The following is a 72,089-nucleotide window of genomic DNA, read 5'->3' on the forward strand; positions in this document are numbered from 1 at the left end:
ATGGCCAAATCTCAGGGGATGTTTATGGAGCTGCCTTAACTGAACATACTGGAACAGTGAAGAAGACTGCAGGCTTTCCTCCTGGACATGGCCTGGACACCTCTCTCCCTCTTCTTTGCCCATCATCTGAGGAGCTTGTTCAGGGCAGACAGGGAGAGGTGGAAATGCATGAGGGGTGTGCCTGCTGCACACTGGGCACCCTCAGGCTGAGCTGCCACTGGGAGAAAAACTTTGAATTTGACATGAGATTTGAGTTTTCAAATAAAGCAAAGGGTATGTTAGAAACTGAATGAGACTAGCTGAAAAAAGGATGATAATAACCAAAAAATAAGGCATGTAGCCAAGAAGTTAACAGGTGTTTCCCAGTGGGAAAAAGGGAACACAGGTAGTCACAATGCAAACGCAACTGTGTGCATATGTAAGAAATAAGCAGGCCAGGGAAAGATCTGGAAAGGCCTGAGAGGAAAATAAGCAGGCTCTCATCGAAGAAAATATGGATTCCCTGTCCAAATACAACTAGAGAACTGAAGCAACATCAGGAAGCTAAACCTACTGCATGCTCACCAGCCCCAAGCTTACCCACGGGCAGCCGCTGGCAGTTATGACATCATTTCTATTGCCACTCTAGACACTCCTTCCCCACCCCAGGGCTTCACTTAGGTTATTCACGGGAAAGTTTCCAATGGGGAAAGTTTCCAACATGGCAAAGTCAGCCCAGGCACAACAAAGCCGTGGTGGGAAAAAGGATGAGTGACCACCCCAAATACATATACACAAGGAAAGAGGTCAGGGAGCATATATGACTCCCCATGTGGAAAACTCAGAGGTTTTCTATTCCCAGAAGTGGTCTACATTAGACCCTTCCTCTTAAACTGTAGCACTACCTCCTTAAAGACATTCCTATGTTTCCCTGTATGTACACATGTACTCCTCTTCTCTTCCCTTCCCTTCTCTTCTCTTCTCTTCTCTTCTCTTCTCTTCTCTTCTCTTCTCTTCTCTTCTCTTCTCTTCCCTTCCCTTCCCTTCCCTTCCCTTCCCTTCCCTCCCCCACCCCTCTCTCTCTCTGGGCTTGGGTTGGAACCCAGGAGCATTTGAACTCCAAGCTACAACCCTCTGCCCTATATTTTTGAAACAGGGTCTCACTGAGTTGCAGAGGGTCTCACTAAGTAGCTGAGGCTGTCAGCGAACTGCGATCCTCTGGTCTCAGCCTCCCAAATGCTGGGATTACAGGCATGCCCCACCATGCTCAGGTCCTGTATGTACTTTCTGTTTGAAATCTTTCTTTCAGCAACCAAGGACTGGGGAGAGTTCACCAGCCTGTAACATTTACTTCACCTACATATATATATATATATATATATATATATATATATATATATATATATATATATGTATGTGTGTGTGTTTATGTTCATATAAATAATAATGTGCAGTACTACACACATGCATATATATACTATATATATACACACATATATATACTATATAGTATATGTGTATATATAGTATATATATATACTATATATATATATAGTATATATATGAATGATTATGAACCCTATAAGCCTTGAGAAATGGGTTAGGAGTTGGGCAATAATACCCAGTTGAGAAACAAGAATTTTGAAGGAAAAAGCTTGAGCCAAAGGAGCAAAAACAGTACAGAAAAGACTCAGGGAAGTACAGAACTAGCCCGAAGGGTTACTTTGAAGTTCAGATTGCCTAGAACACTGGGTGTGTAAAAGGTAGTATGACAAGGTTGGACGGTGGCAGTGACTGAGTTTCAGGCGCCATGTTCCGTGTCCTCCCCACTGTAAACCTAACTCACAGTGGTGGTCGAGAATCACTTGATGAATGAACACAGAATAAAAGAACTGAGCGCCCAGGAGCTGGGCATGGTGGCACACACTTGTAATCTCAGCATTTGGGAGGCTGAGACTGGAGGATTGCGGTTCTTGGACAGCCTCAGCTACTTAGTGAGGCCCTCTGCAACTTAGTGAGACCATGTTTCAAAATAAAGAATAAAAAATTGGGCAGGGAATGTAGCTCGGAGGTAGTAATGCCCCTGGGTTCCATTCCCCAGAATCGCAAAATAAATAAATAAATAAATAAATTTAAAAAACAGAGCGCCTGGATAGTAAGGATTCGGTTTGGAAAAGGTGTGATTCAGAACATTACTGAAGAGCCTCATTCACTTTGGGAAAAGTTAGTCTGGGTTGGGAGGTTGAACAAAGAGCCGCATCTGGACTTCTCTAAAGAGCACACTCAAGCCTTTGGGGATATTTTCCTTTGGGGGTCCTGGTTGATCCCCAGATTACAACACTTCCTGTGGATTCCTTCTTATCTTTTGGTCCTTTTTGGCATTTTTAATTCCCAAACCATTTAGATCATTTGTACTTCTTGGAAACCATTTCTGGAAGCGCCCTGAGAGGCGACTGATTAAGTCGCCTGCTTCCTGGAACCGCCCATTCCATCCCTGACTCCAGCGCCAAGCTGGGGTCGGGCCAGGCCGGTGGCGTCCGCTCTTCGCCCTCCAAACCACCCGGGGGCGCCGGCGGCCCCGCCACGCCTAGTTCGCAGGCGCACAACCTCCCTCCCGGCGCAGAGCCAGGCTTCAACCTCGGACCCTAAAGACGCGTCAGAGTTCCCCGCCAGCCAATCAGAACTGCCCATGTAATATAGGGGCGGGGCTGCCGAGGGAAGAGGAAGATGGCGGCGGGGGCGAGCTGAAGTGTTGGCAGTGGCAAGGGGCTCGGGCGCGGGGGGTGGGGGGACGCGGAGCCATGGCCCGCGACGGCAGCAGGAGCGGATAAAAAGCCGTCGCGCCGCGGGTGTGGGTGGGAGGAGGAGGAGAGCGCCCGGGAGCCACAGAGTATGACGGGGCTGTACGAGCTGGTGTGGCGGGTGCTGCACACCCAGTCCATCCTGCGCCGCAAGCTCACTTCCTGGCTCCGCGTTCGGTTCGGCACCTGGAACTGGATCTGGAGGCGCTGGAGGCGCTGCTGTCGCGCCGCCTTCGCCGCGGTCCTAGCGCCGCTCGGCTTCACGTCCCGCAAGCCCTCGGCGGGCGGCAGGAACCGCTGTCCCCAGCGGCACCCGCGCGGGGGCCCGGGGCCGGCCGCCGCCCACCGGCGCCTGCGCTGGCGCGCCGAGGGCCGCTCCCTGCAGAAGCTGCCGGTGCACATGGGCCTGGTGGTCACCGAGGTGGAGCAGGAGCCCAGCTTCTCGGACATCGCGAGCCTCGTGGTGTGGTGCATGGCCGTGGGCATCTCCTACATTAGCGTCTACGACCACCAAGGTGAGGCGGGCGGCGGCGGCTCTGCGACCCCCGGGCTCCTCGGGGCACCCGGGAGCCCCGCGGCGCAAATCACCGAGCCCGCGCCTTCCGAAGTTTAGCTTAATTGAATACCTACTTCGTCCCTGGATTTGAGTCAGTAGACGGTTAACATTTTTAAAGTACATATTTATTTTTTTTATAACACTACAGCCGAGTAGATGGCATTCTTATACATACCTCTGTTTCACAAAAGAGGGAGCTGAGGGTCAAAAACTGATTGTCCAAGGTCACAAAGGTAGTAAAAGGGGAACTTGGAATTTTAGCTAGTTTTGTCCTTTGGTTATACACCACAGGGTTTCCCAGAGAGTTTGTTCAAGACACTAAGTGCGGTCAGGCTGTGGAGCATTTATGCAGGAGTCCTGTGGTTGTTGATAGTGCCAGTGGCACAGGTTGGGGACAGATAGCTTTTGGGTCGGGTGTCTAAGTATGTGAGAGATTGGATAGGCAGAAAGGACGATGGTTCCATCCTGTCTTTGGAAGCCTGAGATTCTGTGTGATCCTTGATCCTCAGAGGCCAGTACAGTTCTTGATACAATTGTCCTGTAAGTTTTGAATGAGGCAATGGATTTCACCACAAGGAAGTTTTTTTAAGTCCAAAAGTTCAACACTTAGAGCCGGGCGTGGTGGCGCACGCTTGTAATCCCCGCGCTTGGGAGGCAGAGACAGGAGGATCGAAGCCAGCCCCGAGCGCTGGCTTAGGAGACCCTGTTTTCAAATAAAAATGTAAAAATAGGTCTGAGAGTGTAGCCCGGAGGTAGAAGGGCTTCCAAGAACCCCAGTACCACCAAAAAAAAGTTCAACACTTACGGAATGACAAGCCAGAAGCACTGTGCCAGACTTATTCTCTGGAATCTTGCCTTTCATTCCACAGACTGAGGCATGTGGGGAGGAAGGCACGTATTCTGCTAGGTGACAGAGGTTTTGGGAGTACAGTAACTGCAGTGAGAATCTCAAGATAAAGTTGAGGAAGGCTCTGAATGTTTCTGTAAACAATCAATTTCAGTCAAATCCAGAATGCATGGGGATTTCCATAACCCATTTTGTCCCATTGTCCCAGATGCGAACACATGTATCAGTCTTAAATTGAGCAACAAATACCACTTATGGTCGCTCTGAACTACTTATGTTTTTATCTAATTAAAGTATTTAGTACATTAACTTTTTTTATTTATGGTACCAGGGATTCATCTTAGGGGCATTCTACCTCTAAGCTACACTCCCAGCTCTTTTTATTTCAAAACAGGGTGTTGCTAAGTTTGTGAGTCTGGCCTTTAACCTGGGATCCTCCAGTCTAAATAAGCCCCCCAAGTAGTGGGATTACAGGCATGGGCTACTAAACCAAAATTGAATTGAGGTTTTTAGAGGTTGATTCTTTTGAGAAAAGTAATTAATGAATGATCAGAGCATTTGAAAAAATCTACATATGAAAATTATGTAAAGAATATGCTCTAATTATGATTTCTAACCTATTTTAATGTACCTGTATAAATTTTATTGAAATATTTGTGGAAGTGAAATCTTGGGACGTAATGACTTAATGATAAAGATGTGAAAAGTATGATTTTGGACTTTTGGTGTGAAGTAAAGAAAAGGAACGTTTTATTTCTTGTTTAATGACTTAAATTACCCATATACTTTAGAGAAGCTACAACTTGATTTTTACCTTTAAAACTTTGTCATAAGCCGGGCATGGTGGCACATGCTTGTAATCCCAGCATTTGGGAGGCTGAGTCCTGAGGATCCTGGTTCGCGGACAGCCTCAGCTACTTAGTGAGGCCCTCAGCCACTCAGACCCTGTTTCAAAATAAAGAATAAAAAATTGGTCAGGGAGTGTAGCTAGGAGGTCAGATGCCTCTGGGTTCCATCCCCAGACCCACAAAAAAACAAAAATAAAAAACAAAACTTCATCATATTGGTAGATTTAAGTACAGGGTTTTGTCAGAGTAAGTACTAATTTACCCTATCATCTTCCTTGGAGCCAGCAAGGAATGACTCAAAAGCCTGTTATCATCAAATGATGATTTTCCCTGTAGTGTAAAGTTTAATTTTATTGAGAGACTCACATATGGAACTTACTAAAAGAATTCAGCAGACCAATAGAAATCATGAGATTGTTAGGCAGTGTGATACAATCCTTGCCTAAACCATTGCAAATAGTATTGTCTGGGGAGTAAGTGAATCAGAAATTGAAATTAAAGACAAAAATTAGTGGATTTACTTATGTCCAGGTGATTCCTTTAAATCAAGTACTTTTATTTTCCAGTAGGGAAGGAAAATAGTTAAGTCATTTGACTTGGTGACTGTGCCTCTGAACTCATAGTATAATATTACCACACTTCCTTGTTCCAGCAATTTCTGTCATTGAATTCCTGATATGATTCAGACATATCTTGTGTCATATTGCCTCAGAGAAAAATGGTTGGTAATGAAAAAGAAGTTAACTCAGAGTTTGAGAACTAAAGGAGGCTAAAGGATTATTTTCAGTGAATGGACTTAGAGCATTTGTGCCCTACCATAAAAGTAATTTGTTTTTAAAAGAAATAAGGGATGGCTTTGTTCCTTTAGTAAGACCTTCATAGTATCAATTTTGACTGATCGATAAATTCATTCAATAGATGACATTTGGGTGTCAGGTACCAGATACTCCTTTACCTACAGTGGGACCCCCCCCCCCCACTGCCCCACTGGGGTTGGAACCCAGGGGCATTCTACCTCCAAGCTACACCCCCAGCCCTATTTTTTATTCTTTATTTTGAAACAGGGTCTCACTGAGTTGCAAAGGGCCTCACTAAAGTAGCTGAGGCTGTCTGCAAACTGTGATCCTCCTATCTCAGCCTCCCAAATGCTGAGATTACAAGCATATGCCACCATGCCTGGCACCTGTGGGTTTTCATGAGTGAAAAAATAAAAATTTCCTGTGCTTAGGAACATTTTATTTTAGCGGAAGTTTGCAAAATTAATATGAATGGGTAAAATGTTTAGTATTATAAGTCATGAGGAGGCTGAGTTGTGATGCTTGTAATCCCAGTACTTGAGAGGCCGAGACAGGAAGATGACAAGTTCAAAGCCAGTCTCAGCAGCTAAGTGAGGCTCTCAGCAACTTAGTGAGGCATTGTTTCCAAATAAAAAATAAAACAGGGCTATAGATATAGCTTGTAGGTAGAATGCCCCTGGTTCCAATCCCCAGTACTTCCCCTCCCCCAAAATAATAATAGTAAGTAGTAAGTACATGAAGAAAAATAAAGCAGAGGAAGGAGGATAGGAGTGTTAAAATTCAATGGCATAGGAAGTGGCACCATTTTAAATAGAATGGCCAAGGAAAGCCTCAAGCTATATGCATATAAGGAAAATTGGCAATTGGGGAAGGGAAGCATAGAAACTTAAGCTTTATTCAATTTTTCCCAAAGAACTTCCGGTAAGCATATTTCTATATAGATATTTAACTTTTAAAAGTCATATTGATTTTATTAATGCTTGCAACTCTGATTGGGGTTACATGGATCACAGTGTAGTTTTAATTTGTATCTCTCTGATGGCTAATGATGTTGAATGCTTTTTCATGTATCTAGTGACCATTTGTATCTCTTCTTTTGTGAAGTGTCTATTCAGTTCAGTTGCCCATTTCTTGATTGGGTTATTTGTTTTGCATTGCTGTTGAGGATGTGGGGAAATCGGAACTCTTTTACACTGTTGATGGGAGTGCAAACTAGTTCAGTCACTATGGAGATCAGTGTGGAGATTCCTTAGAAAATTGGGAATGGATCCACCATATCCAGCTATACCACTCCTGGGTATCTTTCCAAAGAGGTTGAAATCAGAGAACTACAGTAACATATGCATACCCAGGTTCATAGCAGCACAATTCATAATAGCCAAAATATGAAACCCACCCAGGTCCCCATCAACAGATGAATGGACTGCAAAATTATGGGAAATACACACAATGGAATTCTACTCAGCAATAATGAAGAACAAAATCATGTCATTTGCAAGAAAATGGAAAGATCTGGAGAACATTATGTTAAGTGAGGTCAGCCAAGCACAGAAAGAAAAGGGGCATATGTTTTCTCTAATATGCCAGAGGGACTCCAGATAATGGAGGGGAAATCTAAGCTAAGCTAGAAAGAAAGGGTAGGAGAGGAAGAAGGCTGAGGTTGCTTAAAGGAGGAGCTATATTCAAATATGTGGATAAGTGTGAATGTAGCATGGTCAACCTGGACACTCATCATTGGGGGGATGAGAAGAGAAATGGGGGAGGGAGTGTACCAAGTATTGTGTGAATGTATGCCATTGTCAATATGATCCACATTATGATGTGAAATTATAGAGTACCAATAAAGAAAGTCATACTGACATACTCATAACAATGCATTGAATACCTATTGTAGTATACAGCAAGGTAATACAAGGAAGCACAAGAAATGGTTCCTTTTAAAGAGTTTACAACCTTGAGAGATACCTACTAAAAATTAATATAGGAGCCAGGCATACTAGTGCCTGCTTATAATACTAGTACTTGGGAGACTGAGAGAAAGATCACAGATTTGCAACTTCCTGTAACTTAGTGAAATCCTGTTTACAAATAAAAAATAAAATAGGGCTGGGGGTGTAGCTTGGAGGCACAGTGCCCCTAGGTTTAATCTCCACCTCTTCACACACACAGTGAAACCTGTTATCGCCCAATTGTATTGCCAGGAACCTTGTTGTAGTTCAGTGTTTTTCAAAATGTCTAAGAATAAGTAATTGGGGATCCTTTTAAGAAATACTGGTTTAGCACACTTATTGATCGGACTGAAGTAAGGGAGTGGAATCTTAGGCATTCCTGTGCTTAACAGAGCTACTCAGCATTCATTGGCCCACTGAAATTGAATGGACAAAGACGAAAGGGTCCTTTGCTACTTGCCTTACATAGGTAGTTTATCTCTCATATTCTTTTCCATGAGTGAGGATAATCTGGAGTGGGCTTTTATTTACTATAAATCAAAATAATTCAGAAAGGCAGCACTTAATACTGAAGCCTTAAACTAGTGGAAGAAAGTGAACAGTTTGCTCTAGCTTACAGTTAGGCACACTTACACGGATGCTATTGGGAAGTATGATTCTTGTTGTTCTTTTGAAATCCAGAAGCACCAAAAGTATTGAAAACACAAACTTGATTGTGTGTGTGTGTGTGTGTGTGTGTGTGTGTGTGTGTGTGTGTACTTTTTTTGCAGTATTGGGGATGGAACTCAGGGGCATTCTACCTCCAAGCTCTACTCCTAGCCCTATTCTTAATTCTTTATTTTCAAACAGGGTCTCCCTAAGTTGTGGAGGTCCTCACTAAATAGGTGAGGCTGTCCTCGAACTGCGATCTTCTTGTCTCAGCCTTTCAAGTACTGGGATTATTATGCCTGTTTTGATTATATTTTATGCCCTGAACCGTACAACCTGGAGTGCCTGTGTTCCCACATGTAGAAACTCATGTAAGGGAGTCTTCACTCCTAATCTTCACCTTGGTGTAATTCATGTCTTGTCCAGCATTAAACATTTATCTTAGCATTGCCATATCCTCTTCTTTTTCTGACAGAGTACCTGTTCCTTGGCAGAAGGTTATCATTGATTCTTCCCTACCCGCAGCAGATATTTATTTCCCACAATTCTAGAGACTGAGAAGTCCAAGAAAGGTGGTAACCGAGGGCCCTCTTTTTTACTTCTTGATGGCCATCTTCTCAGTCTGTACTGAGATGGCTTTTTCTCTTGAAGTGTCTGAGACAGCCCTCCTTCAGGGACAAAGATCCAACTTAAATTTGCAACCTTCATACCAGGTTCTTTTGTACTTGCTTTTCTTACAATCACCTTTTTTTTTTTTCCCCCTTGATTTCCTCCTTCCTAGTGATCCTTACTTTTTTTTTTTTTTTTTTTTTTTGCTTGGGTTTGGGATGGAACCCAGGGGCATTTAACCTCCAAGCTCCACCCCCTGTCCTATTTTTTATTCTTTCTTTTTTTTTTTTTTTTTTGGTTGTACTGGGGGTGGAACCCAGAGCCTTTCTACCTCCTGGCTATACTCCCAGACCTTTTTTTTTTAATATATATATTTTATTTGGAAACAGGGTCTCACTAAGTTGCTAAGAGCCTCACTGAGTAGCTGAGGCTGGCTTCGAACCCGTGCAATCCTCCTGTCTCAGCCTCCCAAGCGCGGGGATTACAAGCGTGCACCACCACGCCTGGCTTTTATTCTTTATTTTGAAACAGGGTCTCACTAAGTTGAGGAGGGCCTCACTAAGTAGCTGAGGCTGTCCGTGAACCGCGATCCTCTAGTCTCAGTCTCCGGAGTGCTGGGATTACAAGCGTGTGCCCCCACGCCGGCTTTTCTTCACATTAATGATTCTTGATAAATCCATCCAAACTATCACCTCTTAGAAAGGATCTTTCAACTCTCTAAACAATCTTGCTGTCTTTAAAAAGATCTATCTTGCTTTTTAAACTTTTGAAATGATTTCATTTCCTGAATATCCTATTTAACTATACTAGATCTATATATTAAAATACACTTTCATTTTGATAGCGATAATTTCATTTTTTGAGCTCTTACTCTATACATGATTCTATGCAAAAGTGCATTAATTCTTCAGCAGCTTTGTAAATCAAGAAACTGAGAATTAAAAAGCCAAGACCCACATCTAGTAAGGAGCAGGTCTAGAATTTGAACCAGGTTTTATTGAAAAGTTTTGTACCTAACCATTATCTTGTTTTGGTTTTCGCTGCTAAGAGAATGTGAGCACAATAATGAATTTTTGTACTGTTACTGATTATGTCAGATCATCTTAAAGTCCTGGTAAAGTGGTACTTGCCTATAGGTGATACAAATTATTTATAAAAGAAATTTAAAAGCAAATAAAGCTCTTCATGCCACCAATGTAAACGTTCATCCTGATTTATGGGACATACTTTTTAAAATGAACTAAATTGTATAGAGCTCTTGCTCAGTATATATTTTTTTGGTCAAATGGGCAGAGTCCATGAAGATATTTTCATTTTTAAAATGTGTAGCCTGAGCTGGGAATGTAGCTAAGGGGAGTGCACAAGCCCTGACAAGCCCTGAATTAGTGATCAATAAGCAAAAAAAAAAAAAAAAAAAAAAAAACCAAAAAACAAATGTGTAAACAGAAGCTGAAAAGTATACATGGCATGTTCATTTTATATATTTCCTTTGTTGATGTGCTGAACTTAAACCTGGCTCTCATTCCATTATGCTGTACCACCATTACATATGTCTTCCCTTGCTACAGCATGCTAATTCCAAATTAATTGTGGTTCAGTGAAGTTATCCCAAGTCTCTTGCTTGAAATAAAATAGTTTATTATCTTATAAGAGTTATTTGGATATGACTACTTTAGTTATGTAGATTTTTAATAGTTTTTTTTTCCATTTTAAATAATTGTGTTAGCCGAGCGTGGTGGCGCACGCTTGTAATCCCAGTACTTGAGAGGCTGAGACAGGAAGATTGCAGGTTTGCGGCCAGCCTCAGCTACTTGGTGACCTTCCACAACTTGGTAAGACCCTGTTTCAAAATGAAGAATACAAAATAGGGCTGGGGGGTGTATCTCAGAGTAGAATGCCCCACAAAAACAAACAACTAAATAGATAAATAATTGTGTTGTAAGTATATGTTTTCTCTCTGAAGATTCTCCTCTCATGATGTTATGATCGAGTTGTTAGAGGAATTAAATGAGGATAACCACTAGGTAACTTATTTAGGTATCTAGTTTAAAAATAAAAAAAGGCAGTCACTTTGAAGAATTGGCATTTGCTTATAAATAATTTTTGCATTAATTCCATAGCTAGGAGAGACTGCTCCAGTATTTATCTTTTCTCCCTATTTATTTTTATAGCACTAGGAATTGAACCTAGGGACCTTCTACCTCCTAGCTATACCCTCAGCCCTTTTTATTTTAAAACAGGATCTAAGTAGGTTGCTGAGACTCTATGTTGCTAAGGCTGTCTTGGGGTCCTCCTGTCCCACCCTTTAAAGTACTGGGAGTATAGGTGTATGCCACTGTCCTCAGCTTAAGATCTTTCTTTCTTTCTTTCTTTTTTTTTTTTTGCAGTACTAGAGATAAACCCAGGGACATTGTATCTCTGTGCTACACCCCCAGCACCCCCTTTTTTTATTCTTTATTTTGAAACAAGGTCTCACTTAGCTGCAAAGGGTTTCACTAAGTAGTAGCTGAGGCTGTCCTCAAATCTCAATCCTCCTGTCTCAGCCTCCTGGGATTACAAGATTGCGCTATCATGCCCAGCCAGACATTTCTTAAAGTTTTTTTTCCTATAGAAGAGAATGAACAGCCACAGTAAAAATTCTAATTTGAGATTAAAAAGAAAACATTTTAATGTGTATTTTAAAAGTCATTTTGTAGAATTGTGCATTTCACACAAATTTTTGAAGAATCAATTTTATACAGACAGGATTTGCTGACTGCATACTTAATTAAACTCATTACTTGGTCCTTTATTTGAAATAGGTATGTATATAATAGCTTTATTACTCAGTTAATGTGTACATTCTTGGGTGTGAGGGTAGTCTAAGTATTGAAACCTATAAATAAGTCTAAAATTTATTTTAACTCTTGTAATAGAGGCTTTAGGCTTTAATAAGGCACCTGACCAGTAGTGTATAATCTAATAGGTAGATTGGGTAGACATAATTCTACTTTCCTTCAAATATTTTCTGAGCCTGTCTTTCATGACACCACATATTCTTGGGCTTTTCCTCCTCATTGCTGTCTTCTGAACAGATGTCTGGCTTTTCTTCCTCTGTTTCACTTCTATATCTTGTAATACTCTAGAGTTTTGAGCTTTATGTATGCCCTTTTCTGCTTTACTCGGTTTAGTTTGAAAGCAGCCATAGATAAATCTGTGTGTCTCTGTTCCAACAGCAGTAGTAGTTTGCTGACCCCATCCCAAATGATCTCTTCAAACTCATGATTTTAAGTTTCATCCATGACTGACACAGTTTTTTATTTTGTTTTGATCTGATCTCCAGCCCTGATTTCTTCCATAATTCCAAACTTCTATATCTTTTTAAAAATTACCCTTTATATTAGGCATCTCAAATACCTAATATGTCAACAGTATTTTTTTTTTTTTCTTTGTGGTCCTGGGGATGGAACCCAGGGACATTCTACCTCCAAGCTACACCCCAAGCCCTACTTTTTATTCTTTATTTTGAAACAGGGTCTCACCGAATTGCAAAGGACCTCACTAAGTAGCTGAGGGTGGCCTCGAACTGCAATTCTCCTGTCTCAGCCTCCCAAATGCTGGGATTACAAGCGTGTGCCACCATGCCCACTAACAGTACTGTTAAATATTTTCCCCAAACCTGCCCCTCACATTTTTCCCCAGTTCAGAAAATAATACTACTTTTCATCCATGTGCTGACACAGTTTATGTGTGTGTGTGTGTGTGTGTGTGTGTGTGTATGCACTGACACAGTTTATACACACACACACACACACACACACATACACACTTCAGTAGTTACATGATGGAAGGTTAGAGGACATTCTCTGCTTATATAAACTTTTTAAAATAGTTTTTTCATGCAAGAATTTAGAACATGTTTCTTAGAATATAAAAAGAAGCCTACCTTTGGCCTTCAAAGTGCATAATAGCTAATATTTATCAAGAAACACCAGAAATATTATAATCTTTCTGGGAATGTAGCTGTTCTAGAATATATTTAATTCTTTCATGGAAATTGGAGAATTTTTTTTCTTGTGTGTGTGATATTGTTGATGGAACCCAGGGGCTTTGTACCTCCTAGCTACACCCCCAGTCCTATTTTTAGTCTTTTTTTTTTAATACCTATTTTTTATTGAAAATAAATGGTATATATTTAAACTGTACTTGGTGCCCTCTTCCCCCCAACCCCGTTTTCCCTACCCCCCTCCCACCAATGATTGTCCAGGGTAACCATTGCTATATTAATACTTTTACACATATTCGGATGTAGACCCTCATTAATCAAGTTCAGACTTCTTCCTCTCCTATCTTTCCATTCAAACTTTGCTGAGATTTCCCTTCCATTATCTGGAGTCCCTCTGGTATCCCCTGTGCTCCCTACTTTGGGCATATTAGAGGAAAGATACGTCCCTTCTCTTTCTGTGCTTGGCTGATCTCATTTAACATAATGCTCTCCAGGACTTTCCATCTTTTTGCAAATGACATGATTTTGTTCTTCTTTATAGCTGAATAGAATTCCATTGTGTGTATTTCCCATAATTTTGCAATCCATTCATCTGTTGATGGGAACCTGGGTTGGTTCCATATTTTGGCTATTACAAATTGTGCTGCTATGAACATAAGTATGCCTATGTTGCTGTAGTTCTCTTAATTTCAACCCCTTTGGAAAAATACCCAGGAGTGGTAGAGTTGGATGATATGGTGGATCTATTCCCAGTTTTGTAAGGAATCTCCACACAGATCTCCCTAGTGACTGAACTAGTTTGCATTCCCACCAACAGTGTAAAAGAGTTCCTCTTTCCCCACATCCTTGCCAGCATTTGTTGTTAATTTGTTTTTTTTTTTTTTTTATGCTTGCCACTCTGACTGGGGTTAGATGGAATCTCAGCATAGTTTTGACTTGCATCTCCCTGATGGCTAATGATGTAGAACATCTTTTCAAGTATCTATCGGCCATTTGTATCTCTTCTTTTGTAAAGTGTGTATTCAGTTCAGTGGCCCATTTCTTGATTGGGTTGTTTGTTTTGCTAGTGTAGAGTCTTTTGAGCTCTTTGTATATGCTTCCTCTTTAGGTTCTTGATGGTTTCCTTTGATGAGAATAAACTTTTTACTTTGATGCCATCCCACTTGTTAATTCTTGCTTTAATTTCCTGAGCTTTGGAGGTTTTGTTGAGAAAATTATTGCCTTTGCCAATATGTTGTAGTGTTGAGCCTATCCTATCCTCTAATAACTTCACAGCCTCTGGTCTCAGTGTTTCACTGAGTTGCAAAGGGCCCTTACTAAGTAGCTGAGGCTTTCGTGAACCCTGAGCAGTGATCCTCCAGTTTCACCTCCTGAATGCTGGGATTACAAGCTTGCACCACCACACAGACCTTTTTTTGTTTTTTTCTTTTTTTGGTGGTACTGGGGGTGGAACCCAGGGACTTTTCTACCTCCAGGCTATACTCCCAGACCTATTTTATACTTTGGAAGCAGGGTTTTACTTAGTTGCTGAGAGCCTCACTAAGTAGCTGAGGCTAGCTTTGAAGCTGGTGATCCTCCTGTCTCAGCCTCCCAAGCGCTGGGATTACAAGCATGTGCCACCACGCCGGGCTTATGTTTTTCATATATTTTATCAATGTTTCGTATTGTTTATATTTGGAAAGTTGAGTCTAAATGAAATAGAGTAACAAAACAATGTGAAGTTCCTTAAATCATCTCTGTAAAGACTTATTTACATTAGATTCGCAGGTCATTTTTTTTTCTTTTATGTGGTACTCTGGATTGAATCCAGGGGCATTTTATCTTTGAGCTACACCTCCAGCCCTATTTTATTTTGAATCATGTTCTTACTAAGTTGAGGAAGACCTTGATAAATTGATGAGGCTGGCTGTAAACCTGCAATTCTCCTGTCTCAACGCCTCAAGTATTGGGATTATAAATCTGTGTCACCATGGCTGTTTCTGTAGGTCATTCTTAATTCAGAGTACCTGTTCTGTATACATATATATAAAAAAATACAAAGAGCTGTGGTATTAGTGTTTTCAAAGTTACTATTCATTTGTTAAAAGTCTGATTTTACTTAATAAGAGTTCAATGTTTTTTAGACGAATTCAAAATTTAGTAATACTTGTTTATCAGAGTTAAATCATTTCTAAACTGAATTGTAAGTAAAGTCAGAAGTACTAGATATCAGGGCAAATTCTTAGACCCTTAAGGACAATTACTTGATATTTCTGGATCTATTTCCTTGTCTGTAAAAGAATGGGATAAAATAAATTTTGAAGTGCAATACTGTGCACTTATGATTCTATAGAATACAGGTTTCTAAAAAATTTGAGAATTTTTAAAAGCTTTTACTTACAATCAGTTCTTTCTTTTCCTTTTATGGTACTAGGGATTAAACCCAGGGACAGTCTGCCTCTGAGCTATTCCCTCAGCTCTGTTTTATTTTTTATTTTGAAACAGGGTCTCCAAGTTGCTGGCCACAAACCTGTGATCCTCCTGTACTAGGGTTACAGAGATGTAGTACAACACCTGGCCAAAAATCAGTTATTTCTGAATGAATATGGTCTCAACTTCTTTTTACATAAATTACATTTATGATACCTTTTTACTGTTATTCTTTTTTTTTGGTACTAGAGATCAAACCCAGGAGTATTCTACCTCTGAACTACAACAACAGCCCTATTTTATTTTTTATTTTGAAATAGGGTCTCACTGAGTTGCTGAGGGCCCTTTTTCATTTTTTTTTGTTTGCAGAATCTCAGGAGGTCATTCTTAAAGAAGAATTAGGAACAGGTTGCTTAGTGAAGTTCTTGCTAGGTTGCTGAGGCTGATCTTGAACCTGCGATCCTCCTGTCTCATCCTTCCAGATACTGGGATTACAGGCATGCACTACCATGCACAGCTCCAGCAGACTTTAATTCTGTTATTTTTATTTTAGTTTAAATTTAGAAGGAAAACGGATGAATTATATGTGAAAAAGTACCCCTATATGCATATGCCATTACTAGAGAAATTTCCTATTTCAATAAGGAAATTTATATCATATTTATATGTCATTTGAATTTTGCCTATGTGTGTGAAGCCTTTGAGTCCTAAGGAAAATCATAAGCTGATAATATTTACAGGTGAACTAAATAGCATATAGTTAGATTTCTCGATGGGTGTCAAATTGTGAGGTGTTAGAAATCATCTTGTTTAGAATCTGTTTCATCTATGTACTTAGGAGAAACTGGACTTTTCTCTTTTTTGGTGCTGGGGTGTTAAACACAGGGCCTTGTTAGGCAAGTGCTCTACCTCTGAGCTATACCTCCAGCCCTGAAACTATCCTTTTTTTAACTTTAGCTCTTGAGCCAGATCAGCCAAGGCAAAAAGTTCTGCTTAAATTAACATTATGAAAATCTTCTTTATAAAAGATGCTTTGTAACTTATAAAAGGTGCTTTGTAACTGTGCCTTTATAATCTTCCTTTAACAGAATTCCTGCCTATGTGCAATGAGGAAGTGTCTCCATGTATTGTAAGAAGTTCCTTTAAACTAAAAAAAAGTTTCACATGGTGGCATGTCTCTTTAGATAGTGTTTGTTGTCAGGTGGCATTTTGCACACTATAATTCAGCTTACTAAATAAGCATTGAAGTCCTTTTGTATGGAAATTACCTTAAGGGCAAAGAGATGTGTAACAAACAAGAACTAGTATTCTCATACAGTTCAGGGATGATGGTGGTTTGTTAAGCTATCACTATTTTAAAAAGTAGGATATTAGATATCAAGGATTTTGAACCAAATGTGTGGGGTGAGTAGCATTGAGGCTAGGTGACATGTCAGTAGGCTTGTGAGGAGTTGGGAATATTGACAGGTATAGGCTTGGGAAGAATGGGGATTGAGGTCAGTCCATCTATTTTGAGAAATATATGGCAATCCTAATTTGCTGGGGATAGAATATTATAAATAACTAGATTCATTAGTTTCATAAACATGAATTATTTCCCCCACCAGCTATGAAAGCATAGCCTGGAATGTTACTGTTGAGCCAGGCAGTTTGTTATTAATACACTGGCATTTTAGGAGCCATTGAAGACACTGCAGTTGTCATGTGCCAGAGGACCTCTCATTTCACCAGACATTTATTTGTTGAGTGTTTGTGCTCCAGGCACTGTGCTAGGTGGGCCCTTTGTCTCAGCCAGCATTCTCATTGCTATAATCCAAAGAACTTCACTACACAGTTTAGAGGAAGGAAGATTTGCTCACAGTTTCCTTGGGGATTTTGAGTTTAGTCCATGTGAGTCTGGGGCCTACAGATCTCAGGCAGGCTGCAGGAAAGGGAGAGAGGAAGAGCACATGGGTTCCACTCCTCACTCACATCAACGCAGGGGAGACCAAGAGGAGAGAACCTGATACAATCCCCAATGTCATACTCCTCAACTGACCCCTCCTTAGCTACCAAGTGGACTTGTGGCATTGCCATTTTGTTTCCATGAGGGTTAGGGTTAGGGGGACATTTTAAATCCAAACCATTACAGCCCTGGTGAGCTAAACAGGTAAGATCCTTACCTACTCTGTCTCATGTCCTAATCACTTTTACAGTAAGCACCACCTAAATAGTCTTATTATTAACTGTCTCACACTGACTTTATCTTTTACTTCCAACCAGTTCTTTTTGTAGATTTTCTCTGCTTCTAAACAATTTTATCAGTTTTCTAAAACCGAGGATAAAACCATGGAATGTTCTTGATTCACGTCTTTAGTAAGTCATGTTTTATGACTTACAGGTCTTCCATTGTGGTGAATCCTCCTTTTCCATTGCTTCAACCAATTCTGTATGGACTTCTACGGAAATCTGCTGTCCTGTCTTCCCTATGCTGATGCTAGGAAAATCCTCCTAAAGATATAAATTTCTAAATATTTCTACATTTCTCAAAAAGGTTGATTCCTCGTTTGGTAGGCATTATGAAATTAAAATTATATCTCTCCCCTTACCCCTTTTTCATATCCTATGTATCTGCAACATTTTTTGAATATCCCAAACGGCCTTTTCTTAAGGATTTTTCTTGTCGAATGTTTGCTCTGTTTTCTTCTTTATTTTTTATTTTTTATGGGTGCAGTGTAGTCATACATCATAATGGTGTACAAGATGGTGGAGGCATACATGCACACATTGCTCAATTAGCCCTTACCCAATTCCCACCCCATTCCCACCCCATTCCCTCCCCATCCCTTCTTCCCATGCTTGGCTTAGTGCAGTTTACTCTGTTTTTTGTTTTTCTTTGACTTTCTGAGTTCAGCTTGTCTTATATCTTGCTTCTTTCACAAAGCTTTTCTCCACTCAGGGAGACCACTTTTTTATTAAATGCTGTCACATATATGCTACCAACTTGGCATTGATATGTAGTCCATTCTTCCCACCCTGTGTATGCAGACTGGTGTGCGCGCGCACGCGTGCACACACACACACACACACACACACACACACACACACACTTTTTTTTTTTTTTGGTGGTACTAGGGTTCTTGGAAACCCTTTTACCCCTCTGGGCTACACTCCCAGACCTATTTTATACTTTTTTTTTTTTTTTTTTTGAAACAGGGTCTCTTAAGCCAGAGCTGCTGGCTTTGAACCTGCGTGATCTTCCTGTTTCTGCCTCCCAAGCTCGGGGATTACAAGCTTGTGCCACCACACCCGACACACACACACCTTTTTTCCAGTTAATTTCTGAACTACTTTACCTACAGTATAGGAACTAAGGATTGAATCCAGGGGCATTCTATTTCTGAGCTATACCTTCAGTCCTATTTTATTCTTTATTTTGAAACAGGGTCTCACAAAGTGGCAGAGGGACTCACAACTAGCTGAGGCTGGCTGTGAACCTGAGATTTTCTTGTCTTAGACTCCCAAGCACTGGAATTACAAGCATGCATCACCACACCCGGCTGGAACTCTTTTTTTTTGGGGGGGGGGACTCTTGATACAAGTAAAAAAACAGTGGCCACTAGAAAATCACTTCTTTGTAAATAGTAAAAAACATGTCTTTTTGGTTTTGTTTTAGTTAGGCTCTATATTAATTTTATATTAAATGCATAGAGTTCTTTTGTGGTGGTACTGGGAATTGAATACAGGGGCATTATATCTTGGAACTACACTCCCAACCCAATTTATTTTCATTTTGAAACATGGTTTCTTTAGGTTGCTGACAGTCTCACTACTTGCTGAGGCTGTTCTTGAACCTGTGATTCTTTTGTCTCAGCCTCCCAAGTCCTGGGATTATGGGTGTGCACCACAGCACTTGGCTGTTCTTTGTCTTTTTGAGTGACTTGGTAAAGTGTAGTTGGAGGGTAAAAACTGTTTATATACTGTTTTCTGCTTTGAGTTTATTAAATTTTAGGGGTTTTTTTTTTCTATTCTCTACTTTTCACACATTAATTCACATTAATTCTTTTTAGGATTAAAACAATCAAATTTAGTAGTATTTGATGTACACAGTAAATCTGCAGAGAATATATGTTAGACTCTGGGTCAGAAGCAAATTCTTACACAGGGTCCCTGAGGACATTGGATCTGTTTTTTACTCTGCAAATAAAGGTCTCAAGTAAATGAGCTCTTAAAATTCCTTCCCAATTTAAATTTCTGTCTATAGTTAACTTTTTCCTTTTTTGACCTGAGCCTGAAGCAGACTTTTGTATTAAATTTTATCATGGTTTTCTTTTAGATTTTAGTTTAGGATTAGTTCTGACCAGTTTATTTGAGATTTGTTCAGTTCTGGATCTAGTGTGCTAATATTTTAGGCATTTATTAATCATTGAAGAGGATAAATTAACCTAGTTGTGGTTTACTTTCTTTTTTTTTGGGAAGGTATTTTCAAAAGAAATAATTCCAGATTGATGGATGAAATTTTAAAACAACAGCAGGAACTTCTGGGCCTAGATTGTTCCAGGTACTCACCAGAATTTGCAAATAGTAATGATAAAGATGATCAAGGTAAGCATGAGTGTGAAATTTGAATATGTAACATAGAATGGCATGCGTTTATATTTCAGGGAAACTTATATCAGTCATTTTTCATTCATTTTGTTCTGTTAGTTTTTATTTTCAGCATCTTTAATATGATTTAGACTTTTCTGTCTTATTTAAAAGATAATTTTTAGAAAAAGGTAAAATGTAGATATGAAAACATAAACATATATTTGAGTTTTATTTAATGAGGGTGATTTTATAACTGGTTGAAGAGACAGTCCAAAGAACAAACACATTTAAAAAATTAGGAAATGAATGAATATGTAAATAGAGGTAAAACTGATTTTTCTTTATGGAGAGGAAAAATATTGGAAACTCTCCTAGGCTAGAAAGGATTTGCATATTTACAGATGAAAATTCTCTGTTATTAATTACTCATAGTCTTATCATTTATAAAGTAGCTCCTATAGAATAAGATGTAACCTGTGTACAGTGCAAACATATTTCATTGAACAGTCTTAGTCTCCACTTTATTCTTTTATTCTGAATATAAAGTGTATCCTGATTACACATGATTAAAAGTTTTTAGATGAGTAAAAATTATTAGCTAGCCTATAATTAAAATTTCTTTTTTATAGAGAATTTGTGTACAATGAAAGGTCTTCTGAGCACTTGGAAAAGGGGATGGTATAATAAGCATATACATAAATGTGATTTATGGGTGCATCAGAAAAAAATAGCTTATGTTTTGATATTGAAATTAAAAGGCATAAGTGATTCTTGTAAGAATTATGCTTATTTTGGTCTGAACTTACTATTTTGTAAAATTAATAATAAAATAAATCTGGAATATCTTGTTTGTTTTTTCCTCCAGTTTTAAGTTGCCATTTGGCAGTGAAGGTGCTGTCTCCAGAAGATGGAAAAGCAGATATTGTGAAAGCTGCACAGGACTTTTGCCAGTTAGTAGCCCAGCAGCAAAAGAGACCTACAGATTTGGATGTAGATATGTTAGACAGTTTACTTAGTAAGTCATATATATGTTTTTAGTTTTGTCCTACAAGGCAAAAAAGTATTTAGGTTCCTTTCACACTATAAAGCCTGATTATTTTTGTTATATTCTATAGTTCTGAAATTTAAAAGACACATGTGAAAATGGTTTTGAGATAACAAAATTCTTACTGAACTTATTTACATGAGGATTTCATGTTAAATGAAAGGATATTTGAGTTTTTTCTTTTTAGTGATAAATATTCTTGGAAATGTAACTTCTGTTTGTCAGCTTTCCTTTTCTACTTCCCTTTTCCCTTCGCCTTCTCTTGCCTTGCTTCCTTTCTATTCAGTTTGAACTTCCTGTTAAATTTGAATTTAATAACTTTTTAAAAGGCAGTCCCAATATTAGATTAGATAATCTACTATTGTCTATGACACAGTTAGTACTTTTTCTCTTATGCTATACCAAGTAAACCATTATATTTGACATATTTTATCAAATATATCTACATATAAATATTTTTATGTGTTTCCACACTGTTTATAAAAGCCTTTGTTTATTTTCTCTCGAGCCCTTCTAGGAACTTGATTTCCTGGTCCTCTTCCTTACTTGTATTGTCCTTGATTCTTTTGATGAAAGATAATTTTCCCAAGAAATTTGTGTTTATCAATAGCTTTTGTAGCTATATGATGCCCAGACATTTATTTTTCCTTTATGCACATAGACTTTCTTTGTGAATTACCTTTCTTATTAATCATATATTCTTTAACTCATAAATCTTAATTCTTTGTTCCTTCCACTTTGACATGGCCATCGGAGAGCATAATACTCCTTGAATCTCTTGCTCTTACTAACTTCCTTCTTTAATTCACTACTCACTTCTTATCCTATTCTTATTCTCTGTGATTTGTAACTATATTTGGGCTCACTGAGTATAGTAGATTATTGTAGGGGCTTTCTGGTCACAGGCTACCTGGGATATTGACTTTAAGGTCCAACCAGAGAGTGATTTATGAGGACATCCTAAAAGTTGATGTGGAGCCCACGGGTGACCTTCAGTAGCCAGTGGAAGAGTGCTACAGTATGGAGCTGTGGTGTTGCCTGCAGGGGTTGTAAACTTATGATGAATAAAAATACATGCCCTTACTTAAATGAACTCATTAATCTGACAGATTAATGACAGAATACCATCACTTCCCCAAATTTTCTTGTGACAATATTCAGTCTCCACTTCTAACTCACAAAGCATGCAACCATTAGCTTGCTTTCTGACTTATTTTTGTGATTCCTAGTTCATCTGTGTCTCATTACCTTTTTTTAAAATTTATTTTGATTCTGGGAATTAAACCTAGGGGCCATTTTACCTCCAAGCTACAACTCTAGCCCTATTTTTTTTATTTTTTATTTTGAAACAGAGTCTCACTAGGTTAATGAGTCTCACTACTGCCTAAGGTTGTTCTCAAACCTGTAATCCTCCTGCTTCAGCCTCCCAAGTATTAGGATTACAAGTGTGCACTACCAAGCCCAGCAAATCTATTACTTTTTATTGTTGAGTAATATACTACTTTATGGATATGCTACAGTTTGTTTACTCATTCATCAGTTTGTGTGCATTTGTACAGACATGTTTTCCTCATTCTTGTATAGAAACCTAATTGTGGAGTTGCTATGTCTTGAGATGAGTGACTATTTCATTTTTTTTGAAATAACTACCAAACTGTTTTCCAAATAGACTTTACATTTTCTTTCAGACAGATAAAGTTCTATTTTCTCTGCATCCTAAGACATAGTATTTTTTAATTCAAATGTATCAGCCATTCTAGTGTGTATGCAATAGTATTTTCTTATGCTTTTTATTCACATTTTCCTAATGACTAATGATGCTACAAATTCTTTATGGCTAGTTTGTCTTCGGTATCTTCTTTGATATAGCATCTATTCAGGTATTTTCATTTTATTGAATTTTAAAAGATTCTGGATGCATGTTTTTATTTATTTTTTATTTATTTATTTTTTTGTGGGTCTGGGGATGGAACCCAGGGGCATTCAACCTCCGAGCTATACCCCCTGCCCTATTTTTTATTCTTTATTTTGAAACCGGGTCTCACTGAGTTGCGGAGGGCCTCACTAAGTTGCTGAGGCTGTCTGCGAACCACGATCCTCCAGTCTCAGCCTCCCGAATGCTGGGATTACAAACGTGCACCACCACGCCCGGCTCTGGATGCATGTTTTTATCAGTGATAGGATACATAGCTTACAAAAACTTTCTCCCTATTATGGCTTACTTTTTAATTTTGTTGACGGTTTCTTAAGTTTTTAACTTTTTGAACTCTATTATTTTCTTTTCTTTTATGGAGGATGTATTTGGTTTCCTATCTAAGAGCTCTTTGCCTAAACCAAAGTCGTTTTTTTCTTGGGTTTTCTTCTAGTTTATGTATGAGATTCTTATCTGAGCACTTTTTTCTAGAACCTTCCTTTTAAATTTCTGGCCACTGGTTCTACAGTTTTAAGCTAATAAAGATGAAACTTCTTGATTCTTTCCTCTTTGAGTTTCTCACTTATTGGTAAACCATGGATTTCCATCCTTGTTCTCTTCCTCCTGTCCGCAGCTTTCAGTTCCAAATCCAGTCTATCTTTTGGCGACAAAAAACAAATCTGCTGCTTTTTGCTATTAGTTGTGTACTAGTAACACTGCAGTTCTCTGCAGTTCACTGGTGGGCAGAGTCTTAGACAAGGCCATAAACTCTTGCCTGAAGTTCTAGCTGGTGTTTACTTTTTTTTTTTAAACAACAATTTTCTGCCTTTGGCAAATATCCAGTGCCCCTAAGTGGTTGGTATTGTTCAGTCTCATAATCTTTTGTTATAGAAGATATTTGTTGGTGTCTTCACATGAATATTACCAGTTTCTTTCCATTTCTTACTAAAGAGAATTGCTTTTTAGGTGGCAAAGGAATATGTTCTGCTTAATCTCTGCTCTACCAACATGAATTTTAAAGAAATTTTGTCATTGAAACAGTTCCTTCATATTACTGCTGGATCGGCCTGCCTGATCCAGTTTCCTTACTTGAAAAGAAGGAACTAAGCCGGGGCGTGGTGGCGCATGCTTGTAATCCCCGCGCTTGGAAGGCGGAGACAGGAGGATCGCGCAGGTTCGAAGCCAGCCGCGCTGGCGTAAGAGACCCTGTTTCAAAAATATTAAATAGGTCTGGGAGTGTAGCCCGGAGGAAGAAGGGCTTCCAGGAACCCCAGTACCACCAAAAAAAAAAAAAAAAAAAAAAAAAAAAAAGAAAAGAAAAGAAGGAACTAAGCCCTGGATGAATTGACTGTGTGACAAACAAGTAAACAAGTTAGTGGCAGAACTGGGGATGTTAGAAACTGTTAGAACCTGGGTCTCTTGGATTATGGTATCATATTTGTTGTACTAGTGACTGTTCAAACTATTTTTAAGCAGTTGAGACATTTTTATCCCTTTTTTTCCCAAGCCAGGTCTCCTGTGGAAACCAGTTCATAATACAGATAAAAAATGTTCTTTTCCTTGTTGAAGCTATAGTGCATCTACTCTTCTCCTTTGAGGTTGCTTGGGCTCCACTGAAAACATTAGCTTTATATAGCTAGGAGCTATTTTTCCTGTGTTTTCAGTGGTAAAATGAAGGGGATGGGGGAGAGAAAGGAGAGTAGATACCTTTGTATGTATGTGGGTGTGGGGGTCTGGAGATTGAATCCGGAGGCATTTTACCACTGAGCTGTATCCCCAACCCTATTTTATTTTTTAGTTTGAAACAAGTCAGTTTCATTCAGTTTAGTTTGAAACTTAGTTTCACTAAGTTATGAAGTCACTCGGGATTGCTGAGGCTGGCCTGCAAACCTGTGATGCTTCTGTCTCAGCCTCCCAGGTCCTGGGATTATAGGCATGCACCTATGCATGGCAAATTAGATACTTGTTAAGGTCCTTTTCATTTCTGAAGTTACTTGATTCTGTGGCGGTATCAGCATTTGTGCCACAAGAGTAGTGCCTTTCCCACAATGCCGTGAGAATACCCAAGTCAAGTCTTGAAAGATAGGAGGAGTTTGGGGGTATGGCTACTTACTGGGATTAGGGTATTTGGTTACCTTTTCTTACCAAGTAATCAGTCCAGTTAAATGAACTTTTGAGGAAATTTCCACATTTGGAATGAATATACATGTGAAGTAATATCAAAGAAGTAATGACAAAGAGTGAGGTGGAGCCCATGGAAACATAGATAAAGCTTCTAAAGAGAACAGATATGGAAAACATAAGAAGCCAATTTAATTAATAGATTTTGCCCTTGGTCTTTTTGTTAATAAGTAATACATGTTAATGTCATGTGTATGTCTATTTCCAAGGTACAAATGGTTTCCCTGATCCTGATTTAGTATTGAAGTTTGGTCCTGTGAACAGCACATTAGGCTTTCTTCCCTGGCAAATCAGATTGACTGAGATTGTGTAAGTATTTAAGTATACTGACATTTCAATCTGCAAGTATTTCTTGAGCCCAGCAACGTACTAGATCTTGTGGGAATTTCCAAAGAATTATGATACTTTGGAAAATTTACCCTAGATACTTCATGATATCAGTGACAAAGACATACTAATAAGACTCATAAGAGTATATGTTGGTGCAGATATTTGATAGACACTAAATAATCTTAGGAGATCAGGAGTGAACAATATTTCTGTGGGCTAGAGTTGTTGATCCTACAGAAAATGTATGACATGTCCAGGTTATATATTATGCATTGGAGTTTTGATTTTAGGATAAAAGTGGAAAGTATAAGGGGGTAGGAAGGGAAACAAAGTGATAGTTGGGACACATTTAAAGAAATATAGAACTGGCCCTGTCAGAGCAGAGTGTTAGGCATTAGTGTATGAAGTAAGTCACATAGTCCAGGCTGTCAGAGTTTAAAAGGCTTTGAATATAAGGAATGTGTGTACTAGTGTAAACACAGAGTAGAATACTGATGAGCGTGTGGTTAATAAGGAAATGGTGCTTTTAGAAGATTTGTTTAGTAGCTATGTACTAAATTGGTCTTGAGAGAGGATGAAATGGAAAGACAAGTGAAGAGGCCTTACCTATATAATTTAAGAGGAAAATACAGTGAAGAAAAAAAAATTGATTTTTTTTTTTTTTTTTTTTTGGTGGTACTTGGGGTAGAACCCAGGGCTACACTCCCAGACCTATTTTATACTTTATTTGGAAACAGGGTCTCACTAAGTTGCTTAGAGCCTTACTACTAAGTAGTGGAGGCTGGCTTTGAACCTGTGTAATCCTCCTGTCTCAGCCTCCCAAGCGTTGGAATTACAAGCATGTGCCACCATGCCCGGCAATAAAATTGATTATTTAGAACATGGTTTGTGAAACTTTTTCTGGACAGGACCAGATAGTAAATAATTTAGATTTTATAGGCCATACCTTATCTTGCAGCCATCTTTCACTGTTTTAACTATTTAACTCATCTAGTGCAGCTAAACATCCATAGACTCTATGTGAACAAATGGTGATTAATGATTGGATGAGAATTCAGGCTAATGATATTTATTTGAGGATCATCAGTACTGAGAAAGTAGTTGAACCTACAATAGAGTAGAGAATCTCTCTAAAGCATATGGAAAAGTCCTTTAAGAAATATAAGCTTGGAGATAGGAAGGAGGAAAAAGGATTAAATAAAGAAAAAAAAAAAAGAGGCATAAGAGACAGCATAGTATGTTATAAAGAGGAAAGGACTATAAATCATTTGCTTCCATCTCATTATACATGTGTGGAAAATTGGAAAGAGACTTTGTTGAGGTATGTAACAAAATTTAACTAAAACCCAAATCTCCAAACTCTTGGTATCCTTATGGTAGGCTAACCAAGTCATTTCACATGCCTTTCCAGTAGACTCAGGAGGGTGCCTTGTGGATTTGAGTGGTTTGGAGGGAAGAGTATTTTTAGAACAAATAGATCTTGGTTCAGAGTTTTTCTGTGGCACTCACTGTGACTTTAGAAAGTTAAAACTTTTCTATATTTGTCAAATGGACATTTTAATGTGTAGTTGAAGATTTATTTATTTTTATTTTTATTTTTTTGCGGGTCTGGGGATGGAACTCAGAGGCATTCGACCTCTGAGCTACACTCCCTGCCCTAATTTTTATTCTTTTATTTTGAAATAGGGTCTCACTGAGTTGCAGAGGGCCTCACTAAGTAGCTGAGGCTGTCCACGAACCTCGATCCTCTGGTCTCAGCCTCCCGAATGCTGGGATTACAAGCGTGCGCCACCACGCCCAGCTCAAGATTTAAATCTTATAATGGACAACAGCTATCTAGCATATAACAGGCTTGTGTCCCATGGACATACCTTCATAAGTTTGTCTTAGCGCTCTCACGTTATATGAGGTTTGCTCAGCATTTGTCTATTTTCCACCCAACTGAACACCAGGATGGCAGGAAGGGGATCTTAATTGTAAAATGGATAAATAGAAGGCTGAGGTCCTGAAGAAACAGACTGGGACATAGAGTTTCTGCGCTGCCAGTGGTGCTACGAAATAATAGAAGATAAGGGTACTGATAAAAAGCATAGAGCAAGGAAGACTAGGAAGATGGGAATTTATAGATGGATGTTTGAAGGAAGCTTTACCAAGAAGAATATTGTTACATATGTCTTGAGGATTTCATTTGAGTAGTGAGTAAGATAAAATCAGAGATTTAGGCATGCTACATTTAATTAGAATTAAAGGAAGTGGGTGACTCTTTCAGAATCCTGTCAAGCAGAGGAAGGTAATGAAAAGGCAAAAGAGAACCATGGGTTAGGCAGGAGTTCTTTCATGATAGGCTTGTTCACTTTTCTTTTTCTTTTTTTCTTTTTTCTGGTGGTGCATGTGACTGTGGAATTTGAATCTGACCACGTGTTTGGTTCTACTATTTGGAATTTCCAACCTTCATCTTAATTACTGAAAGTTCAAGGGGAACCCTTCTGCTTGTGTGTTCGATCTGTCTTCACAGTGCTTGTCTTCTCACTGTAATTGCCCTTGAACAGTTGGTAATGGTGGAGTTTAATGTCCATTTACTGCTTGCTCATCACATAGCTTCAGGTATCGTCACATGGGAGGCTGTGTGGCACTACTCTACATTAAGCCTGGCATACATAGTCTGTCTACACAGTACTGGTTTTACTCTGACCATGAAGAGTTCTTTAAGTGGATTTGAGTGAGATCGTTTAGACATAGATCATCAGCTTTAGATTAATCTAGGCTTTTGCTTTGACAAGTTATAAAGCTAACTCATGGCTGTTGCTTTTCTTGTGGAAAGAAAGGAAGATTAATTTTTACTTAGACTACTTCACAGTTTAACAATCTTTTAAGTAGAGATAGTTTGGCATACTCTGCTTATAATTTATTTTCTTCTGTTCTTAACCTCTTTTTGGTTATTGGCCTCTGGTTTCTCTACCAATTTACAGTGTTTCATCTAATTGTTTTTTCTTCCTGTGTTTTCTCTTCAGCTCTTTGCCTTCCCACCTAAATATCAGTTATGAGGACTTTTTCTCTGCCCTTCGTCAGTATGCAGCCTGCGAGCAGCGTCTGGGAAAATAGTGATCCCTGGTTGCATAATTTGATTTCAAGCTTCTGGAGAAAAGGACTCAAGTGACTTTGATGTTTACAAAGCACCTACAAAACCTGTATACATCTAGTTCATATTCCTCATAATTTATCAACAAACACAAAAAAGTGTCTTACTTGAGAGTGAGCGAATGAGTATATGTGTGTGTGTGTATGTGTGCATGTGTGGTTGTTTCAAAATAAACTTATAAATGGGGGAAGTATTGGAGAATGAAATACATAGACCTACAACTTTAAGCAAATAGCAGCAGTGTTTTAGGAGTTAAGATTTCAGATTTAAATAAAGCCTTCAGCCCCTACTACTTCTCTATTTTTGTGGGGAGTAAAGGGAATGAATGATTAAAGCTGTTTTGGTTGTTGTTAGAGGAGAGGAGAATAATTTTTGTTCAGTCTTTCCAAGTGACCAAACTTTAATTTTTAAAAATAATATATTGACTTCTCAGTGTGAGCAAGCTTCAGAAGAGTGGACTTCTGTGTTGACTCTCATGTTGAAAGCTTGCTCCTCTTCCGAGCAGAGGGAATACCTGTCTTCAGACATCCGTCCATTTTCATTTCTTCCTTCATCCAGCAATGTGACTTGTATGTTACTCTGATGTCTGTGTTCTGGGTTGTGAAGAACATTTTTCTTACTACACTAAAATGTGGAATTTAAGACATTTAAACATTAGGTGGTCAAAAACAAAAAATAAAAAGATGAATAAGTTTTAGTCCTAAAAGCAAACCTGGAAGATTTCCTAGAAAAGAAAAGTAAGTTTTAATTTCCTATTTTGTGTGATAAGTATAATGCTATGTAGCACCCAAAATTGGTTTAAAAAGTATTTCCATTAACTATTTTTATTTAAACTAAGGATTTGGGAGAAGTTACCAGGGGCAGCTCTTTTTTCCAAAAGTAATCTGTTTCTCTTTGACAATTGGGGGTTTTATTCAGTAAATGTCAATGGTGACTTCACATAAAAGATAAGTAGAATTGAGACCTGTGTGGAGAATAAAATACTACCAAAGTCTACAAAAATAATTTAAATTCATTTTACATGTTCTTTTTATGACAGAAAATAGCACTGGTTCTATTATTTTCAAAATGAATAAATGGTTTCTTGATAGGTGTTACTGTTTTTCTCTTACTACTGATCCTTAGACACAAATCATTTATATTTGATGGACTGTTTTCAGAAAACTACCAACAAGTGTACAATAGTTACATAAAATTGTACATTTAGAATGGAATAGTTGAAACTAGGTCTTAGAAGTCTGAAAAATATCAAAGACGATTTGGAAAGCATGATCTGGAAATGCTTATCAGATTCTAAAGCAATGAAGAATAAATGTTTCAATTTTGGATTGCAAAACTCTAGTGATTTTAAAAATACCCTTGAAATAAAAATGATTAAACTATGTTTTGGTCCAGTGATATTACTTAGTATTTCATAGTTTGTACAATTTTTTTGTCTTAATTTATTGCCAATTTTTTTCTTGTAAAGCTACAGCATATCTAAACATTAGAGAATTTCCCCTATGCTATGACCTATGTTCTACTGGGGTTTTTGTTTTGGCTTAGTTTAAGATAATTTATTCCTTTTACAAACAAGATGGGTATAAATATCATTTACAGACATTCTGGAGTATGTACAGCATAATGAACTAAATTTAATGGGTCCAATTGAAATGGAGGGGTTTGGTGTTGGTTAAAATTAGTCAAATAAATTACCTATTAGGATATACTCCAGGTCTCTAAAGATTTAATATTTGAACTGTATTTTTCTCCTTTCATTTCATAATAGTGTGTGTATATCAAAATAAGTCTGGCCCATTACCTATTTGAGTCCTAGGAAGAGATCCTTGAAATAAGTTGCTGAATTCAAATATGGGCATTCCAGAAATTTCTCAGAAGATTGACTGCTAGTACAATCCCTACAAAAAATAACATTGGTCTGTAATTCTCACCAAAATCGTCACAAGTTCTTTATAATCAGATTTCCTTTTATACTCCTAAGAAGACTTGATACTTGTAAAGAAAAGTGTTTATCTTTAGCTGTATTGAAGGAGATTATCTTCAAATTGTTGTTGATAAACCCTACAATGGGAATATTATAAAATTAAAACTATTTTACTGTTGGCAGCTTGGATCATAGCAAAAAGTTGGAGGGTTTGAATTACATTCCCAATTCTGGTTGTGTTTTACTTCTTAAAACTAATTGGTTACTGTTAAAAGGTTTAAAAGCTGGTTTTATGTGAATAGCAAATCCTGGTATATTGTGATAGAGACTTAAGAATGCCCATCTCTGAAATGATGTTATATTAACAGTGCCAAATACACTGTGCTATCAAAATTTAATTTTTGAATATATTTTACTTAATCAGCTCTCTCCTCCTTCTGTGTGATAGTACCATGTGTAAAGTCAGTTAAATCCTTGTGATGTTTTGTATGGCTGTAGACCTTGGCAACATGTAAATAATGTGTACAGCAAGTTTTTATGATTAAGGAATCAAATTTATTGAATTTTATTATTGAAAGTTGAAACTTACATGTATGAACAAAAACCAATAAAAGAATATACTCTTTTCATGGACTATAGTATTATGTGAATGGTATATTTATTTTGAATATTTACAGTCTGCAAAAATACATGTCTAGATAGCAATACTATTTTTTAGATAGTATGCTCTCGATTGAAACATTCTCATTTTTTACGAGTTAAACATTTGAAATCTTTCAGTGTTATATCTGTTTTTTTGTTAGGTAACAGTAAAATAAAATTCAGCTTTACAAACTGCTAATTTTTACAAATTGTCAAAATTCCATATTTTAGATTACTTTGGAATTAGTCAAAATGTGAATTGATTTTCACTGCATATGAAATTGCCAAGTTAAAAATGCATACCTATACTCCTTTAAAAGGGAATTACATATTTCTTGTTAAACCAGGAAATTGAAAGGTAAGAACTATGGTTTGTTTTATCCTGCTTAGAATATTTGCTTTTAAACTTGAAAATCTAATTGTAAGATGCCAAAGTCCCGCTTTCCTTGGTGTCTGCGTGCCCCCACGCATGACGTGGCATATCTCAAGGAGAAGCCCCGAGGGAGTGTTATCTCTAGCCAAAGTACTCCTTGCTCTTAGAATTCTACACTAATAGCTCCAATGATGTAAAACGGGATCCCAAGAATTAGGACTGTGGGAGAAGTTGAGTCCATGGAAGATAAATTTTCTAGTAATATGTCTGAGCCCTCAGACTTTCTCTGCATTGCTCTAGCTATAATAAAACAGTTCAGGGGCTGGAGAGGGGCTGCAAAGTTCCACAGGCAAGTCCTTTGAGCTACAGATTAGCTCCCAAAGGGGAGGCTGCAAATCTGCCCTGCCTCCAAACATAGGCTCCTACCTTTTGCTTAATCCCCCAAAAGGTGTGAAATTGTTTCTCTGGAATCTGGGCCATCTGCTTCTCTTTTAGAGATGCAAATAAGCCTTTTCCTAGCCTTGACTTAACAAAAGCCTACCATGTGTGATTCAGCAGCAGGATAGTAAAAAAGTACTTCTAACAAATTGTAAAATCCCAAAGTCTGCAATAAAAAACTGGCTTCAAGATTATTCATTAAAGAACAATTATAGAAATCAAATCACCTGTGTTATAATGTTTTTGGCCCTGTCTACTAACTATACTATAAGTATTGCCTCATAGGAGATGGTGGAGCAGACAGGACTGGACAGATTCCCACCGCAGCCCTTTGGATTATACACTGCTCGACCTACCTTGCCAGACAGAGGAGGGCATAAACTAAGCCCTAGGAACAAAAGACTCCGAAAGGGTTAAAGGGGATCCTAAAAGATTGAATTTCTCCAAAAGGACTTTGGGTGTGACTCCCGCCTTTGCAGACTCCTTTCAGGACTCGGACTCTGCCCCCTAGGGCTCACCTGTGAGGCCAGAAATCTGATCTCAATCACAAAAGCCAAGGGGGCTGACTTTAATTATGAGGTTCCAGACAACTCTTAAACTGTGACGCCACAGGTCCTCCTTTTATCCTGTTTATCTTGTTTACATTTAATGCCTCACTATTGTTCTTTGGTAAACACTTTACCACTGAGGATAAGGGTATAAATATTGGTTATGAAAAATAAAATTGTCAGCTGCACAAGAGGCAGTTGTCCGTGTCAGTCATTTTTCAGATTTCTCTCTCCCAAGCACCTGGGGACGGATACCCACATTTAGCATTGTGAATGGGGACTTGAAGGAGCTTTTACTTGATAAAAGAGAGGAATCGCTGCAGAAACTAGCTCCTGCAGAACCACAGCCGAATCAGTTTGCCCACCTCTCGGGAATTAAGTCCCGAACGGATTTGGTGCCCGGATTTAGTGCCCGACTGAGCTGGTCCGTCGCAGTAAAACAGTTGTTTTTATGCATAATTTTCATCTAAATTAATTAAAGGTCATGTTTTACTTATGTTTTAGGAAAATTTTAACAAAAATTATTGTAACAGCATCTTAGCATGGCTTGAAATTAAACCCAGGAAGTAAGATTATTATGAGCAATTGCCCAAAATCCTAGCTGATAGGACAGTAACTGACAAAATTTGTGGAAAAGAAGTATGTAAAAAGAACTTGCTTAAGGTTTTAAAAAGCATTCATTATACAACAACAACAAAAAAATTAGGGGATTCAACGAAGGAAAATGACTATTGGTTACATTTTTGTGACAATCCTTCCAGAATTTTTTGTACTTTTATTTAAAAAGTGTATCTTACTGTATCAGGTTCAATAAATTCTTTTAAAATTAAGCTAGAAATTGAGTATTTGGAATTCTCTATTGTATTTGGTTATATACCTGGATATAAACATATCAGCTCGTGATAAGATGTTTGGGAAAAGTGTAGCCTATATTCATTTATCTTTAATGAATATTTAACCTTAGTCCAAATTCTTCAAATTTGTACTCATTTCTTTCCACCCTTTGATGATTCATTTGCTATATAATTTCGGCATTACTTGTATACAGAGGATTGCAGAAAAAAAAAAGCAATCCCAGATCCAACTGTTCGTATTGGTGTGTGTGTGTGTGTGTGTGTGTGTGTGTGTGTGTGTGTGTGTGTGTTACTAGGGATTTCCTGGAAACCTTTCTACCTCCGGGCTATACTCCCAGACTTATTTTATATTTTTTATTTGGAAACAAGGTCTCTTAAGCCAGCAAGGTTTCCGCCTCCCAAGCACAGGGATTACAAGCGTGCGCCACCACGCCTGGCCCAACTGTTTGTATTATCTGCTGTTGACCATATTTATATTCCTTTTCACTAATACTAGAGGTTTTAGTTGTTCTTTGGAGGACAAGTAAGAAGTATATTTGGCTTGGAGAAGGAAAGCATAAGTAAAATGAAAACACGAGAATATGGGTAAATGCAATTAAGAGTAGTTTTGTACTTGTATAGAGTAATATTTCTAATCTGATGAAGATCTATTCCTTTTTTAAAAATTGTTTTATTGGTGCATTGTAGTTAAACATCTTAATGGGATAAAAGATGGTGGAGACATACATACACACATCACCCAATTAGCCCTTACCCAATAGCTGCCCCATTCTCTCCCTCTTCCTCCTTCCCATGCTTGGCTTAGTGATTGACTTTGAAATGTTTAAGTACATCATGTGCTTTAGAGAGTTTCCTTCTTCATCCCGTTTCTTCAGTTAGGTCGCCTTATTTGCTCATCTATAGAATTTTCTTCATCTAGAGTTCCTCCTGTTACCTGTTTCTAGCATTTGCATATTAGGGAGAGCATTTGATTTCTTTTTTGTGACTGACTAATCTCACTTAGCATAATGTTCTCCAGTTTCATTAATTTCCCTGTAAAAGATGTAATTGTGTTTTTCTTTATGGCTGAGTAAAATTTCATTGTGTACATATCACACAGTTTTGTAATCCATTAATCTGTTGAGGGACATCTTGGCGGGTTCTAAAGTTTGGCAATGGTGATTTGTGCAGCTATGAATTTAGTAGTATTCTTGGAACCAATGTAGTTTCTTGTATAGTGATATGAAATGGATGTAATACAAGACAACGGAGAGAGAAAAAGAAGAAAAAAGATACAAAAGGGATAGAAGAGAGTAAGCATGTACAAAGGAAGCTTGGGAGAGGGTTTGGGTAGAGGATAAATGAAAACAGGCATACACACACACACAAAACAGAAACAAAACCAAAGTAACCCCAAAATCAAATTAATGCAGCTCTACAAATAAATGACTATTCAGCAGCAGGGCCTCTTCAGTCTCTCTGTGTAGATACTGAGTGCCACTGGCATATTTCCTGCTATGTCTGGTTCTAAATCTTTCTCAGTCTATGCAGATGGTCTGTATCAAGGCTGGATTTAGTGTTAAGTGAAGGTCACCCTCCACACTTTCCACAGATTTGGAGTCTTGGTCTCTCCCTGCTCCTGTTAGTGGCGTATGCTTCTGAGAACAAACTCAATGTAGGAGTTTCTGTTCTCCACAGCTAGGCCTGGGCTGGTCAGACTTCTCCTCGTTCACCAGGATTGGGAGATATGTGGTGAACCCAGAGATTTTACTAGTTGGGTCTAGTGTTAAGTGTAGTTCTCCCCTGCACTTCCCACTAATCAGAGCCTGAGTCTGTCTGAGCCTCTTTTATGCCCAACATCAGAACCCACTCTCACTTTCTCTAGATTATACCGCAAAGTCTTCCGACCCAAGGAGTTTTTTGCAGCTGCCTGAGTCCCTGGGAGTGCTGGGCTGGGCATTCTCCCACTGAAACTGTGACTTCACTTATGATGTTAATGCGCACTGCTCTAGATTTCTGGAGGGTGTGGTAATCTCAACCGCCACTACTCCTTCCCTGGGTTGAACCTCAAATTTTCATAGTTGGTCGAATCCCTGGGGGGTACAGCACTAGGAGTTCTGCTAGGGCTGCAGTTTTACTTAGGATTTTGGTGCACGCTGTTTTGGATCTATGGTGGGTATGGTAAGCTTAGCTGCTGCCATGGTGCCACCACAGCTCCCTCAGAAGCGAGGCAGGCAGGTTTCTTTTCTGTTGTTGAGCTTTGCTCTGGATCTCTGGAGGGCATGTTGAGCTTGGCCACTGGAAGTTGTAGCCGGTGTTTGCGCAGGAAGAACTGATGGCTTACAACTCTGTTGATCTGTAGCTGCTCACTTCAGGTCCTTGTTTTCCTTTTCATCTCTGGAGTCCGGTGCTGTAAGACAAGATGGCGCTGCCGCAGCTCCCACCCCCACAGGCAGGTAGGTTTCTTTTCTGCTCTCTGGTTGGTCTTCTAATCTTTTTCTCTGTCCCTTGTATTTATCATTTTTATTCCTCTAATGATAGTATTTTTCTGGTTTTGTAGAATGCTGTTTTTGAGACAATGGAGATCAGGTGTCAACAGGACTGGTAAGTGCTTCCCTTGGTTGCCATCTTCCATTCATCTTCTATTCAAGCCCGGAGATCTCTTTCAATAGCTGTATCTTTTATGGATTTGGTTGTTGGACCCATTTATAATTTTTTTTAAATATACCTTTTTCATGTTAATGCTTTGTACCAGCTGTATATAACAGTTGCATCATTATTATTATTTTTTACATTTAGTGGAATAAAAATGTGTAATGGTAGGAGTAACCAAATGCTTCTTCATTACATTTTATTTGATTAAAGAAAATGAGACATAAAGAGAAACATGGAGGCTTGTTGGGGATGTTTGACCTAGCATTTTTCTAGTGTAGTGCTTCTCAGCTGGAGTGACTCTTCCTCTCACTCCCACCATGGACATGTGACAATGTCTGAAGATGTTTTTGTTCTTACAACTTTGGGAGAGAAAGAATACTTCTAGTGTCAGAAAGAGGACATGATTGCTGCTTCAGTGCACAGGACAGTTGTCATAAGGAATTGCCCATGCTTAAATAACAGTAATACTCAGGCTCAGAATCATCAGTCCATTGTTATTTGGAGATTGGTGTTGCTGGATGTGGCCCAAAGTTGGCTATAGTGTTTTGTTTTGCTTTGCTTTTTGATAGTAGGGATTGAATTTAGGAGCATTTTGTCTCCAAGCTACATCCCTATCCACTTTTTTTTTTTTTTTTGGTGGTACTGGGGGTGAAACCCAGAGGCTTTCTACCTCCGGGCTATACTCCCAGACCTTTTTTTATATTTTATTTGGAAACAGGGTCTCACTTAATTGCTAAAAGCTTCACTAAGTCGCTGAGGCTGGCTTCGAACCCGTGCGATCCTCCTGTCTCAGCCTCCCAAGCGCAGGGATTACAAGCGTACACCACCACGCCTGGCATCCCTATCCACTTTTATTTTTTATTTTGCATATCACTAAACATCTCACTAAGTTTCTGAGGCTGGACATGAACCAGTGCTCCCCCTATCTCAATTTTCCAAGTAATGGGATTACCAGCATGTGCCACCACATGAGGCAGGTAATTTACTTTTTAAGTTAAAGTCCTTTTAGATTTATTTATTATTATTATTATTATTATTATTATTATTATTATTATTATTTGCAGGTCTGGGGATGGAACCCAGGGGCATTTGACCTCCGAGCTACAGCCCCTGCCCTATTTTTTATTCTTTATTTTGAAACAGGGTCTCACTGAGTTGCAGAGGGCCACACTAAGTAGCTGAGGCTGTCCACTAACCGCGATCCTCCAGGTCTCAGCCTCCCGAATGCTGGGATTACAAGCGTGTGCCACCACGCCCGGCTAAGTCTTTTTAGATTTAAATCTGTAGATTTTAGTTTAAGGTTGAAATATAATATGTGCAAAATTTTAGTTATATGAAATATGTATTTTCCACTTGTTTTTATTTATTTACATTTATCCTTTTTATTTTGTTTCTACAAACAAAATATTTTTACAAACCTGTCAGCATATTCTCTTAAATATATTCAAAGAAAATATTTCATAAAAGATGTTTTACCCATGTATAATTATAAGAAACCTTATGCCGGGCGTGGTGGCGCATGCTTGTGAATCCCAGCATACGGGAGGCTGGGACCGGAGGATCGCGATTCGTGGACAGCCTCAGCTACTTAGTGAGGCCCTCTGCAACTCAGTGAGACCTGGTTTCAAAATAAAGAATAAAAAATAGGGCATGGGGTGTAGCTCGAAGGTCAAATGCCCCTGCATTCCATCCCCAGACCTGCAAAAAAAAAAAAAAAAAAGAAACCTCATGATTCAAATGATCTATTGTATAAACATTAGTTTATTTCATTCATCCTGTAAGCAATCATGATTTCCACAATTTAACCATTAGATTTTTCTTTAAAATGCTTGCTTTTGATATACTCTATGCCCATTTCTGAGGTGCATCTCCAAGAATACTGACTAAGAGCTTTTTCTTGTTATGATGAAGTAATTGAGAAAAAATGAGTGAGGAAAGATACATTTGGGCTTATGCTTACAAAGGTTTTAGTCCATGGCCAGCTGGTTCTCTTCCCTTTGGGCCAATGGTGATTCGGAAAATAATGGCAGGGAGCATGTACTCGAGCAGAGCTGCTCATTTCATGGACACTAGAATGCAGTGAGAGCAGGGCTTGCCCCCAATAACTTAACTTCCTTCCAATTCTACCACCTTCCAGTATCACCCCTGGATAGGAGCTAAGCCTTCAACATGGACTTTGTGGGACACTCTAGACCCAAACTGTATGTGTGTGTGTGTGTGTGTGTGTGTGTGTGTGTGTGTGTGTGTCTTGTTTTAAAAATCTGGTGGCAGCCTGGCATGGTCGCGCATGCTTGTAATCCCCACGCTTAGGAGCCTGAGACAGGAGGATAGCACAGGTTCAAAGCCAGCCTCAACTACGTAGTGAGGCTTTCAGAAACTTAGTGAGACTCTGTTTCCAAATAAAATATAAAAATAGGTGTGGGAATATAGCCCAGAGGTAGAAAGGCCATGGATTCCACCCCAAGTACCACCAAAAAGGAAAAAAAAAAGTCTGGTGGCGTTTGTTTACCCTTCTGAAAGTAGCATTGATTGAGGTGGTTTCAATTCACTTTAATTTCCCCAAGTATTTTTAATTGCAGTGCACGTAGAGTGTGCCTCACAGAGAAACTTTGCTTGATGTGAAGAACTTTTTTTTTTTTCAGTACTGGGAATTTAACCCAGGAGCATTCTGCCTCCAAGCTACACCCTCAACCCTATTTTTATTCTTTATTTTGAAACAGGGTCTTATTTAGTTGCAAAAAGCCTCACTAAATAAGCTGAGGCTGGCCTCAAACCTTCAGTTCTCTTGTCTCAGCCTCTCAAATGCTGGGATTACAAGTGTGTGCCACCATGCCTGGCTAAGAAAGAACTTTTCTGAGGGGTGATTTTAGGGAAGTAGTCCTGCTAGTGTTCAGGTACATATGGGAAGGAAATGTATATGAGAAAATAGTCCTAATAACATTATCTTTGACTTCAGATTGTACAGTTCAACATTAAGGATAAAGAATTCAGCTTAATACAAATGCACAGGAAATCTCCAGGCAAGTGATTTTTCTTTAAATATTATTTATGAATTACTTGAAAGTGAAACTTCATCTTACTCATTAATATGCAAAATGTCAATTGTTTGTAAAGCCAAACCCAATTAGATGTAAAGATCAATCACAATATCAGTTGGTGATGCTTTTATCAAAGAATCAAAGCTTCCTTAGTGCTTATTCATCCGATCCCTGGAAGAGAAAAGCAAAGTTAACAGAATGAGTGTATGTACATTTTTATTTTATTTTACTTACTTTGTCTTTTAATTGGGGATTAAGCCTTTTGACATTCAGTCTTATTATTGATATATTATTTCTTCATTAATTTTGAATGAAATATTTTTTGCTGGATGTAGCAATCTTTAGTTAGAAATTCTTTTCTTTCATGGTCTGGAGTACTTCATTCTAGTCACTACTGGCAATCATGACTTAGGTTGTGAAGTCTGGAATGATTTTTAATGTTTTTCCCTTAAATGTTACCCATTCTTTTGTTCTCACTGCTTTTAAGATTCTTTCCTTGGCCTCTATGTTAGTAATTTTGATTATTACATGTTGTGGGGAGGTCCTTCTTTGATCTTAAGAGTGTTGTGATGTCTCCTGTACGTGGATGTCCAACTCGTTTTTATGTTTGAAAAATTCTCTGAAATACATTTTCTGAAGAGATTATGGATACTGTTGGCCTGTGCCTATATCTCTTCTTCAATGCCTTTAATTCATAAGTTAGAATGTTTTGTATTGTCTCATAATTGTTGGATGTTTAGGTTCTGTTGTTGTAATGTCTTCTATATACTATTGATTGCATTTTTGGTTTTGAATAAAGTCTCTTCTAAGAGTGATATCCTATTTTCCTGTCATCTAGCCTGCTAAAGATGTTTTCTGTTACTCTCTTAATTTATTGACTTCATTTATTTCATTCAAGGCCTCCTCTTTCTGGTTCTTTCTTAAAGTCTCAATTTTCTCTTTAATTTCCTGTAACTTTCTGTGAAGTCTTTTATCATATTGAAGATCAGAATTCTGAATTTTCCATCTTGCATTTCTTGTAAATCAGTATTGGTGATTTCCCTTGTTGAGTTGTGAGAATTGTTTTTATTTCCTCACTCTTCCTTGTTCTCATATTTTCAGAGTTCTCAGGTTTGTGCTTCTGTTGTTTTGGCATCTTCTTCCTCTTTTTGTATGAGTTGTTGTTGATGGGCACTGCTCCAGATTGCTGTCAGAAAAAAATGGGTCGAGCTGCTCTCCTCCCTTTGATACTAACCTTGAAAATTGTCTACTTTCATTCCACTGTTTTTCTACCTTTAGATTGTTAGTACTAGGTTGAGTTTACTATGGAATTCCTTTTACCCATTGCTATTGTGGTGTTAATGAGTTTCAGTTGTTAAGGTCAGGCATTCTGTCTGTCTTCTCCTTTATAGGGAGTTGGCTCAGAGTAGTGAGCAGAAGAGTTTGTGATGTATGAATTCTTAAACCTTGATGTGCAGACTGTTGGGTGTTTCTGTCAGCTGTGGTTAGTTTATCCTTAGTGACTGGCAGTTTTTTTCTGTGGTTCACTTCTCTGGTCCAATCATAGCCTTAGGGATTTAGAAGCATCAGCTGGTATATATGGTTGGGCCATATTTAATAGTGAAGGTTGGAAAGGGATGGGGGAGCCAGAGCGATGGGTGCAAGGAATAGGGTAGAGGATATGATCGAGTTGAATGAGAATTTAAGTGTAGTAAGGTAATATTTGGTATAGATGAGAGGTACTGAATATATAGGAGGATTCTAGTAGTCAATGTAGAGTGTTTAGGTGTAGTATTATGAAATGGATTGAATATAAGACAAAGAAAAAAAGTTTGGAGGGAAGAGAGTAGATTGGAAAGAGGGAGGAAGCTTGTAAAAAGGAATGAGGAAGAGAGCAAACAGAGATACAGAAGATAACAAAACAATCAACCAGGAAATCAACAACAACAAAAAAATCCTGCAAATATACAAGTACAAAGCAGACTTGGCCTCTTCAGTCCTCCTGGATCTGTGTGTTTAATGACTATTCAATATAGGTTCTCAAGCATGGTCTGCTCAGTAACCTATAGTAGTGATGTCAGTTTGTAGTTTCACTTTTGGGTCTCTTCCAATGATTAGGACCCTGAGAAGGTGCCTCTATGTCAGTGCATGTGCCAAGCCCTGCTGATGGCTCACACTAGTACATGAATGGGTTTCCAAGTTCTCCACAGGGCCTGTTCCTATCCCTCTGTCTGCCTATGCAGGTGGCAGGTGTCACTGGGAATGGACTCCATGTAAGCATAGGGCTCTGTGCTTTTTGCAGGCCCTGGGTCTGCGCCTCTCTCTCTGCCTGCACTCGTGGTAGGTATCCAATGTAATCTTTGGGTGATTTTCAGAGACCCTGTGTGAGTACTGTATCCTGGGAACCATAGGCCTCTCTCATGCCTCTGCTGTATTCAGCAGCAGCCTCCAAACCATTCTCTTCAGGGGTGGACCTCAAAGTCTTAGACCCTGCAAGTCTATCACTTTCCACAGGAGTCCCTGCAGTGGCATTGTGCTGTCTCTAGATGAGAGGTACAGTTAACTTACTGTCGAGCACCATTCCAAATCTCTGGAGGGCAAAGTGAGCTGTGCACTGCTGCAGTTTCTGGCCAGACATCCAAGCTATTGAATTTCTATCAAACCTGAAGCGAGGTGCTGACAGCTTTAGATGCTGAAGATCTGCAGGTATTTAGTTCACATCAAGTCGTTAGCTTCTTTGCCAGGTTTCTCTAGGGACCACAGAGCAGGCAGTTCCAGCTCTAGTAGACAGGCCAAGGTGGTACTACTTTTAGTTTTTTTGAGTGGCCTCCATAATGTACATCATGGCTGTATTAATTTCCACTCCCACCAATAGTATACAAAGTTTTGTACTCTCCATGTTCTCTCAAATACTTGCTGGCTTTCATCTTTTTGATACTGGCCATTCTAACAAATGTGAGATGATTTCTCTTTGTGGTTTTTAATTGCATTTCCCTGATTTGAAAAATCAAGTATATGACTTTTTTTTTTTTTTTTGGTGGTACTGGGGTTCCTGGAAGTCCTTCTACCTCCGGGCTACACTCCCAGACCTATTTTTACATTTTTATTTGGAAACAGGGTCTCCTAAGCCAGCGCGCGGCTGGCTTCGAACCTGCGCGATCCTCCTGTCTCTGCCTCCCAAGCGCAGGGATTACAAGCGTGCGCCACCACGCCCGGCCAAGTATATGACTTTTCTCATATACTTGTTGGCCATTTGTATATCTTTTTAAAATGCCTATTTAGATATTTTACTCATTTTTAAAAATAATTTTTATTGGCACATTGTAATTGTACATGATAATGAGATTCATAGTGATGCGATATATTTATATGTGCACATACTATTTTTGGTCTGTCTTTGCGTCTATTACCTCTTTACTTCCCCTCTTTTACCCAATATTTAATCAAAGTAATTGCTTTCCTTGCTGTTGAAGTTCCTTATACATTTTAGGTATTAACCCATTATTAGGTATACAGTTTGCAAATACTTTGTTCCATGCCATAGGTTGTCTCTTTAGTCTGTTGATTGTTTTCTTTTGCTGTGCAAAAGCTTTTTAGTTTGATGTAATCTTATTTTGTCTGTTTTTGCTTTTGTTACCTGTGACTTGGGGTTACAACATATAAATAAGTCAGTGTGTAGATCGATGTCTTGGAAACTTTTTTCCTATATTTTTCCTAGTAGTTTTAAAGTTTTAAGCATTACATTTAAGTCTTTTATCTATTTTGAATAGATTTTGTATATGGCTTGAGATGAGTGTCTTAAGTTCTTTCTACCGCATGTATATATACAATTTTCCTAGCAGCATTTACTAAAGAGACTTTTTCCCCCAGTTGTGCGTTCTTGGGACATTTGTTGAAAATCAAATATAAATGCATAATTTATTTCCAGGCTTTGTATTCTGTTCTTTTGGTTTATATGTCTGGTTTTCCTCTACTCTACTGCATCAGGTAAATTCCTAAACAAGGCAGTAAGCTCTCCTGTTGCTTAAGTCTAACGAACTTTTCTGACATGTTAGTTTATTCCTTGATGACATCAGTTGAACTATGTATATCTTAATAGGATGGGGAGAGAGGGGGCAGTAGAGGGAGAGGAAGAGAGGAGGGGGAAGAAGAAGAATAATAAGAGAATAATAATAATAATAATAATAATAATAATAATAATGAGGAGGAGGAGGAGAAGAAAGGAGGGAGAAGTTTTGGTGAAGTTCTATCTGTAGCAATGGAAACCAAAATATGTATCTTTTACATATAAGTTTGAAGGTCTTTTCATGTACAATAGCCTTAAATCTATGTATCTTGCAAGTTTTGTTTTTACTTTCTAGTATATATTCTTCTTTTTAAAGATACTTATATTAGGAATATTTGTTCTTTATAACTTGCAAATATTTTCTCTTAGTCATATAACCTTTAGATATTGTATTTGGTTTTATTTTATTTTTACCATAAAGAGGTCTTTTTTCCCCCCTCATACTGGGAGTGAAACCCAGAGGCCTCCTACCTCGGGGCTATATTCCCATCTCTATTTTAATTTTTATTTGAAAATAGGGTCTTGCTAAGTTGCCAGGAGCCTCACTAAGGTGCTGAGGCTGACCTTGAACCTGCAATCCTCCTGTCTCAGCCTCCCAAATACTGGGATTACAAGCATGTGCCACCATGCCTAACATCTACTTTTATGTGGTAAAATTCATCAATCTTTTACTTCTTAAGATTTTAATTCATAGATAGTCTTTCCCCATTGGAAAGCTGTATTCTAGTATTTATGAGATTTCCCCATTACCCACCTTCTCTTTTTGTTTCTCTTTATTTGTTCCTTTCTTCCTGAGATTTTGATTATTTTCTCCATCTGGAGTTTTCTGTGGTACATGATTTTAAGGTATTGATACAATTATATCTCCCCCCCACTCAAACGTCTAACTGAAAGTCCATCCTTTTGCCTTTGATTATAGATGCCATCTTTGCCATATACATTTTTTTTTGTTTGTGTATGGTACTGGGGATGGAACCCAGGGTGGAGCTCAGGGGCTTTCTGCCTCCAGGCTATCCTCCCAGACCTATTTTATACTTTATTTGGCAACAGGGTCTCAGTGAGTTGCTGAGAGCCTCACTAAGTGACTGAGGCTGGCTTCGAACTTGGGATCCTCCTGTCTCAGCCTCCCAAGTACTAGGACTACAAGCATGCACCACCACACCTGGCTTACCATGTACATTTTGATTTGTATATTGGTCTCATTATTTATGTACCAGTTTTAAATCATTTTTTATTATGATTGCCTTATAGTATATTTTTATAGCTGGTAGTGCTTCTTGGAATTTCTGAACTATTTTTGTTTATAATGAACTTATAATAAGCTTATAGAAAATAAATTTTGCTTCTCTTTTTGTTTCAAGCTAAATTTATATATTAACTTGGAGATAATTAACTTATATCTGGTAGAGCTTGGAGTATTTTATTTCTTAGAGTTTCTGAGCTACTTTTGCTTATTTACATAATGAACTATAATAAGCATAGTTAGAGAAAATGAATTTTGCTTGGTTTATTTCATGCTGTTTATATGTTAACTTGGGGAGAATTGACTATTTTTATGATAATGCTGACTTTCTAACAAAAAGGGTCATTGTTCCCTTTGTTCAAGTCAACTCTCAAACTTCTCAGTCTTTCAAACATGTTTTAAAGTTTTATTCATGTGTACTGTGCATTTCTAACCTATGTATACTTTTTAATATTTCATCTTGTTTTTGTTCTTTTTATGTGGCTTTTGTATGTTAATTTTATCTTCTTTCACCATATTGAATTTTCATACTCTTCGTAGTAATCTTGCCTTTGTTTTCCCTAAGTTTTTAAGTGTATTCTGTCATAAAATCAGCAAACAAGTATATTTAGCTCTTTCAAATTTGTCTCTTTTTTCTTTTGTGTTTGCTAATACCTTTAATATAAAAACTGGTAGAGATAATGAGCATCCACACCTCATATTATATTATACTTCAGTGGGATGCCTCTAGTGTTTCTTCATTACTGAGAAATTGGTTCAGGTCTATGTGTGTGTATATCTATATGTCTAAATATTGATTAATTATAACATATATGCACATGCAATTGTGATAAGAAAATATTTCTCATTTCCTATATAATATGAGTAATGGACATCAAATTTTGCTGAAGATGCCAGGTAGATGCACACATGTAATCCCAGCATTTGGGAGGCTGAAACCCGGAGGATTGCGATTTGTGGACAGCCTCAGCTACTTAGTGAGGCCCTCTGCAACTCGGTGAGACCTGGTTTCAAAATAAAGAATAAAATATAGTGCAGGGCATGTGGCTTGGAGGTCGAATGCCCCTGGGTTCCATCCCCAGTCCTGCAAAAAAAAAAAAAAGAAAAAAAATTGCTGAAGACATTTTAGAATATATAGAAATAAATGTATGATTTTTCTTAGATCTTAGATATTTTTATATTAATGAATTTCTTAAAATAGGACAATTGTTAAATTCCTGGAATGATTCAAACTCTGTAAATGTATTCTTTTTTTTGTAATGTGCAGTTACATTCTACTTTATAATATTTAAGAGGAATTTTGCATTGATGTTCTTACATGAAATGTGTCTCAAGCTTTCTTTCCTTTGCAATATAACATAGGTTTTGAAAAAATGTATTATTAATAACAATAAATGGAATTTTTTTATTCTTTTACAACTATTTAAATAGTATTGGGATTATTTGGTACTTGAATATTGGGCAGAATTCCCTAAAACCACTTAGGCCTGGTTTTAGATTAGTTCTTTGATAAGTTTTAAAATTTCAATTTATACTTTATATCTTGTAAAATTTGGTAACATATTTTAAGAAATTATCCATTCACCTAACTTTTCAAGCTTATTTTCAGATACATGTATTGAGTAGTATCTCATAATTTTTTAAATATATCACTGGTCTTCAAGTTATTTTTCTCTTTTTTGCATAGTTATTTTCTATTTTATATATTTCTGTTCTTTTTTCTCTTTCCCTTTTTCTTTAATTAACTAACTAGTGATTACTATATTTTTATTTTATGATACTGAGGATTGAACCCAGGGGCATTCTACCTGTGAGCTACATCTCCAGCTCGATTTTTTATTCTTTATTTTGAAACAGGGTTTCACTAAGTTGCGGAGGGCCTCAGGAAGTAGCTGAGGCTGGCCGGGAACCTAGATCCTCCTGTTTCAGCCTCCCAAGTACTGGTATTACAAGCATGTGCGACCACACTTGGCACTATTTCTTTTTCGGTTAAATTCTGAGAACCCTATTTTAAATTTATTCTGCTACTTTGTTTCTAAATAATTATTTGTATCTATATTTATTGCTGCATTTTATTTCAACTGTCTTTGTTGGTATTTTATAGCTTTTAAAATGAGTAACTCAATATATTGATTGTTTTCTTAAATTTTTATTAATATAAATATATAGACTCTAAATTCCCACCACTGTTTTAGTTTTACATTATATATTTGAATATATAATTTTATTATAATTATTTTTTGTAGAAATTTGCCAATTTTGATTTTTCTTTTCACTTTGATCTTATTTGTTTATTGGATAATTCTGAGTATTTTTTCCAGGTGAAATAACATTTTTGGCTTATACAATTTTTATTTAATTTTACATTGACAATATTATATTTTTTCTACTTTATGCAATTTTTTTTTTTGGTGGTACTGGGAGTGGAGCCCAGAGGCTTTTTACCTCCAGGCTATACTCCCAGACTATTTTATGTTTTATTTGGAAACAGGGTCTCACTATGTTGCTGAGAGCCTCAGTAAGTATCTGAGGCTGGCTTCGAACCTGTGCGATCCTCCTGTCTCAGCCTCCCAAGCGCGGGGATTACAAGTGTGCACCACCACACCCGGCTCTACTTTATGCAATTCTTTAAGGTTTTCTTTGTGACATAATATATAAAGTTCCTTGAAAGTTTCATATTGTTAAAAATGAAAGTAAGATTCTCTAATATCAGGGATTAATTTTTGAGCTACATCTATTTTAATAAGTTTGTTTTTAGGCTTTTTACTTATATTCTTTTTCATTTGCTCTGTCTTGAATTCATATACGGTTTCTGTCAATTACTCTATATTCTGTGGCTTCTGCTTTATGAAAGTAGCTGCAGTGGTATTTAGTACATAGCTATTCAGAACTACTATATTTCATTATGAATTATGGCCATGACATTATGAAGTGTCTTTTTTGGGGGGGGGAGACTGAGTATTCAACTCATACAGGTTCTACCTCCAAACTATACCCCAGCCTCATTTTATCTCTTAATTGGAAACATGTCTCACTAGGTTGCTGAGAACCTCCCTAAGTTGTGGAGGCTAGCTTTGAACCTACTATCCTTATGTCTCAGCCTCTCTAGTACTGGGATTACAAGCATGTGCCACCATGCCTAGCTTCTATAAAACATCTTTATTTGTCTTGTTTGCTTGGGGATCTGAATTCTTCCATGTCATATATACAACTCACTGTCTTTACTTTTACTTTTATTTGCAATTGCCTAGTCTGCTTTGCCTATTCCTTTATTTTTAAGCCTGGTTTTATAAGCAAGGCAAATGATTTAGGTTCATTTACATTTATTGATACAATATACTGGTGAGTCTGTTCAGTCAGGCTAAGAGTTCTAAATTCAAATTAGAGCCACCACCTAGGCAGTTTACAACTCTGTCACAGTGCTAAATATTTTACTTTGTAGACATAATTCACATAATGATGATTTTGTCTAGTTGTATCTTCTTGAATCATATAACTAAAAAATATTTGGCAGCTTTGTGAAAAGAATATGGTCACTCTAAGACTTAAAAATGTATTTTCAAGCCGGGCGTGGTGGTGTATACTTGTAATCCCAGCATTTGAGAGGTTGAGACAGGAGGATTGTGGTTCAGGGACAGAGTCAGCTATTATTTAATGAGGCCCCGTGACCCTGTTTCAAAATAAAGAATAAAAAATGAGACTGGGTGTATAGCTGGGAGGTAGAATGCCCCTGGGTTGCATCCCCAGTACCAAAAAAATGTATTCTCAAAATTGTTTAGCAAAATGATAAGCTTTTATATCTAGAAGACCCAAAAGCTCAACCAAAAGACTACTCGAGCTGATTAACCAATAGAGCAAAGTAGTGGGATACAAAATTAATTTAAAGAAATAAGTAGCTTTTCTATTTGCCAACCATGAATCCATAGAGAAAACAGTCCCATTCACAATAACTTCAAACCCAATAAAATAACTAGGAATAAACCTAACCAAAGAGGTAAAAAATCTCTATAATGAAAATTATGAAATATTAAAGAAAGAAATTGAAGACCATGGAAGATGGAAAGATTCCCCTTGCTCTTGGTTAGGCAGAATAAATATCATCAGAATGACCATTCTACCAAAAGTGAGCTACAGAATCAATGCAATTTCTATTAAAATACCAATGTAATTCTTCATAGACCTAGAAATATCAGTCGTAAACTTCATATGGAGGAAAAAAAGACCCAGAACAGCCAAAACTATTTTCAGTAACAAGAACCATGCAGGAGGCATCACAATTTCTGATTTCAAATTATACTACTGAACTATAGTAATTAAAACAGCATGATATTTGCACAAAAACAGGCACACAGACCAATGGAACAGAGTAGAAGATATAGAAACAAACCCATGCACTTAGATTCAACTGATTGTCAACAAATGGGCCAAATACATAAGCTGGAGGAAAGACTTGCACAAAAACAGGCACACAGACCAATGGAACAGAGTAGAAGATATAGAAACAAACCCATGCACTTAGATTCAACTGATTGTCAACAAATGGGCCAAATACATAAGCTGGAGGAAAGACAGTCTTTTCAATAAATGGTGCTGGAAAAACTGGCTACCCACTTGTAGAAAAATGGAACTAAATCTTTACCTCTCACCTTGCACAGAAATCAACTTGAGATGGATCTAAGACCTGGAAATTAGACCAGAGTTTATGAAGCTGTTAGAGGAGGTTATAGGTTCAATACTCCAACATATAGGCACAGATAGAAACTTCCTCAACAAGACCCCCAAAGCTCACAAAATTAAAACAAGAATTAATAAGTGGGATGGCATCAAATTAAAGTTTCTGTTCATCAAACCTATCGAAGTCTATATCAAACCTATTGAAATCAAGAGTCTAAAGAGAAAGCCTACAAGAATGGGAGATCTTTACCAGCCTTCCTTCACTCTGACAGAGTTCTATTATTTAGAATATACAAAGAATTTAAGAAACTCTACACTAGAAAAACAACTTATTAAAAAACAGGCAACTGAATTGAATAGACATTTCACAAAAGAGGAGATAGAAATGGCCAATAGATACATTTAAAAAGTTCCACATCATTAGCAGTCAGGGAGATTTAAGTTAAAACTACACTGAGATTCCATCTAACCCCAGTCAGAATGGTAAGCATAAAGAAGTCAAATAGCAATAAATGTTGGTAAGGCTGTGGGGAAATAGGCATTCTACATTGTTGCTGGGATTGCAAACTAGTTTAGCCACTATGGAGATCAGTGTGGAGAGTCCTTAGAAAACCAGGAATGGATCCATCATATGATCTGGCTATACCACTACTGGGTATCTTTCCAAAGGGGTTGAAACCAGAGAACTACAGTAATATATTCATACCCATGTTCATAGCAGCACAACTCACAATAGCCAAACTATGGAACCAACCTAGGTGTCCATCGGCAGAAGAATGGATTAAAAAATTATGGGAAATACACACAATAGAATCCTACTCAGCAATAAAGAAAAATAAAATTACATCATTTTCAAGGGAATGGAAGGACCTGGAGAACATTAAGTTAAATGAGATTAGCCAATCACAGAGAGTAAAGTGTCATATGTTTTCCTTAATATGTGTAGGATAGAGAGTAATGGGAATACAAGAGAAACTCCAGATATTGAGGGGAAACCTCAGGGGAGCCAGGGAGGAGATATAAAGGTAGGGGTGAAGGAAGTCTTAGGTTATTAATAGAAATACTACCATAGACTATGTGTATACATGTAAATATATACTATTGTATGATGTGAGACTATAAATGCAGCCATAAAAGCACAAACAAATGATAAGCTATTGAGTAGGAGTATCTTATGTAGGCAGGTACTATACATCAAGTTCAAGTCAAGTAGCATACCCAAGTTTGCTAGAAAAGCATTCACTTGGAAAACCAGATACAGAATAAATAATGTCCAGGGGATACCACTGTCCATGTAGGCTAGGATTGTATAGTTTTAGCAGGATTAAGTGTTCTATTCTGGGAAAAGGATTACTTGGGTCTTTGGACTTCTAGGGTGCATCATGACTAAGAAAGCACTCGGTTTGCTAAGATAGGAGTATCACAGGTTTGAGGTCAGTGTATGGTAATTTAGTGAGACTGTTTCAAAATAAAAACAGGCTTGGTGCCACACACTTGTAATCCTAGTATTTGGGAGGCTGAGACAGAGGTCTGAGGCTTTCCTCAGCAATTTATCAAGACCTTGTTTCAAAATAAAAATTAAAATAAGGCCAGGATGGAGGTAGAATGCCCATAGGTTCAGTCCTCAGTGCCAATACATGCGTGTATGCATGCATACATACATAAACAAAAAAAAAAAAAGGAAAAAAAAATGGAAAGGTGAAGGATATGGCCAGGTCCCCCCTAATCCTTGATCATATCAGCAGAAAACCCAGTGCTTTTTTCTTTCTTTCTTTTTTTTCTGTTCTGCCTCCCTCCCTTCCCTTTCTTTTTTATTTTCTTATTTTTTTAATGTGTGTTCAGGCTTTGAATATTAGGGTGTGTGTACTGGGTCGGGAGTTAAGTACTTTTCTTACTTTGTTGTAATCAGGGGCTGGTTTCAAGTGATTTGGAATACCAGTAACAGAATTTGTTTACCCTTTTTTTTGCCATGATGAGGATGCCAGGGTCCAAAATTTGGGTTGACTGTGAATGACAGCCTCAGATAGTCCATATTTCATGGGGGCTTTTCTCCTCTGATAAAATAGCCTATTAGGCAAATTAATAATTAACTCATTATTTTTATAACAGAAAGATTATCATGTTATCAACTCATATTTATCTCAGAACAATATATGTTTATAAAACATTCCTTAAATATTTGAAATAATTTTCATTGCTAGGCCATCAAATCATGATTTAAATCTGGTCAATTGTGAATATTTTTTTTAACTGGTGCATTGTAATTATACATCTTGATGAAGTTCAGGGTAATAGAGGCATACATACACACAGCACTCATGGAGCCTTTCCCCAGTTCCTGCCCTATTGCCTCCTTTCCTCTCCTCATGCTCAGCACAGTGATTGACTTCGATAGGTTTATGAATGTACATCATGGCTATTGAGGTGTTTCCTTCTTCCCTTCTTCTATTTCCCTCAGTTAGGTCACCTTCACTCATCTAAGGTTTCTCTTTCTTCTTCTGGAGTCCCTTCTGTGTCCCATTTTCTTCCTAGCTTCTGCATATTAGGGAGAACATCCAATTTTTCACTTTTTGTGACTAACCAATCTCATTTAGCACAGTGCTCTCCAGTTCCATCCATTTCTCTGCAAATGACATGATTTTGTTCTTTATAGCTGAGTGAAATTCCATTGTATGCATATCTCATAGTTTTGTACTCTATTCATCTGTTGATGGATATTTTGGCTGGTTCCAGAGTTTGTCAATTGTGAATTGTACAGCTATAGATACTCTGGTAGTTTGGGTGCTATTCTATATTTCTATACCCAGGAATGGTATAGCTGGGTCATATGGTAGGTTTATTTCAATTCTTCTGAGGATTCCCAACACTGTTTTCCAAAGTGGTTGCACTAATTTCCAACCCACTAACAATGTATTAGAGTTCCCTTTCTCCAAATCCTCACCAGCATTTGTTGTTGTTTGTGTTTTTAATAATTGCCATTCTAATTGAGGTTAGGTTAAATCTCAGGGTAGTTTGGATTTGTATCTCTTTAATTGTTAATGTTGAGCATTATTTTTATACATTTGTTTGCCATTTTTATTTCTTCTAATGTGAATTGTCTAGTTCACTTGCCCACTTTTTTTCTGTACTGGGGATTGAATCCAGGAAAATTCTATCTTTGAGCTACACCTCTAGCTCTATTTTATTTTTTATTTTGAAACAGGGTCTTATTATATTGTGGAGGGCCTCACTAAGTAGCTGAACTTGGCTTCCAAACTGCAATTCTCCTGTCTTCGCTTCCCAAGAACTGAGATTACAAGTGTTTGCCACCATACCTAGCTTAGTTGCCCATTTTTTAATGTAACATACATACATACATACATACATACATACATACACACACATATTTGGTGGTGGTGAGTTTCTGGAGTTCATTATATATTCCAAATATTAGTCTTCTATCATAGGAGTAGCTGGCATAACTCTTCTCCCATTCTGTTGGCTTTTTGTTGAGATTCTTTTTTTTTTTTTTTTTTTTTTTTGCGAGTATAGGGATGGAACCTAGGGGCATTCAACGTTCAACTACAACCCCTGCTCTATTTTTTATTCTTTATTTTGAAACAAGGTCTTAGTTGCAGAGGGCCTCACTAAATAGCTGAGGCTGTCTGCGAACTGCAATCCTCCAGTCTCAGCCTCCGGAATGCTGGGATTACAAGCTTGTGCCACCATGCCCAGCTTTCTGTTGAGATTCTTGATAATTCCCTTTGCTGCAGAGAATCTCTTCAGTTTAATGCAATCCCATGTATTGATTCTCTTTTTAATTTCTTGTGCCTTTGGGGTCTTGTTGAGGAAGTTTTTACCATGCCTGTGTGTTGGAGCATTGTTCCTATGTCTTCAAGTTGCAGCAAGATCTCTGGTCTAATTTCCAGGTCTTTGATCCATCTTCAATTGACTCTTGTGCAGGGTGAGAAAGTGGGGTTTATTTCCATTTTTTCTGCATATGGATAACCAGTTTTGTCAACATCATTTGTTAAAGAGGCTATTTTTTTTTCAGTGTATGTTTTTGGCCCCTCTGTCAAAAATCAATTGGCTGTAAGTATGCAGACTTGTTTCTGAGTCTTCTATTTTGCTACATTGGTCCATGTTTTTATGCCAATACTATGCTGTTTTTTTGTTTTGTTTTGTTTTGTTTGTTGTTTTTTTGTTTTTGGTGGTACTGGGGATGGAACTCAGGGGCATTCTACCTCCAAGCTACACCCCTAGACCTGTTTTTTTTTTTAATTTTTAATTTTGAAACAGGGTCTCGATGAGTTTCAAAGGGCCTCACTAGGTAGCTGAGGCTGGCTGTGAACCATGATCCTCCTTTCTTAGCCTCCCAAATGCTGGGATTACAAATGTGCACCACCATGCCTGGCTGCTGTTTTTATCACTATGGCTCTACAGTATAGATTGAAGATTAAAGTCAGGTATTGTGATGCCACCTGCATGGTTGTTGTTGCTAAGAACTACTTTGGCTATTCTGTTTTTTTTTTTTTGTTCCAAATAAATTTAAGGACTGATTTTTCTATGTCTATAAAGAATTACCTTAGTATTTTAATGGGTATGCATTGAATCACTTTTGGAAGAATGGGTATTTTAATGATATTTATTCTGCTTATCCAAGAGCACAGGAGGTCCTTTCATTTTCTAAGGCTTTTTTGTAGAGGTCTTTTATCTTCTTGGTTAGGTTTATTCCTAAGTATTTCATTTTTGAGAGGGATATTATGAGTGGAAATGTTTTCTAGATTTCTTTTTCAGTAGATCTATGGTTGGCATATAGAAAAAATCTGACTTTTAAAGATTGGTTTTCTATCTAGAAACTTTGCTGAATTTGTTTCAGTTCTAAAAACCTTTTGGTTTACTTAGTTTCAGGTACTTAGTGAGACTTTCTGCAACTTAGTGATACTCTGTTTCAAAATAAAGAATTAAAAATAGGGCTGGGGGTGTAGCTTGGAGGTAGAATGCCCCTGAGCTCAATCCCCAGTACTGCCAAGAAAAAAAAAAAAACCTTTTTGGTTGAGCTTATTGGGTCTTCTAAGTATAATATTATGTCATTTACAAATAGAGATAGTTTCAGTTCTTCTTTTCCTATTTGTACTTCTTTGACTTCCTTCTCTTGCCTTATTGCTCTGGCAAGAATCTCAAGTACTATATTGAAAAGGAGTGCTGATAGTGGACATCCGTGTCTTGTTCCAGTTTTAAAGAACTCTTATAGTTTTTACTCATTGAATATGATGTTGGTTTTAATAATATGTTGAATATTGCCTTTATGATGTTAAGGTACACTCCTTCTATTCTTATTCTCTGCAGTGTTTTTAGAATGAATGGGTGTTGGATTTTGTTAAATGCTTTTTCAGCATCTTTTGAAATGATCATGTAATATTTGTTTTTGATTCCATTTATGTGGTGAATTACATGGATTGTTTTTCATATGTTGAGCCAGGTTTGCATCCCTGGGATGAACCTGACTTGGTCATGGTGTACAATTTTCTTGATGTGATTTTGAATGCACATTGCTAGTATTTTGTTTAGAAGTTTTGCATCTAAATTTATCAACAATATTGGTCTGTAGTTTTTTTGAGCTGTCCTTATTTTGTTTTGGTATTAATGTGATGTTGGCTTCATACAAGGTGTTTGAGAGAGTTCTATCTCTTTCTATTTCATGGAATAAATTGAGAAGTATTGGCATTAGATCTTCTCTAAAGATTTTATAAAATTTGCCTGGGAACCATATGAACCTGGGCTCTTTTTTGATGGTAGACATTTTATTGGTGCTACAATCTTTTTGACTGCTATTGATCAGTTTAAATTTTCTGTATTATCTTGATTCAATTTAGGAAGGTTTCATGTGCTTAGAAATCTGTCCACTTTCTCTAGGTTTTCCATTTTGTTGTAGTATAGCTTTTCAAAGTAGTTTCTGATAATCCTCTGGGTTTCTGCAAGTACTGTGGTAATATCACCTTTTTCTTCTCTCATTTTAGTAATATGAGTTGATTCTCTCTCTCTCTCTCTCTCTCTCTCTCTCTCTCTCTCTCTCTCTCTCTCTCTCTCTCTCTCTCTTAGTTTGACTAGTGTGTTATCTATCTTGTTTATTTTTTTTTTGAGAAACCAGCTTTTGGTTTTCTTCATTTTTTTTGTATTGTCTTTTGTTTCTCTACTTCATTGATTTTTGTTCTGATTTTCAAGATTTCCTGTCTTCTACTGGCTTTGAGACTAGACTGTTCCTGTTTTTCAAGGGCTTTGAGGTATGTTATTAAGTTATTTATTTGGTGATTTTCTGTCCTTATGTGAGCATTCAGTGCTATGAATTATCCTCTTAATACTGTCTTCAAAGTATCCTAGAGATTTTGATATGTTGTATCTCTATTTTTGTTTGTTTCTAGAAATTAAAAAAAATTCTTCCCTTATTTTTTCTACAACCCATTAAATCTCCATGTGTTTATGAGGTTTCTCTGGGTCTTCTTATAGCTGATTTCTGGTATCATTCCATTATGGTCTGAAAAGATGCCGGGAGTTATGTAATATTTTTTGAATTTGCTAGTGCTTGCTTTATGGCTCAGGATATGGTCTATGTTGGAGAAGATTCTATGATCATCTGGAAAAGAATTTTATTTTTTTTTTTTTTTTTTTTTTTTTTTTTTTTTTTTTTTTTTTTGGAGAGAATTGACATTTTTATTGTGTTGATTCTTCCGATCCCAAAACACAGTATCTCTCTCCAATTATTTAGATTTTCCTTTGATTTGTTTTGGTAGCATTTTGTAGTTTTCAGCATACATGCTTTGGACATATTTTATTAGATTTACCCAATCCTGGTTTGCACCTAAGTATTTCACCTTTTGACTAAGTGATTCTAAGTGGTATTCTATTTTAACCTCAATGGCTACATGTACATTGCTAGTATACAACGAATGCAAAGGGTTTTTATGCTGACATTATATCATATGGCCATACTAAACTCAGTCTCTCTCTCCCTCTCTCTCTCTCTCCCCCTCCCCCTCCCCCTCTCCCTCTCCCTTTCTCCCTCCCTCTTTCCAGTAGGTTCCTTGGAGTTTTCTCCACAGACCCATAATTTGTAAGTATAAGCCTGTCCAACTCTTCGTTTTCCATCTCTGTGCCTTTGATTTCCTTCTTGTGCTTTATCAGCTGGATAGACATTCTGAGACATCGTCCCATAATGAGGTAGACACCTCTGCCTTGTTCCGAAACCTAGGGGCAAAACGTTCAGTCTTTGCCAGTAAGCATAAGGTTAATTATAGGATTATAAGATTTTTGCATATGCTCTTTATTGAGTTGAAGAAGTCCCCTCTATTTCTGATTTTTCAAGAGTTCCTTTTAAAAAAAATCATAACTGGGGTATTGAATTTTATCAAATACTTTTTCTGCATTAACTGATATATAATTTTCTTTTTTGGCTTATTAATACAATGGATTACACCCATAGGTTTTTAAATAGTGAATCATCCTTGTACCCTGGGAATAAACTTCATTCCATCTTAGTGTATAATTTTCTTTACATATTAACAAGTTGCATTTGATAGCATTTGGGCACAGATTTTCCATCCATACTCCCGAGGTACGTTGGCCTATGGCTTTTTCTTCTGTGGTAATGTCTCATTCTGGCATCAGACTAATACTAGCCTGGCGAAATGAGTTGGGAAGTGTTCCTCTTCTATTATCTGGAAGGAATTTGTGTAGAATTGGCTTAAATATTTGGTAGGATTCTCCAGCAAAAGCTTCTGGGCCTGGTGATCCTTTTCTGAGAGCTGTTAAATTACAAAACCAAGGTCCTTAGCAGCTAAGGGGCGGCGCAGATCAGCTGGTAAGTGAATGGCCGGTGAGTGGCCGCGGTGTAACATATTTTTCAAGAGAGGCTCTATCTTAAGTCTTCAAAGGTAGTTACGCTGATGTGATCACTATTCATTTTACACACGTACCAAGTAATCACACTCTACCCCAAAATGTGTACAGTCGCAATCATAATTAAAAAACAATAACATGTACAAAAACGTATGAACAGTTCCTTGTGATACTGTCTTCATCGTGTGTGTGTGTGTGTGTGTGTGTGTGTGTGTGTGTGTGTGTGTGTGTAGAGATTGAACTCAGGGGCATTCTGCCTCTGAGCCACACTCCCAGCGCTATTTTATTTTTTTTTTTTTTTTTATTTTTTTTTTTTTTTTTTTTTAACAATTTTTTTTATTGAACATAAATAGTATACATTTACACTATATTTGGTGCCCTCTCCCCCCGCCCCCGTTTTCTCCCCCCCCCCCACCAATGGTTGGCCAGGTTAACCATGTCTTATTCATAATTTTACACATGTTCAGGTGAAGATGCTCCTTAATCAAGATCGGCCTTTCTCCTCTCCTATCTTTCCATTAAAACTTAGCTAGTATTTCCCCTCTAATATCTGGGGTCCTACTGGTATCCTTTGTGTTTTCTAGTTTGGGCATATTAGAGGAAACATGTGTATCTTCTCCTTCTGTGCTTGGCTGATCTCACTTAACATGATGCTTTCCAGGGCTTTCCATCTTCTTGCAAATGATAAAATTTTGTTCTTCTTTATGGCTGAATAGAATTCCATTGTGTGTATTTCCCACAGTTTTGCTATCCATTCATCTGTTGATGGTGATCTGGGTTGGATCCATATTTTGGCTATTACAAATTGTGCTGCTATGAACATAGGTATGCATATGTTGCTGTATTTCTCTGAATTCAACCCTTTTGGAAAGATACCCAGGAGTGGTATAGCTGGATCATATGGTGGATCTATTCCCACTTTTCTTAGGAATCTCCACACAGATCTCCATAGTGGCTGAACTAGTTTGCACTCCCACCAACAGTGTAAAAGAGTTCCTCTTTCCCCACATCCTCGCCAGCATTTGTTGTTGTTTGATTTCTTTATGCTTGCTACTCTCACTGGGGTTAGATGGAATCTCAGTGTAGTTTTGATTTGCATCTCCCTGATGGCCAGTGATGAAGAACATCTTTTCATGTATCTATTAGCCCTTTGTATCTCTTCTTTTGTGAAGTGTCTATTTAGTTCATTTGCCCATTTCTTGATTGGGTTGTTTGTTTTGTTGGTGTAGAGCCTTTTGAGCTCTTTGTATACTCTGGATATTAGCCCCCTATCAGAATGGTGGCTGGTAAAGATCCTTTCCCATTCTGTAGGCTTCCTCTTTAGGTTATTGATAGTTTCCTTTGAGGAGAAGAAACTTTTTAGTTTAATGTTATCCCACTTGTTTATTCTTGCTTTAATTTCCTGAGCTTTGGAGGTTTTGTTGAGAAAGTTACTGCCTGTGCCAATATGTTGTAGTGTTGAACCTATGTTCTCCTCTACTAACTTCACCGTCTCAGGTCTAATTTCTAAGTCTTTGATCCATCTTGAGTTGATTCCTGTGTTAGGTGAGATATAGGGGTTTAGATTCATCTTTTTACAAATGGCTAGCCAGTTCTCCCAGCACCACTTGTTGAAAAGGCTGTCTTTTCTCCAGCGTATGTGTTTGGCCCCTTTGTCAAAGATTAATTGACTAAAGATGTGTGGGTTTGTTTCTGTATCTTCTATTCTAATCCACTGGTCAGTATATCTGTTTTTGTGCCAGTACCATGCTGTTTTTACTACTATTGCTCTATAGTATAGTTTGAAGTCTGGGATTGTAATGCCTCCTGCGTGTTTCTTGTTATTGAGAATTGCTTTGGCTATTCTAGGTCTTTTCTTTCTCCATATGAAGTTCATGATTGATTTTTCTAGGTCTCTGAAGAATGTCACTGGTATTTTAATGGGAATTGCATTGAACCTATAGATCAGTTTTGGCAGAATGGCCATTTTGATGATATTTATTCTGCCTATCCATGAGCACGGGAGATCTTTCCATCTTCCAAGGTCTTCTTCTATTTCTTTCTTTAATGTTTTATAGTTTTTGTTGTAGAGGTCTTTTACATCTTGGGTTAGGTTTATTCCTAGGTATTTTATTGGTTTTGAGGTTATAGTGAATGGAATTGTTGTTTTTGTTTCCTTCATTGTGGATTCGTTGTTGGCATAAAGAAAGGCCACTGATTTCTTTAGGTTGATTTTGTAACCTGCGACTTTGCCGAATTTGTCGATCAGCTCCAGAAGTCTTTTGGTTGAGTTCTTTGGGTCTTCCAGGTAAAGGATCATGTCATCTGCGAATAAGGATAATTTCACTTCCTCTCTTCCTATGTGGATTCCTTTGATTTCCTTCTCTTGTCTGATTGCTGCAGCAAGAGTCTCAAGGACTATATTGAAAAGGAGAGGTGAAAGTGGGCATCCTTGTCTTGTTCCTGACTGTAGCGGAAATTCTTGCAGTTTTTCCCCATTCAATATAATGTTGGCTTTGGGTTTGCAGTATATTGCCTTGATGATGTTGAAGTACTTTCCTTCTATCCCAATTTTTTGCAGTGTTTTTAACATAAATGGGTGTTGGATTTTGTCGAATGCTTTTTCAGCATCTATTGCTATGATGATGTGGTTTTTGTTCTTGGTTCTATTTATGTGGTGAATAACATGTATTGATTTGCGTATGTTGAACCAGCCTTGTTTTTCTGGGATGAAACCGACTTGGTCGTGATGAATTATTCTCTTGATATAGTTTTGAATGCGTATAGCTAGTATTTTGTTTAGAATTTTTGCATCTATGTTCATTAAGGATATTGGTCTGTAGTTTTCCTTTCTTGAGGTATCTTTATTTGGTTTGGGGATTAATGTGATACTGGCCTCATAGAAGGAATTTGGAAGAGTTCCATCTCTTTCAATTTCCCGGAACGTGTTATGAAGTATTGGTATTAGTTGTTCACTGAAGGTTTTGTAGAATTCAGCTGGGAACCCATCTGGGCCTGGGCTTTTCTTTGGTGGAAGAATTTTTATTGCCGTTTCTATTTCTTTGGTTGTTATTGGTTGGTTTAGGCTTGCTATGTCCTCTTGGTTGAGTGTAGGAAGGTTAACTGTGTTTAGAAATCTGTCAATTTCATCCAGGTTTTCAAATCTATTGGAGTATAAATTTTTAAAGTAGTTTCTGATAATGTTTTGAATTTCTTCACTATCTGTGGTGATATCTCCTTTTTCATTTCTAATTTTGGTAATTTGAGTTGATTCTCTTTTTCTTTTGGTTAGGTTGGCCAGGGGTTTATCAATTCTATTAATCTTTTCAAAGAACCAACTTTTTGTTTTATTGATTCTTTGAATTGTTTTTTTGTTCTCTATTTCATTTATTTCTGCTCTAATTTTGATGATTTCTCGTCTTCTGCTGGCTTTGGGAATGGATTGTTGCAGAATTTCTAGATCCTTGAGTTGTTTCATTAGGTTCTTTACTTGGTGGTTCTCCATCCTTTTTATGTGGGCACTCAATGCGATAAACTTTCCTCTTAGTACTGCCTTCATGGTGTCCCATAGGTTTTGGTGGGTTGTGTCTCTGTTTTCGTTTGTTTCCATAAATTTCTTTATTTCTTCCCTAATTTCTGCTCTTACCCATTCGTCATTTAGTAGTGTATCATTCATTCTCCATGAATTTGAATACTTTCTTTCGAGTTTCCTGTTGTTGATTTCTACTTTTATTCCATTGTGGTCTGAAAAGATGCATGGGATTATATTACATTTTTTGAAATTGCTGGTATTTTCTTTGTGTCCCAGGATGTGATCTATTTTGGAGAAGGTTCCATGGGCTGCTGAGAAGAAAGTGTATTCTGTAGTTCCTGGTTGAAATACTCTGAAAACGTCTATTAGGTCCATTTGGTTTATGGTTTCCTTTAGTTCTAAAGCATCTTTACTCATCTTTTGCCTCGAAGATCGATCCAGTGGTGTGAGAGGCGTATTAAAGTCTCCCAGAATTATTGTATTTGGGTCTACTTGGGATCTTATGTCCAGAAGGGTTTGTTTTACGAATGTGGTTGCACCCACATTTGGGGCATAAATATTTACTATCATTATATCTTCTTGGTGTATTGTTCCTTTTAATAAAAGGAAGTGCCCTGATTTGTCTCTTTTGATGTGTTTTATTTTAAAGTCTGTTTTGTTGGATATCAGGGTTGCTACCCCTGCTCTTTTTCGGTCACTGGTGGCATGGTATATCTTTTTCCATCCTTTCACCTTCAACCTGTGAATGTCTTTGGCTGTGAGGTGAGTTTCTTGCAGACAGCATATGTTTGGATTATGTTTCCTAATCCACATTGCCAGTCTATGTCTTTTGATTGGTGAGTTAAGTCCTTTGACATTAAGTGATATTATTGAAATATGCTTTTTGTTTTCTGCCATTTTGTGTTCTGTCTACTCTTGGGTGTTGTGATCTTTCTTCTTTACTTAAATGGCCCACTTATTAACTTCCTCTCTTCTCTGATTCTGGAGTCTGCTTCTTTTTTCTTCCTTATGATTTATTTCTTTAAGAATTTTCTCCAGTGTTGGCTTTGAATTCATGAATTTTTTGAGATTCTGTTTATCCTGAAAGACTTTGACTTCCCCATTGATCTTGAATAGTAGTTTTGCTGGATAGATTAATTTGGGCTGGAAGTTATGTTCTTCCAGGGTCTGAATCACGTCGTACCAGTCTCTCCTAGCATTCCTGACCTGGGTTGTATAGTCTGGGGTGATTCTTATTGTTTTGCCTCTATATGTCACCTGTCCTTTTGTTCTCACTGCTTTTAAGATTCCTTCCTTGGCCTCTATGCTGGTCAATTTGGTTATTATGTGGCGTGGAGTGGTTTTTCTTTGGTCCTGTCTCAGTGGAGTTCTGTATGCCTCCTGTACTTGAAGATTCAAGTCTCTTTCCATATTTGGAAAATTCTCTGAGATTATTTCCTTGAAGATATTACATATGCCCTTGGTCTGTACCTCTATCCCTTCCTCAATGCCTATTATCCGTAAATTAGGGCGCTTCATATTATCCCATAATTGCTGGATGTTTAGGTTTTGTTGCTGTAAAGATTTCTGTATATCGCTGACTGTGTTTTCGGTTTGGGATGTACTGTCTTCTAATATTGATATTCTGTTTTCCATTTCATCTAATCTTCCAGAGTTTCTTTCTATTGCTGTCTTCATTTCACTTATTGCCTCTTTCATTTCATTCCAGACCTCTTTCTGATTCTTTTTTAGTGTTTCTATTTCATCTTTAACCTCCTCTATACTTGTTTTAAAACCTTTCATCATATTGAACAACAAGATTCTGAACTCCCCTTCTTGCATTTCTAGTAGGTCAGTATTCGTGATTTCTGCTGTCTCTTCATAACTCCTGGTTCTCATATTTACAGTGTTCTCTGTCCTGTTTTTCTGATTTCTACCCATCGTTCGTGAGTAATGTGTTTAGTCAAATCTTAATATTAGGAGTTTAGGAGTATCGGCCAGTCAGCTGAGCCTTTCCAGTGTTGAAAGTGGGTGATGTGGGAGGAGCTGGGGTGATGGGTAAAGGAGTCAGATTAGGTGGAGGATATGTTAGGTTGAGAAGGACTTTAAGTATGATAAAGTAATAACTTGCTATGAATGAGAGAGAGTTAACTACTAGGACTCTTGTTGTTAGTAGAGTAGTTATGGATATAAAAAATACTTTGAGTTTTAAACCATGAGGTATATTATGGGGAAAAGTTTTGGGGGAGAAATGTATGTAGGTTAGTGTGGGAAGGTTTGTAAATAGGGATGCTGGTAGGAGCAGACAGACATAAAAAAAAAAAAAAAAAAAAAAAAAAAAAAAAAAAAAAAAAAAAAAAAAAAAAGAATCCCCTCAAGATACCAAGACTATTATGTAATCCAAGAAAAAGGAAGGTAAACCAATCAAAGGAGGAGAATGAAAGAAAAGGAAGGAAAAGGGAAGAGAGAGGAAAAAGGAAGAGGAATAAAATAAAAGGAACTAGCAGCCGTGTGAAATAAAAAAATAAGGCAAACTATCCAATGTATATATATATAAAACAACAAGTTAAAGTAAGAGAAGTTTGGATTAAAAGAAGAAAAAAAAGAAATCAGCAATAACCATACTAAAACAAAAGCACTTTAAAAGCAAAAGAAAACATAACATCCACATTAAAAGTAAAACAAACAGTCCTCCTTATTTACGCATATGGGGTCAGGTCCATATAATATGTGCGTATCTGATTGCTTGGTAGCTTTCAGGATACCGTCCAATGTCTCTTAGTTTTCTTTGTACTCTATTTTTATCTTCTTAAGTCACTCTGGGTGTTTGGACACCTTTTTCTCCTTTAGCTGCTTTAGGTTTATGTGTCCGGGTGTCTGGTTTCACTGTTATTTGATTCTGTACAGTTCACAGATTCTGCGAAATTCTAACCTGTGGTCAGCACATCTGCACTCACCACCCTCGCCTCCAGCCTGTGCTTCCCTACAGCAGGGGTGGAGAGTGACTAAAGTGTAATTGGAACTTCCCCCTGAGGTCCTGAGCAGATTTTGTGGCCCGATGGATTTTCTTGTGTCTCTGGAAATTCCAGCTGGGCTAGCCGGTGTGGTCCCAAGATGTGCCCTGGGCAAATGAATGCTGGTTCCTGGGTGGCCACACTTACTGCCAGAGCTCTGCCTATTCCAAGAGTGCAGGCTGGATGCACTGTTAATACTGGACCCTAGTGAGAGTGGGTGCAGCTGTCTATTGCTGCTGGTATGTTCTTCCAAGGTGTATTGAGCTGTGTTCTCACTTAGAACTAAGCATCTGGCTACCAGGAGGTTGGGAATACCCCGCGGTGGGCCAGGGGTGCAGGGTAGGTGCTCAAGGGTCCAGTGTGCGGTGTCCAGCAATGGTCTCTGCGTCCCGCGGGACGTAGAGGCTGGGGGTGCCCCAAGGAGATTTCCGGGTCTCCCAGTGCTTTTGCAGCCTGGAGGGTAGGCTCTGGCAAGGTAGCAGGGGTTAGCCACAGAAGCAGGCTCCAATTTAGGAGGACAGTGTACAGGCACTGATTACTAGTAGGGGACAGGCAGGATGCGCGAGGAGAGTGCTCTGAGGCTTGAGCCCGTGGTGGGGGGTTGAGACTGCGACTGCGCACACGCTAGGACCCCAGTTACTAGGGCGCCCTCAGGTACCTGTCTTGTTGCAGGAATCCGTGTGAGTCTCTGTGCCGATGTGATCCGGTCGCTGGTGGGCAGACAGAGTTCTGGTGGGTGCTGCTCGCTGCTTAGGATGCGGTCCTAAGTCCGTTTTTATTCCCGGATTATCTTGCCGTGGAAATATCGGGCAGGCAGCTCCTTGGACAGCTGCCAAAGCAGCCCGCGGCTCAGCGTTCTGGTCCGCGGTCAGATTGTATCTGCAGCAGGTCCCGTGTCCGATCTTTGTTCTTCTTGTTCAAGTTCAGGGTTCCGCCGAGGTACCAGGATGTGTTTTGGTTCCTGGTATGTATTTGTTTTGTTGATTTAGACACTGCTTTCTCCGTATTTAAACTTTATTTACTTCAGCTACTGAGAGGTGCTGTGTCCCTCAGTCGCCATTTTGGAAAAAAAAAAAAAAAAAAAAAAAAAAAAAAAAAAAAAAAAACTGGAAAAGAATTTTAATTCATCTGTAGTCAGATGGAATATTCTGTATGTGTCTTATAGGTCCATTTGATTTATGGTGATCCTTAGGTCTGAGGCATCTTTACTGACCTTTTTTTTTTTTTTTTTTTTTTTTTTTTTTTTTTTATAAATATTGGCCATGTTTAATAATGCCATTTAAATTTTTTTTTTATTGGTGCACTGTATTCATATATCATAGTGGGATACAAACTTTTGTAGACATACATGCACACATCGCCCAGTCAGCCCCCACCCGATCCCCACCCCATTCTCTCGCCATCCCTCCTTCCCATGCTTGGCTTAGTGGTTGACATCTAGTATTATAGCAATTTATCCAAAATTAAAAATGATAATCTCACATAACAGTTTTATTTGTCTGATACCAAGCGTTTGATGATTTAAAGATAGCATTTCAATATTTCTTTTTGCTTTCTTTCTTACTAGAGCATATTTTTTTCTGTTTTTTTAGGTGAAACTATCATATATTTATATATTTATTTTTCAGAAAAAAATTTATCCTAATATGGAATATGAATTCTAGATACCCAAAATGATCTTGAAAAAGAACAAAGCTAGCAGATATATATTTTCTGATTTCAAACCATATAAAGCTACAATAATTGAAACAGTGTAGTACTGTTCTAAAGGCAGATATATAGACCATTGGAGTTAAATACAAGCCTAGAGCTAAATTCTTCCCTATATTGTCAAGTTATTTTTGACAAGGTTTCCACGAACATTTGGTGGAGGAAATACTAATCTTTTAACTAAATATTGTTAGAAAATAATAATTACATGGAAAAGAATAAAATTGGACCTTTACCTAATCCCATATACAAGTATTAACTCAAAATAGATAAAAGACCTAAATATAAATCTTAAGACTATAAACTTTTAGGAGAAAATCTGGGTCATATAACCTCACAACATTGAAATTGGCAGTGATTTCTTGGATATGATTTCAATGGCACAGGCAACAGAAGAATATACAAACTCCCTAAAAAATAAAAGAAAATATTGTATATCCAAATACAATGTAAACAGAGTTAAAAGTTACTAATAGAATTGGATAAAATATTTCCAAATGCTATATCTGAAGGTATATTAATATTCCAACTAGAAATCCTAAAAATTAACAACAATAAAGGCAAACAATACAACTTAGAGATAGGTAAAAGACTAACATAAATAATGAATCTCCACAGATAACCAATCTTAGTTGTCTGTTGGATGGAAACTCTTGTTTCTCTGGTTCTGGTGAGTGTTACCTATTTCTTCTTTGTAGTTAATCTCTTTGAGTATTTTCTCTAGCGCTGGTTTTGAAGACATAAATTCCTTCAGTTTCTGTTTGTCATGGAAGCTTCTTATTTCTCCATCTAATTTGATAGAAAGTTTTGCTGGGTAGGAAATTTTTGGCTGGAAGTTGTTTTCTTTCAGAGTTTGGAATATGTTACTCCAAGCCCTTCTGGCTCTCATGACTTGGTTTGGGAAGTCTGGAGTGATTCTAATTGGTTTGCCTCTGAATGTCACTTGGCCCTTTGTTTTTGTTGCCTTTAAGATTCTCTGCTTGGCTTCCACATTGGTCATTTTGACAATTATATGGCGTGGGGATCCTCTTCTCCGATCCTGTCTAAAGGGAGTTCTATAAGTTTCCTGGATCTGTGTATCAACCTCTTGCTCTATATTTGGAAAATTTTCTGCTATTACTTCCTTGAAGAGATTGTTGATCCCTTTGGTATCACTTTCTTTTCCCTCCTCTATTCCAATTATTCTTAGGTTAGCTCTCTTAAGATGGGCCCATATTTCTTCAATGTCAGATTCCTGCTGTTGGATATTTTTTTCTAGATTAGAAACTATGCATTCATTTTTGGATTGCTCATCTTCTAAGAGCGAGATTCTGTTCCCCATGTGGTCTAATCGGTTGTTTGTGCTTTGAATTGAGGCCTTTACTTCATTAATTGCATCCTTTATCTCTTTTTGGCTCTCTCTGAGTTCTTTTCGAAGCACCTCTATTATTTCTACAGTTATTTTCCTGATTTGATCTTCTAGAAATCTCTGATTTTCTGTTTTATCAGGTTCTGATGTTGTGGGGTTGTGCACATTCATTACTCCAGTATTATTCCTCTTTCCCATGATTTCGGAGGTTTGTGCCTTCTCTGGGTTCTTCCCTTGGGTCACTATGGCTTCACTTAAGGTGCTCTGGATCTCGAGTCTGTATTATCTCAGACCCCACTACTCCTTTACTGGGTTGTATCACAGAGTCTCCGACCCAGGGAGTCGATAGAGGCTGCTTTAAACTATGGGGGGTGCCAGGTTGCACGTTCTCCTATGGTGTGATATCTCTGCCACCACCACTCCCTCACTGGGTCAAGTCCCAGGAGGCCCAATACTGCGATTTCTCCTCTGTGGCCCGCAATTTGACTCACTGTTCTTGAGTACGCAGATGTAGCTGTACTGGACTCGGTGAAGTCACTGCTGCTGCCGCCGCCCGTGGCAATATGGCGCCTCTGCCACGCCCTCGGCCATGAGGCTGGCGTATTTTTTCTTCTCTGGTTTTGATTTCCACTCTGAATCCCTGCTGCGTGTGCTGAGCTCAGCCACTGGGAGCTTTAAATGCTGTCTGCGCCGAAAGATCCCGCCTGGCTGTTCCGCAGCGGCTCACCTGGCTTGCTGTAGCCGTCCACTGAGTTCGCCGCTGCCGCCGGCAGTATGGCGCTGCTGCCGCGTCCTCGGGCGCGTGTGTCTCCTCTGTGGCCCTGAGCTCTGTTCTCAGTCCGCTTTCTCTCTGGAGCCTGGTGGTTTTTTTTGTTTTTCTGGTGATGGTGCTTTCTGGCTATGAAAGGCACTCTTTTTGTGGTAATGGAGATTGGTTGTTAGCGGGACTCTTAAGCCCCGCTTTTCTCGGTCGCCATCTTCCCGGAAGTCTTTACTGACCTTTTGTCTAGAAGATTGATCTAGTGTAGAAGATTGATCTAGTAGTCTGAGAGGAGTGTTGAAGTCTCCCAATATTATTGTATTGGAATCTATTTGAGCTTAAGGTTACAAAGAGTTTGGTTTATGATAGTGGTTGCACCTATGTTTTGGGCATAACTGTTGATTATCCTTATATCTTTTTGTTGGATTGTTCCTCTTACCAGTAAAAAAAAAAAAAAAAAAAAGGACCTGTTTTTATCTCTTCTGATAAGTTTAGTCCTGAAGTGATTTTGTCTAATATGAGAGTTGCCACCTTTGCTTGTCTTCTGGTTCTATTAGAATGGATTACCTTGCTCCAGCCCTTAACATTTAGTTTGTGAGTATCTTTACTATTAAGGTGCATTTCTTGCAGACAGCATATAGGTGGGTTATGATTTTTAATCCATTTTGCCACATTATATCTTTTGATTGGAGAGTTGAGGCCATTGATATTCAGCATGATTATTGAGAGATGATTTTTAATTCCTAATATTTTGAGTTGTAATTTCTGTATGATGTAGTGTTTGTTCTTCTTTACTTAGTTGTTCAATTGATAAAAATCATTGTTCCTGTGGTTCTGGTCTTTATTTTCTATTTATTTTTTGTAATTATCTTTTTCTGTATATTCTCTAGTGCTGGTTTGGAAGACATAAATTATTTCATCTTCTGTTTGTCGTGGAATATTTTTATTTTTCCATCATATTTGAAAGAAATCTTTGTTAGTTTTGCTGGAATGTCGTTTTCTTTCAGAGTTTTTTTTTTTTCAGCCTGGGTGTTTAAATGTGGTCTTGTAGCTATTTTTTGAGTTTTTTTGTCTTTAGTTCTCACGTCCCATCAGGGTAGTCTGGGATGTGGAATGCTGCTCAGTTTGAAGCTCCCTGATTTGGGTTGGAGACAGGATCATCTAAAGGTCCTTACTACATTGTCATCTTCCTTTTCAAGCAAAAGTTGTTTTTAATTGTGTCAATTCCATTCAGATGCTATTATTATGGGAAAAGAGAAAATTACAAATTCTCCTTTAAAAGAAGTAAGTGGCATGGCTATGAAATTTGCTTCCCTTGAGGGGAAAATGTATCAGTGCAAATAATTTTTAGCATACAACATCCTTCTGGAAACTTGTTATACCTAGTTTTCATTGTACTTCAATTTCTCTAACAAATGGCAGCAAGTGACAGTTTTGTTAAATTGTGCAGTGATAAACCGACTCAGAATAGGAAATCAGAGGGAAGTAATTTTGGTCGAAGTTGGAATAGTTGGATATTTAACTAATTTCTTCACATACTTGAAAGTAAAAAGTAAATAACTAAAAAATCAATAATTCTATTCCTTTCCATGTTTCATGCTTCCTAACTTTTCACTAATTTGCATTTTTTAAATCAATGATCATCTACATAGAAAAATATATTTAAAAAGTCAGGGTTCTAATTTTCATGCATTTGATACATATTTTACTTATATAAAATTTGTGCTTATTATTTAATTTAAAAGTATTCTATCTGAACTTTTTTCTTTGATATTTAAAAAAGTAAATGTGTTAGGTGTTTTCATTGACACTTTATTTTGTCTTTTTTTGGTGTACCATCTTTTTCCCCCATGAGGATGGCATGTTTATGGTGGGTCCTTGACGAATAAAAATAAATGAATGGCTGTAACTGAAACATTAGCTCTTCTTGGGTTTTGAGGCAGTTAACTTTCAGAGTAGAATTCACAGCATTAATTTGATGACAGCAGATCTCAAGACTTCATGATTATATGAGCAAATTCCTTATTATAAATCAGTCAGTCTGTCTCTGTCTCTTCTCATTCATACCCTATTAGTTCTATTTCTCTGAAATTCTCGTAGCTACCATTTTGTTTTCAAACACAATTCAGACTACTAATGTCCATCATTTTCTTAAACTCTTATTTTCCATTAAGCCAAATCTGTCATCTGTATTATACTGATTACTATAGTGTTCAGTATGCCTTTAAAACTTTTGAGGAAGCTGAGCGTGGTAGCGCACGCTTGTAATCCCTGTGCTTGGGAGGCTGAGACAGGAGGATCGCGCAGGTTCGAAGCCAGCCTCAGCTGGTTTAAGAGACCCTGTTTCCAAATAAAATATAAAATAGGTCTGGGAGTGTAACCTGGAGGTAGAAGGCCCCTGGGTTCCATTCCCAGTACCATCACAAAAAAAAAAAAAAAAAAAAAAAAACAACCTTTTGAGGAAATGAATACTAGACTACATAAAGAGATAGATTAAGGATAATAAGTAATAGGTTGAATAATAGTGACCCAAAACTATCAGGTCTGAATCTCTGAAGTTTGTAAATGTTACCTTGTTAGAAAAAGAGTCTTTGCAGGTATAATTAAGTTAACAATCTTGAAAAAATGAGATTACTCTAGATTATCTTATTGGGCCCTAAAAGCCATGACAAATGTTTCTAAAAGAGAGAGGCAGAGGGAGATAATGCAGACATTTAGAGGAGAAGACACAGAGATGAGGGGGAGGCAGTGCAATCACAGGAGCAGAGGTAGTGAACCATTATGCATAGCCTTAAACTTTCTGATGTTGATTTTTTTTCAAGCCATTTAAAACTGCATAAAGTAATCAAACCAAGTAAGCAGGTTTTTGTGAAAAGCTAGCAGGTGTCTGCATATTACATCACCCAAGGTAACTAGAATTCCATTTAGTACTAAATATAAAACAAAATAAGGCATTTTTGTTGAATGAGGGAAATTTGTATTGTATATAGGAAATTATATACTGGGTAAACTTATTGAAAGCATACGTCATGCCAATCACTGTTTTAAACATTTACACACTTATTTAATCCTTATAACATTTCTATGAGGAAAGTACCATTGAAACTTCTATTTTGCAGATAAGAGAATGTAGGCATTTGGGGAGGGGAGGCAGCCAATCACCTCATCTTTCTCCAGTGCTTTCAGCAAAACTCAGTTTTGCAAGAGGACCTGGCTTTATAAGTACAACCAGGGCAAAGAGCGCTCTAAGGTTTTGCGTGCCCTTCACTGCTTCTGTGTGGAGCTCAAAACAGCATCACCTACAGATGGTACAGCTGGCCCAGCAGATGCAGACTGAAGACATCTGCAGAGCTTCACAAATGAACCTGTAGCTTAATTTGTTCAGCTATATAAAAGCAATAGCAATGAGCTATCTTAACGCATATTTTTTTTTAAGGAACACCTTCCTCATGTAGAAAATCATTTGGGATTACTTAAGGCAATCTCCGTTTTATAGCTCAGCTGGAAACATAAAGAGAATCGAAGTACAGAAGTGTAGAATAAAATGAAAGCAGTCAGCATGGTCCTGACTTGATTAGGTGTCCTGATCAAATGGGCCAAAACAGCAATCTTTTTAGGCTCTTCCACCTTTGAACCATACTTTGACCCAGTGATATTTTACCTCTTTACTGTGGTGAGCTAAACGTGTCATAGACAGATACATGACTCATCTCTGCTCCACAGCACTGCCTGCAAGGGCTAGCTAGGTTAGATCCTTATTTCAATCACCTATACACAGAAGTAAAATTAATTGCCTCATCTACTCTTCTTGTTATTACTGCTTTTTCATTTCTCTTTCCTCTGTCTCTCTTTCTTTTTTGGTACTGAAGGTTGAACCCAGGCATTCTATGTCTGAGCTACACCCCCAGTCCTATTTTATTTTCTGTTTATAGGGTCTCACTAAGTTGCTGGGGCTGGCCTCCAACCTGTGATCCTCCTGTCTCAGCCCCTCAAATAGTGGGATAATAGGTGTGTGCCACCATGCTCTGTTTATTACTCCTTCTTTGGGTTACATTACACTTATAGCAGTTCTGGGGAGAAGTGAATGCAGAATTTGGAGAGCAATGACTCATGTCTTCAAAATTAAAGTAAGATTAAAGAAAGTGAGTTTATTTTTATTTTTATTTTTTTGGTGGTACTGGGGGTTGGAACCCAGAGGCTTTCTACCTCCAGGCTATGCTCCCGGACCTTTTTGTATATTTTATTTGGAAATAGGGTCTCACTAAGTTGCTGAGAGCCTCACTAAGTAGCTGAGGCTGGCTTTGAACCCATGTGATCCTCCTGTCTCAGCCTCCCAAGCATGCGCCACCACGCCCGGAAAGAAAGTGAGTTTAATTCTACTATCTTGTCATTTTAAAATTCTATCTTCATTTCTGCCATCTTGGGTATTTTTTGTTTGTTTGTGGTTTTTTTTTTTTTTTTTTTTTGGTACTGGGGATAGAACCCAGGGCATTCTATCTCCAAGCTATACCCCCAGCCCTATTTTTTAGTTATTTTATTTTGAAACAGGGTCTCACTGAGTTGCAAAGGGCCTCGCTAAATAGCTGAGGCTGTCGGGGAACCTTGATCCTCCAGTCTCCACCTCTCAAATACTGGGATTACAAACTTGTACCACCATACTCGCCTCATCTTGGGTATTTTTAAGATTCAGTTCTTTTTCTCCTTTGGTGACTGTTACCGTGCTCTCTGTGAAGTTCCACAGCATCTGTGTGAGCTTTTCTTATCTCTTTCCTCCATGCCAACCTTCAGCAGTGGTTTGCTTGCATTCAGCTAAGGTCTCCTATGTACAGAAGGATTTTGCTCACTTCTCCTTCCCTGTCCCCATCTGTAGTCAAC

At 37.9% G+C, this 72,089-nt stretch overlaps 1 protein-coding gene across 1 annotated transcript; it reads left to right on the forward strand.

Moving 5' to 3' along the window:
* Positions 1–2,824: 2,824 nt before the first annotated feature.
* NUS1 (NUS1 dehydrodolichyl diphosphate synthase subunit) lies at positions 2,825–28,567 on the forward strand (the record flags this gene model as incomplete). The annotated part of the gene is made up of 5 exons (XM_080699713.1): positions 2,825–3,295; positions 19,887–20,012; positions 20,863–21,012; positions 25,345–25,444; positions 28,477–28,567. Exons 1-5 carry the CDS (start codon positions 2,872–2,874, stop codon positions 28,565–28,567), a joined length of 891 nt encoding a protein of 296 aa, XP_080555839.1. The 5' UTR covers positions 2,825–2,871.
* Between the last annotated feature and the right edge of the window lie 43,522 nt (positions 28,568–72,089).

Source organism: Muscardinus avellanarius (assembly GCF_963383645.1).
Source record: "Muscardinus avellanarius genome assembly, chromosome: 8".
Classification (NCBI taxonomy): domain Eukaryota; kingdom Metazoa; phylum Chordata; class Mammalia; order Rodentia; family Gliridae; genus Muscardinus; species Muscardinus avellanarius.